The sequence below is a fragment of the Arachis ipaensis genome, chromosome B4 (assembly GCF_059453495.1).
Source record: "Arachis ipaensis isolate K30076 ecotype BB chromosome B4, ASM5945349v1, whole genome shotgun sequence".
In the NCBI taxonomy this organism is placed as follows: Eukaryota; Viridiplantae; Streptophyta; class Magnoliopsida; order Fabales; family Fabaceae; genus Arachis; species Arachis ipaensis.
In genome coordinates, this window is record NC_142439.1 from 85,327,441 (window position 1) to 85,399,529 (window position 72,089).

The following is a 72,089-nucleotide window of genomic DNA, read 5'->3' on the forward strand; positions in this document are numbered from 1 at the left end:
TTTCCATCAATTTTGAGTCTTACTTGTTTATATTACTTACATAGTTCTTTTGTTCTTTCATTAGTTTATTAATTGCAAATTTTGTCTTGTTCCTTTATTTCTTTATTGTTTTCTTATCATTGAAAATCCTTTTGATCTTCACAACCAATTTTATGCACTTGTTGTCACTAGTTCCTAGGGAGAACGACCCGGGATTTAAAACTTCCGATTATTTTGTGTTGATTGTGACATCTTTAGAATTATAATTTGATTGATGATCAATTGCTGGTTCGGAGCTATACTTGCAACGAAAGATTTATTTGGAGAAAATCCTAACCTACAATTTGGCTTTTGTCAAATTTTGGCGCCGTTGCCGGGGAACTAGCGTCATGAGTGCTATATTTTGGTTGTTGTAAATATGTGAATATTGTGAATAGATACTTTTTAGGTTGTTTGCTTATTTTTTCTATTAATTGGGATTTTGTTTCTTTTGATACTTGATGTCTTTAGTTTTTATTTTCTATTTCCTCTATGAGCCATCACCCTTGTTGCTTGGAGCTTGGTTGTGAATGTTTTGTAGGGTATAATGACTTCAAATTGGGATTGTATCAAGGAGTGGGAGAAACAATGGAGGGAGGAGGAATCTTCTCCATCCTACAATGAGCCAAATCCCTCCCCTATATGAATATCAAACCCAAGGATATGAAGGATACTGATGGTATTTTTGTGGAAAACTGAATTTTCCAAAACACCAAAAACTCACCGGCAAGTGTACCGGGTCGTATCAAGTAGTAAAACTCACTTAGAGTGAGGTCGATCCCACAGGGATTGATGGATCAAGCAACTTTAGTGGGTGATTAGTTTAGTCAAGCTAACATTGAAGTGGAATTGTGTGAATTTGTAGCCAACAGAATGTAAATAACAGGAAATTTAAAGTGCAAAAAGTAAATGTGCAGAAACTTAAAGAACAAGAAAAGTAAATTGCAAGAATCTTAAATGACAAGAAATGTAAATTGCATGAAAAGTAAAGGGGCTGGGGTGCTGGAAGCAATGTAAACAGAGAAGCAAAATTTCAGTGAATAAGAATTTAGAGCAATTGCAGGAAATGTAAATTGGAAGCAATGCAACAGAAAGTAAAAATGCTTTAAAGATTAAAAAAACAGAAAAGCAATGCTTAATTTGCAGCAATTTAAAAGGGTGTTGAAGATCTCAGGGGTGGAGGAGACTAGAAAACAAGTCTAGATCTCCAATCCTTCCTTGATCCAACAAGAACAATAGCAAAATGAAAATGGAAAAGTAAATTGCAGAAGAAGAACAAGGGAAGTTGCAGATGGAGAATGAAAACATAATTCCTTCCAATCTCAATCCAAAATTTCAAAACAGAAAAGAAAACTAAGAAAGAAAGCAAAATGAAAACTAAAGAGTGCACAACTCCCTATTGGAGCTAGCCTCCTTTCTAATCGAGCTCCCTCTTTGAAGATGAGAGTGATGCCTTTATATAGGCTTTTTACAAAATGAAAATAAAATGAAATTAAAATGAAAAACAAATTAAATGAAAATCCTAATTCTAGCTTGTTCTTGTGCCTTTGAGTGATAATGTGGGCTTTGCTTGCTTTGGATCTGAGGAGAAATGGGTTTGGTTGGCCTTGATTCAATTTGGAGAAGAATTGAATTTAAATGGAATTTTTATTCAATTTTTGGTCCATGGGTGTTGCTCCCAGGGGAAAGCTCAGTTGGAAAACCCAACTTAGCTTTCAAGCATGCTCCATGCCATTTGATGCGCGTCCAGCCTTGGTTGTGTGCCAAAATTGTGCGCCAAAGTTCCTTGGTGCCTTGGGTTCGTGTCAATTTGTGGGGGAGAAGTGGTGCTCAGTTGGAAAAGTTAACTGAGCTTTCCTTTGAGTGCTTTGTGTAGCGCTCCCCTTGGTCCCTTGGGTGCTTGGTTCGAACCCTTGTTGAAGCCTTTTCCAAATGTTACACTTTGATTTTCCTTGAGGAGAAGCCCGAAAAAGCTAAGTTGGAAAAGTGAACTGAGCACTCTTTCCTTGCTTTCCTTGTGTCTCCCCCTTCGAGCCTTGGTGGAAGCATTGGCTGATTTTTTTGCTTATTTTTGGTCCTTAAAGATGCATTTCACTTGTGCCTCAATTTCGTGCCAAATATGTACTATGATACATCGTTGGAAAGCTCTGAATGTCAGCTTTCCAACGCAACTGGAAGCACATCAATTGGACGTCTGTAGCTCAATTTATTGCCCTTTGAAGGAGGCATGGTCATGCTGTAAACGCCCACTTTTAACTTAGCGAAATTTCTTGCTTCCAAGCCAAGTTTTTCACGATAAAGCTAAGTTCACTTAGTGAACTGAGCTTTGTGATGCTGATTGTGAAACTTCCTTGATTTGGTCATGGGCCACGCTTTTAAAAGCGTGGCCTAAGGCTCCAAAGTGTGCTCCAACTTCAAAGTGTGCCCCAAAGCTCTTTTTTTCACCTTTTTAGCTTATTTTGTGCTTCTTTGCTTCTTTTTCTTCTTATTTCCTACCAAATTTATAAAATTAAAAGATCAAGGAAATATACCATTTAAGCATAAAAGAATGCAATATTTAAGCACTAATTATCAATTTCTTGTATGAAAAAGCATAGAAAAAGGTGACATGATGACATGTCATCACAACACCAAACTTAAACCTTGCTTGTCCCCAAGCAAGAAAAGAATCATGCAATAAAGATTGACAATCCAAGGTAGGAAGAATAGCAAGTTAATGTTCATGGTAAGCTAGTTTTCTAAGCATGCTACAATCACAAAAGAAATGTAAATGATTGATGCTTCTATCTAGCTCAATTTATGAAATCTTTTTCTTGTATTTCTTCCTTGAAACAAGCTTTTGAATTTCTTTCTTTTTTAGCTTCTCCTTTTGGGTGCTTTGTCCCATGAGTTAATAACAAAGCTACGATTCTAAATGCTTTGTTTTCAAGTATTACCACTTCATACATAAGCACCACAAGCATTTGAATTAGAGGACTTCATTAAGCTCATTTTTCTTTTCTTTTCTTGACTCTCTAATCATTGATGCTCAGAACCTTGAGCTTTGAGGGAGTGCTTTTGCACTTGAGCCTAGCCTTGACTTCTAAGTGTTTTGTTTTCAAGCATTTGGCTTGATACATAAACACCACAAGTACTTAACAAATAAATTGCCATTGGTACTCAGAGCCTTCAGCTTTCTCATTCTTTCCCTTTTTCTTTTCTTGCTTTAATTGTATTTGCTTCTTCAAGGTTTTCATGATTTTCAAAAGATTTCACAAAATGTACTAGATGAAAACTTTAATTAAATAAGATCCAATGCAATTGAGCAACAATTAATCATACTAGCTTTCCAATACTTGTATGCACATGCTAATTTCTTCTTTAATGCCTTGTTTGTTTATGATCATGATAATTTATTGCTTTTGAACTCACAAACTCAAGTTGGTAGTCATAATGGCATGGCAACATGTTACAAATCAACATTCAAGCTATGCTTGTTCATACCACACATGCATACAGAGAATATAAAGACAATCATGCAAAATAAAGTGCTGGAAACAAATGAGGAGAAAAGGAGCTCTACAACCTTGTAGTTCATCTTTATTATTGTTGTCCTTTTTCCTCTATTCTTCCTCCTTCCCTTGCCAAACTCAGAATGCTTGCTCATCCTCAAGCAACAATTAGAACAATGGCTAGGGACTAAGATGGATCATGAATGTCTTACACAATGAAAACTTAGTAGTACATGTGTTCTAAGCAAGCAAAATTAAAGATAATAATCAAGGCACAAGAGACAGAGACATTGTGATTGCAAACTTAAGAAGGTGAGCATAATACTTTGCATAAAGAATAAGTGGCACACCAAACTTAGTGTGACACTTTCACTTGGAATTGATGCAAGTATCTTGTAAGGATTGGAAGCAAATTTTGTTGCATAGCAACACCAAACTTAGAATGCAATCCTATGTCAATTTATTTGAATTAATACTAAATGAAAAAAAAAAAGACTGTTATATGTTAAATACAATCACCAAGTGAAGAATCTGTCATGAATAAGGATGTCTTGGTGAAGTATTAACAAGAATAGTTAAACAGCAAATTAAATGAAAGTAAGTAAAGATAGAAAAATGACTAAAGCAAGTAGAATGAAAAAGTGTGAAGTCAAAAGAGAAAATAAAACTGCAGAGGCATTATGATTATGCAGACAAGTAGTGTTGCTTGAATAAATTGCATAGGAAAATAAGTGGCACACCAAACTTAAAATCTTGGTGTGTCACTTTCATTTTTGATTTGATGCAATCATCCAAAAAGATTGAAAACAATTTGTTGCTAGGCAACACCAAACTTAGAATGTAACCATATGCCAATTTATTGAATTTAAACAAAACAAAGAACGAAAACAAAGCAGATAAGAAATGTTACCTACGGTTGGGTTACCTCCCAACAAGTGCTCTTTTAGTGTCATTAGCTTGACATGTTGTTCTTCACTTTCTTCCTCTTCTTCCAGTTTGTTAAGAGGAATGACCTCAAAGGAGGAAAGGATTCAGCTAGTGTCCCTTGTCTTGGCCTTTCCTCAGCAAGCTTCCTTTTGCAAATGGCTTGATTGATCTTGCTTGCTGGATTAGGGACAGAATTGGTGTTCTTGCTAGTTGCCTTCACTTCTTTGGATTCAAGACTTGGTTGCTGTGTGATTATTGGAGTTTTGTATTCATCCAGAACCTTTTGAACTGGTGGTTCCATGAACTCCTCCTTCATGTACTTCTCTGCCTCACTTGAGTTTGGAATGATTTCCTCACTTTCTTGCTCCTCCACTTCCTCTTTTACACTCAACATTTGTTTTAATAGCTCTTTTATAGAGGAGGAGGTTTGTTGTTCTTCCCAAGATTTCTTCATCTCCTCTTCATATTTTTCGATCACAGATTCAATTGTTGAGACTTTTTGGTCCAGGGGGTTTTGAGGAGGTTGTGAGTGTTCAGGTTCTTTTGTCACCTCAAGTGCAGTTTCATTTTCAACTATTTCCATACAAGAAATTGATCATTAGTGCTTAAATATTGCATTCTTTTATGCTCAAATGGTATATTTCCTTGATCTTTTAATTTTATATATTTGATAGGAAATAAGAAGAAAAAGAAGCAAAGAAGCACAAAGGGCCATAACTTGAGCTACAAATGTCCAATTGATGTGCTTCTAGTTGCGTTGGAAAGCTGACATTCACAGCTTTCCAACGATGTATTATAGTCCATATTTGGCACGAAATTGAGGCACAAGGGAAATGCATCTTTAAGGGCTAAAAATAAGCAAAAAAATCAGCCAATGCTTCCACCAAGGCTCGAAGGGGGAGACACAAGGAAAACAAGGAAAGCAAGAAAAGAGTGCTCAGTTCACTTTTCTAACTTAGCTTTTTCGGGCTCCTCCCCAAAGAAAATCAAAGTGCAACATTTGAAAAAGGCCTCCACCAAAGTTTGAACCCAAGACCCCACACTCAAGCAAGGCGCTACACAAGGGGAGCTCAGTTGGTTTTCCCAACTGAGCACTATCTTCCCTCCACTCTCCACACTTTGGCATGCTAGGAAGCACACCAAGGAGGTTGGGACGCACAAGTTGACACGGACAGCAACATTGGGGTGCTCAGTTTGGTTTTCCAACTGAGCCGTCCCTGGGAGGTGCAATATTGGGCCAAAATTCAACCAAAATTCCAATTAAATTCAATTCTTCACCAAATTGAATCAAGGCCAACAAACACATCTCTCTTCAAATCCAAAGCAAGCAAAGCCCACATCATCACTCAAAGGCACAAGAACAAGCTAGAATTAGGATTTTCATTTAATTTGTTTTTCATTTTAATTTCATTTTATTTTGTAAAAAGCCTATATAAAGGCATCACTCTCATTTTCAAAAGGGGAGCTCGATTAGAAAGGAGGCTAGCTCCAATAGGGAGTGGTGCACTCTTTAGTTTTCATTTTGCTTTCTCTCTTAGTTTTCTTTTCTGTTTTGAAATTTTGGATTGAGATTGGAAGGAATTCTGTTTTCATTCTCCATCTGCAGCTTCTCTTGTTCTTCTTCTGCAATTTACTCTTCCATTTTTCATTTTGCAATTGTTCTTGTTGGATCAAGGAAGGATTTGAGATCTAGAATTGTTATCTAGTCTCTTCCACTCCTGAGATCTTGAACCACTTTTAAATTGCTGCAAATTAAGCATTGCTTTTCTGTCTTAAAATTCTTCAAGGCATTTTACTCTTCTGTTTAGATCTGTTGCATGATTTTGCATCTTTTACTTCTCTGTTTGATTGCTATCTATACTTTCCTGTTGAATTTTAATTTCCAGCACCCACTCCCCTTTATATTTCATGCAATTTACATTTCTTGTCATTTAAGATTCTTGCAATTTACATTTCTTGCTCTTTAAGTTACTTGCCAATTTACATTCTGCAACTTTAAATTCATTGCCATTTACTTTCTGTTGGCTACAATTTCACACAATTCACTCAATGTTAGCTTGACTAAACTAATCACCCACTAAAGTTGCTTGATCCATCAATCCCTGTGGGATCGACCTCACTCTAAGTGAGTTTTACTACTTGATACGACCCGGTACACTTGCCGGTGAGTTTTTGGTGTTTTGGAAATTCATTTTTCCACAAAAATACCATCACTTCACCAAGGGCTGGAAAGTGGAGTCCCACTAAAAGCTTGGAGCGCTGCGCTCTCTCTTCCAACAAAGCGCCATGAGCAAAGCCTGGGACGAGCTAAATGTTGAGTGCTGCACTGCCTTAGTTAACCGAGCATGTCCCTGGGAGCTGCTCCATGCCTCAAACCAACTTGAACCAAGCAACCTTGACCCATGCTCCAAACCAATTGAACTAAGGCCAACCAGACCCATCTCTCTTTAAATCCAAAGCAAGCAAAGCCCAATTGACATCACTCAAAGGCACAAGGATCAATTAGATTAGGATTCTGAAATTTAATTTGTTTTCAATTTCATTTTCATATTCACTTTATAAAGCCTATATAAGGCATCATTTTCATTTTAGTAGGGAGGCTGGCTCCACTAGGGAGTAGTAGGAGTAGAGCGCTTTCTCTCTTGTAGTTTTCCTTTTTGAATTGAAATTTTGGATTGAGATTGGAGGAATTCTGTTTCATTCTTGATCTGAGATTTCTCTTATTCTGCTTATGCATAATCTTGGTGAATCGAGAATTAAATCTGAGTTTTCATTTACTGCTTTCATCTTACTTTCTTCAGCAAAGTGGTTTCTGCTGGATCAAGGAAGGAATTGAGATCTAGACTTGTTTTTTAGTCTCATTGATCCCCTAAGATCTTCAGTTGTCTTTTTAGATTTTGCAATTGAGCTGAGTTCTCTGGCTGTTTTGCTTCTTCAAGCAATTTCCCTTTTCTGTTTAGATCGGTTGCAAGTTACTGCATCTTTTACTTCTCAGTTTGATTGCTATTTACACTCTCTTGTTTGATTTTTGAATCCCAGCACCCAATTACCTTTATTCTTCCTGCAATTCAGATTTTCAGTTGCTTGATCAATTGCTTTCTTTAATTTCCAGCACCCATTCCCCTTTACATTCACTACAATTTACATTTCTTGTCATTCAAGATTTTGTCAATTTTACTTTCTTGCACTCTAAGTTTCTTTCCAATTTAGCTTCTGCACTTTTAAATTCCTTGTAATTTACATTCTGTGGCTTCAATTTTCACTCAAATTATCAATGTTAGCTTGACTAAACTAATCACCCACTAAAGTTGCTTGATCCATCAATCCCTGTGGGATCGACCTCACTCTTGTGAGTTATTACTACTTGATGCGACGCGGTACACTTGCCGATGAGTTTAAGTGTTGGAATTTCGATTCCAACCCATGAAGTTTTTGGGATCGACCTCACTCTTTGTTTTTGTTCTCTGTTTTAAGTTGATAGAAAGGTGTTTGAGCTATTGCCTCACTAAGAAATTCTTTCTCTGTGACATGAATTTCAATTTTCATTGATGTTGCGTTTTACAAAATTCAAATGGAGTTCAACTCATCTTATGGTCAAACAAAATTTTACGGGATATTACCCACCATCACCAATCTCTAATGGTGGCTGGGAATATCACCAAGAAAATGCAAATTCTAAGCACTCCAATCCATGGAGATTTGCTTCAGAAACATAAGATGAGAAAGAAAATCATATGGGATATTTCCCTCCACCATAAAATGATGCAAGTCATTATTCTAATGGTGGCTGGGAAGGGAATTCTAATGCTCCATATGATATTCATCCAAAGATATCATCACTTGACCATGCGTCAACAGAAAGCCCTTTCAAAACTTACCACCCACACAAACTTCCACGAACCAAGGCCTCTCAAAGCTTGAGACCATGTTTGAAAAACATAAGGAAGAGGCACAAAGATTAAAGGACTCCCTCAAAAACATGGAAGTGCAGGTAGGCCAGTTGTTGAATGCAAGGAAGGAGGAAATAGAAAAACAAGAACACAAGGTCCCTGTGTCAAGTGAAATTGCAAAAAAGAAAGAGGTGGTGAAAGTATTGGAACCTGAAACTGCACTTGAGATGACAAGAGAACTTGAACACTCACAACCTCCTCAAACTCCCCTAGGCAAAAAAGTCTCAACAACTGAATCTGTGATTAAAAGATATGAAGAGAAGATGAAGAGATGTTGGGAAGATTAACAAACCTCCTCCATGAAAAAGCTATTAAGTCAAATGTTGAGTGCAAGGGAGGAAGTGGAAGAGCAAGAAAGTGAGGAAGACAACTAAAGAATTCCAAACTCAAGTGAAGCAGAGAAGTACATAGAGGAAAAGCTCATGGAACCACCAATTCAAAAGGCTCTGGATGAATACAAAACTCCAATAATCACACAGCAACCAAGTCTTAAATCCAAAGAAGTGAAGGCAACTAGCAAGAGCACCAATTCTGTCCCTAATCCAGCAAGCAAGCTCAATCAAGCTATTTACAAAAGAAAGCTTGCTGAGGAGAGGCCAAGACAAGGGACAATAGCTGAATCTTCTCCCCCTTTGAGGTCATTCCTCTTAACAAACTGGAAGAAGAGGAAGAAAGTGAAGAACATGTCAACTGTAGGTAATATTTCTTTCCTTTGCTTTGTTCATTTTCTATTCTCTGCTTTGTTTTCTTTCTTTGCTTTGTTTAAATTCAATAAATAGGCATATGGTTACATTCTAAGTTTGGTGTTGCCATGCATCACTTTGTTTTCAATTCCTCTGGATGATTGCATCAATTCTAAAGTGTCACACTAAGATTCTAAGTTTGGTGTGCCACTTAATTCTCTATGGAATTCATTAAGCAACACCACTTGTCTGAATAACCATAATGCCTTTGCAGTGTTAATTTTCTTTTGGTTTGACACTTTGTTATTCTGTTTTACTTTAGTTATTTCTTTGTTTTTAATGCTTTCACTTATTTTGCTTCTTAACTGTTTTTGTTAATACATGACTAAGAGATCCTTATTCATGACAGATTCTTGGCTTGGTGATTGTACTTAGCATATAACAGTTTCATTTGCTTAGTTTTAATTCAAATAAATTGACATATGGTTGCATTCGATGTTTGGTGTTACTGTGCAACAAAAATTTGTTTCCAATCCTTACTAGATACTTGCATCAATTTCAAGTGAAAGTGTCACACCAAGCTTGGTGTGCCACTTATCTTTTATGCAATGTATTGTGCTCACCTTCTTATGTTTGCAATCAAAATGTCTCTGTCTCTTGTGCCTAGATTGTTATCTTTAATTTTTCTTGCTTAAAACACATGTGCTACTAATATTTTATTGTGTAAGACATTCATGATCCATCTTAGCCCCATAGCCATTGTTCTAATTGTTGCTTGAGGATGAGCAAGCATTCTGAGTTTGGCAAGGGAAAGGGAAGAATAAGAGGAAAATGACAACAATAGAGAAGATGAATTACAAGGTTGTAAAGTTCCTTTTCCTCTCATTTATTTCCAGCACTTTAAATTGCATGATTGTCTTTATCTTCTCTGTTTACATGTGAGTATGAATAAGCATAGCCTAAATTTTGATCTGTAACATGTTGCTATGACATTATGATTACCAACTTGAGTTTTGTGAATTCAAAAGCAATAAAGTATCATGATCATAAACAAACAAGGCATTAAAGAAGAACTTAGCATGTGCATACAAGTATTGGAGAGCTAGTATGATTAATTGTTGCTCAATTGCGTTGGATTTTATTTAATTGAAGTTTTCATCTAGGACATTTTGTGAAATCTTTTGAAATCATGAAAACCTTGAAGAAGCAATTACAAATTAAAGCAAGAAAAGCAAAAGGGGAAGAATGAGAAAGCTGAAGGCTCTGAGCACCAATGACAATTCATTTGTTAAGTACTTGTGGTTTTTATGTATCAAGCAAAAAGCTTGAAAACAAAACACTTAGAAGTCAAGGTTAGGCTCAAAGTGCAAAAAGCACTCCCTCGAAGCTCAAGGCTCTGAGCATCAATGATTAGAGAGTCAAGAAAAAAAACAAATGAGCTTAAAGAAGTCCTCTAATTAAATGCTTGTGGTGCTTATGTATCAAGTGGTAATACTTGAAAACAAAGAATTTAGAGTCGTAGCTTTGTTATCAACTCATGTGGCAAAGCACCCAAAAGGAGAAGCTAATAAGAAAATCAAAAGCTTGTTTCAAGGGAGAATTATAAGGAAAAGATTTCAAAAATTGAGCTAGACAGAAGCATCAATAATTTATAATTCTTTTGTGATTGTGCCATGCATAGAAAACTAGCCAACCATGAACATTGAGTTGCTATTCTTCTTACCTTGGATTGTCAATCTCTACTACATGATTCTTTTCTTGCTTGGGGACAAGCAAGGTTTAAGTTTGGTGTTGTGATGACATGTCATCATGTCATGTTTTTCTATGCTTTTTCATACAAGAAATTGATAATTAGTGCTTAAATATTGCATTCTTTTGTGTTTAAATGGTATATTTTCTTGATCTTTTGATTTGATAAGCTTTGTAGGAAATAAGAAGAAAAAGAAGCAAAAAAGCACAAAATAAGCTAAAAAGGAGAAAAAAGAGTTTTGGGGCACATTTTGGAATTGAGGCACACTTTGAAGCCTTAGGCCACGCTTTTAAAAGCGTGGCCCATGACCACGAATACCACGGCCAATTAAAGCATGCATGCATGCCATCATGAACCATGCATTATTTAATTGGCATTATTAATGAGCTTTACGGCATTACTAATCAAGCATGCATGTAATACATTATTAAGGTCAATGAATTAATGAATGAATGCATTGGCATTAGTAATAATAAGCCATGGAAGCATGCATGCATGAATGAAATAAAAGAGCTTAACGTAATTGGCATTAGGAATTAATAAGGCTTGCATGCATGAATCATTTAAATCAACGCCAATGCCAAGTAAATTCATGTAGTGAATTAATGCTTTGGTAAGTTAATGAAAGAATGCATGCAAGTAATATTATTTCAAAGGAAAACAAGGAAGTGCTGCGTTGAATGTCTTCACCGACCGCTACGTTAATTGACAAAAAGGAAGCAAGCATTCAAGCAAGGGCGCTGTGTTATTTTTCTTAACCGAGCGCTATGCTTTACAAGGAAAAAGGCAACAAGGAAGCAAAGAGCGCTCGGTTAACTATTCTAACTTTATCGTGCTCTCTCCCAAAGAAAATGCAAGGCACAGCACACTTAATGAAGTCAGCAAGACTCGAACATGGGAGCTCCACCAAAAATAAAGGGATGCTGCGCTCCCTTACTTAACTGAGCGCTACCCTTTTGTTTTGCCAAGGAAATTGGCGTTGAACTGCTTCACCAAGGGCTAGAAAGTGGAGTCTGGTGCACGAAATTGTGATCTCAGGCAACGGCGCCAAAAAACTCTGTACGCATGTCTTAATAAATCGTTTTCCATTCACAATTTCGATACAACTAACCAGCAAGTGCACTGGGTCATCCAAGTAATAAACCTTACATGAGTAAGGGTCGATTCCACGGAGATTGTTGGTATGAAGCAAGCTATGGTCATCTTGTAAATCTCAGTCAGGCGGATAATAATTGATTATGGAGTTTTCAAAAATCAATAATAAGTAAACAGAAAACAAAGATAGAAATACTTATGTATATCACTGGTGAGAATTTCAGATAAGCGTATAGAGATGCTTTCGTCCCTCTGAACTTTTGCTTTCCCACTGTCTTCATCCAATCAGTCCTACTCCTTTCTATGGCTGGCTTTATGTAAGGACATCACCATTGTCAATGGCTACTTTTCATCCTCTCTGTGAAAATGGTCCGATGCGCTGTCACTGCATGGCTAATCATCTGGAGGCATCACCGTGGTCAATGGCTGTATCCTATCCTCTTGTGAAAATGGTCTAAATGCTCTGTCACAGCACGGCTAATCATCTGAGGTTCTCGATCATACTGGAATAGGATTCACCCTCCTTTTGCGCCTGTCACTATGCCCAGCACTCGCGAGTTTGAAGTTCGTCACAGTCATTCAATCCCAGAATCCTACTCGGAATACCACAGACAAGGTTTAGACTTTCCGGATTCTCAAGAATGCCGCCATCAATCTAGCTTATACCACGAAGATTCTGATTAAGAGATCCTAGAGATAATCATCCAATCTAAGGTGGAACGGAAGTGGTTGTCAGGCACGTGTTCGTGGGGGAATGATGATGATTGTCACGTTCATCACATTCATATTGAAGTGCGAATGAATATCTTAGAAGCGGAATAAGTTGAATTGAATAGAGAAACAGTAGTACTTTGCATTAATTCATGAGGAACAGCAGAGCTCCACACCTTAATCTATGGAGTGCAGAAACTCTACCGTTGAAAAATACATAAGTGAACATAGGGTAAGCATGGCCGAGTGGCCAGCCTCCCATGGAGGTCTAGAGATCTAAAAATGATCAAAAGATGTCTAATACAATAGTAAAAAGTCCTATTTATACTAAACTAGCTACTAGGGTTTACAGAAGTAAGTAATTGATGCATAAATCCACTTCCGGGGCCCACTTGGTGTGTGCTTGGGCTGAGCTTTAGCTTCCACGTGCAGAGGCTTCTTTTGGAGTTGAACGCCAAGTTGTAACATGTTTTTGGCGTTCAACTCTGGTTCGTGACGTGTTTCTGGCGTTTAACTCCAGACAGCAGCATAGAACTGGCGTGCAAGGCCCTTTTGCGTCGTCTAAACTCGGCCAAAGTATGGACTATTATATATTGCTGGAAAGCCCTGGATGTCTACTTTTCAACGCAATTGGAAGCACGCCATTTTGAGTTCTGAAGCTCCAGAAAATCCACTTTGAGTGCAGAGAGGTCAGAATCCAACAGCATTAGCAGTCCTTCTTCAACCTCTGAATCTGATTTTTGCTCAAGTCGCTCAATTTCAGCCAGAAAATACCTGAAATCACAGAAAAACACACAAACTCATAGTAAAGTCCAGAAATGTGAATTTAGCATAAAAACTAATAAAAATATCCCTAAAAGTAACTAGATCCTACTAAAAACATACTAAAAACAATGCCAAAAAGCGTATAAATTATCCGCTCATCAGAGTCCCACTAAAAGCTTGGAGTGCTGCGCTCTCTCTTCCAACTAAGCGCTATGAGCAAAGCCTGGGATGAGCTAAATGTTGGTGCTGCGTGATAAACCCCGATTTCGTGATTTATCTTGTGCTTATTTTGGGGGATTTTATCACCTTTTCTCACATTTATTCAATAAAAATAGCATGGTTTTGTAATTATCCCTTGAATTGTGCTTAAATGTGAAAACATGCTTTTTAGGCCCTAAAATTGGTAATTTTAATTCAGTTTAATTCTATTCGATGCCTTGATGTATTTGTTAAGTGATTGCAGGTTCATAGGGCAAGTATTGGATGGAAGAAGTGAGGAGAAAAGCATGCAAGCGGGAGAACAAATGAAGAAATGAAGGAACCGGAAAGCTGTCAAGCCCGACCTCTTTGCACTCAGACAACCATAACTTGAGCTACAGAGATCCAAATGAGGCCGTTCTAGTTGCGTTGGAAAGCTAACATCCGGGGCTTCAAAATGATATAAAATTTGCCATATGTTACTTCACGCTGAGGGGCGCGCACGCACACTTTGCGCGCGCGCGCCGATGCTGCCGTGGCCCATTAAAGTGAATTCGCCCCCAGCGAATTCTGAAGCACTTTGGGCCCAACCCAACTCATTTCTGATGTTATTTCAGCCAAGGATTGAAGGAGAGTCAACATACTTAGTCATAGTTTAGCTTTTCATCATGTTTTAGGTTAGACTTCTAGAGAGAGAAGCTCTCTCTTCTCTCTAGAATTTAGAGTAGTTTAGGTTTAATTTTCTTAAATCCAACTTTTAATTCTTGTTTTGATTTAGTTTCTCCTTTACAATTTCTTGTTCTACTAATCTATTCTTCTAGTTTTACTTGTCATTTCCTTTATTTTGTCCTCTTTTATGTTTATGAACACTCTTGTTAGATTTGGTTTACCTTTAATGCAATTTTATGTTTGATGTTATTTTTATTGTTGATTTGAGTTATTGATTTTACTTTTCTTGCAATTGATAATTGGTAGATTTTACTATTTCTTGTCATTTACCATGCTTTCCTTTCATACCCACCAAGTGTTTGACAAAATGCTTGGTTGGGTCTTAGAGTAGATTTTGAGCATTCTTGGCTTGGAAAAAGTGATTAGGCAATCTTGAGTCATGAAAACCCAACTTATGTTGGTGATCTAGAGTTGTTAGCTAATATTGTTTCTATTGACGCTAATCTTTTGCTAGTTTAATTAGTGAGTTGATTAGGACTTATGGAATATTGTTTCCATTGACGCTAATCTTTTGCTAATTTAATTAGTAAGTTGGTTAGGACTTTTGGATTGAGATTAGCTAGTCTCGTTAGACTTTCTCCCTATTTGTTGGAGTTGACGTAATGAGATAAATTCTTGTTTATATTTGTGATATGATTGATTAGTCTTGTTTGACATTCTCCCGATGTGTGAGTTAACTAAATAAGATGAATTAATCATGCATGACTAGGATAGAAAGCCTATGATCTCAATTCATTGCCATGAATGTCTCTCTTTATTACTTGTTTTCTTTAAACTTTTGCTCAATTTACTTTTCTTGTCTTTTTATTTTATTGCCCCTCTAATCAACCAAAACCCCCCCTATACCTTTCATAGCCAATAATCAAACACTTCATTGTAACTCATCGTGAGATGACCCGGATTCCAAATACTCCGGTTAATTTTCATTTGGGGTTTGTTAATTGTGACAAAACTCAATATTTTAATTTGATGCGAGAGTTGTTTGTTGGTTTGGAGCTATACTTGCAACGTAAATATTTTGTGAAATTCCTTACCCACAACAATTTTTGCTCATCAAATTAATGGCGCCGTTGCCGGGGAGTTGCAATGGTGTTATTTTATTGGTTATTGTAAATATTGTGAATAGCTTTATTTTTGGTTTGTTTGTTGATTTTTGGTAGTTGTAGGATTTCGTTTCCTTTATTTCTTGTTAGCTTTTGTTTTTATTTTCTCTTTTCACTATGAATTCTCACTTTGGCTATGAGTATGATTACAACTATGTTGTAGGAAATGAGAACTTCAATGAAGATGTACATCAAGGATGGGATAACCAAAGGTGGGAGGAGCCATATGCATATGATCAATCCTCATGGCAACAACCTCCACCAATGCACTATGAAGAAGAGCCATTCTATGATGTATGCCAATCCAATGGCTATGGTGAATCCCCTTGTGACTTTCAAGAACCACCACCATATGCCTATGAGCCATATCCTCAACATAGCCCTCAACCATACTCATAAGCCCCTTCTTACTAACTATCTTCATATGACCCTAATCCATATCCATCCTACCAACAACCATATGAATCATATGAACCACACATAGAGCCACCACCACTCCAACATCAACATTTTCAAGAGCCACCCCCTCCATATTATTACCAAGATGAACCACCTCCAATACATGAAAACTTTCAACCACAAGATGAATACCACTTTCCACCACAACCTCCCATGGAAGAATACTCATGTCCTTCAATCCAAGAGTCATATGATCCTACTCATGATATCCAAGAAGAACAAGAGTCAATGGATCGTTTCAAGGAGACATTGGATCAATTTCAAGCAACCATGGAGTGTTTTGTGCAACAAATGGAAAGAATGGGAAATATTGAACCACCATAACCCTACCAAGAAGAACCACCTTCCAACTACAATACCCTTCCCTCAAACAATGAACCCTCTCTACCACCATCATCTCCCGATGAAGCCTTCATGCTAGAATTGAGAGATCTTGAATCTCATCTCTTAAGGCGACACGAGGAGGATGAAAAGAAATTTGAGGAGTTGAGAGCAAAAATGACTATCATGGTAGAAGCCATTAGCAACATAGTCTCATCCCACCTAAGCCTATGCGATCAAGGCACTTCCATTGTGGAATGTGGAGAAGCAACCAAGGAGCTTGGCGAGGGAGTGAAATTGAAGCTCCAAGGTGAAGAAGAGGAGTTAAAGCAAGAAATGCAACAAGAGGAGGAGGTAGAGATTATTGAAGAAGAGGAAGAAGTGGTTGAAGACTTAGGAGATGCGAAACCACCTTGGGAGTCTAGGATTGAAGAAAACCCCTCCAAGATGATTGAATTTGATGCTAGGGAGGAATGTGCACAACCTCCAAGGCATATCTCTTGTGAAGAATTGGATAGGATAGAGCAAGAATTGAGTTCCCTTGGTGAGGAAGATCAAGCACCAAGTCTTAGTGGTGAAGAATCCTTTGAACATGAAGAACCTTCTCCCAAGGAGATGGAAAGCAATGTGGAGGTAAATCTCTCTTGTCCTCCCATTTGTGATTTGAGTAAGGGAAAAGGTTTAGATAAAATTGTTGAACAAAGGATCGAAATTGAGAGATCTTGTGGAGAGGTGGAAGTCCTTAGAAAAAGGAGGATGGGAATTGAATACGCCTTGTCAAGACCCTTGGAATCACCTTTGCCTAGGTTGGCATCTACACCTTCCTTTGAGTGGGTGAAACTCATTTCTATTAGCTTTATTATCCCACTTGAATATGGTTTGCTTGAAACGGATGGCCAACTTAGGATGCTTTGTGGGATGAAGCGTAAAAGAAAGATGTTTCATGGTTGGCGTTGCAAATCAAGGCTCATTATGGTTGAAGCTTCAAAGAGCAAGGGTTGGACTAGTGCTCAATTAGTTGGGTCTAGGAGAATAGATTGGTGCTCCCATGAGAATTCATCTCTCTTGCCACCCGGAGGAAATCACCATGATCAACTCAAGGACGGGTGTGAAAACAAAGTGTGGGATCCCGGATCACATAAGGAAGATCAACTTTGGGAGCCTACGGTTTGTGAAGAACTCCATCAAAGCTTGGAGTTATTAACTTTGAATGATGAAGCACAATGGAAGTCCAAGCATTGGTGGATGTTCAAGGATGGATTCAAGCACAAGCCACCTTGATGAAGAGCTCCCCATAAGTCCAACTTAAGGACAATAAACAAAAGTGCTAGGTGGGAGACAACCCACTATGGTAAACTCTTTCCCTTTTTCTCTTTGTAAATATTGGTAATTTAGATTTAATTTCATGTTTTGTTTGATTAGTTGAGTTTAATTGGGAGTCTAGTAGGTTAAATAAGGTTTATTGATGTGATTGGTAGTCGTTTGGATGTTTGGATTGCTTGGTTCGATGCAAAAACATAGAAAACAATTTTTGAAAAACAGAGCACCAACCCGCGCGTCCGCACACCTGGCGCGTACGCGCGCCTCAAGCATTTTCGACCATCCACGCGGATGCGCTATGTACGTGTACGCGTGGATTGAGTTTTCCCACCCCTCCATACATTTTCCCGAGAGTTGTGCCTGGAGTGTGCCAACTTTGTGCCCAAAGGTACGCGCACGCGCAGCTTGCGCGGACGCGCCACTCTCGAAATAACCCACCGTCGCGCATGCGTGCCGTACGCGTCCGCGTCGCTTCCATTTCATCCATCCACGCTTACGCGCACATGACGCGCACGCGTGGATTGCCCTGTTTCACCTTCTTTTCTTCTCCTCTTTCCATTTCTTTCCTTCTTCTCTCTTCTCTTCTTTTCCTTCCACCCTACAATCATCATCCAACACTACCAAACATCATGTTACACCATTTCTTTTAGTTAGTTAGTTAGTTTAATTTTTGTTTTCCATTATAAGTGTTGGATTACTAATCTTGTTTATTATTTACTGCTGTTTATTGATAGGATGTTAGTTTAACATCATTGTTGTTAATTGTCATTGTTGGATTTCTTTGTTGAGGTTATATTTGGTTACTTGGTTTGGAACTTTTCATGTTTAATGCTTTTGAATACCAAGTAAATGTGACATTGCCTTTAAGCTTCTTAACTCTTTTGAATTGCATGTTTTGGCCATCATGCATTCATCATCCATTGTTAGGCAATTGTATATTATCATTGCATTTTTTTTAGGTGATGTTTGTTTATGGTCTACCCTTGTTCGCATCACTTATTTCATGCATTGATTGTAGAATTGTGAAATTGGATCGAAAACTTACCTAGCGACATATTTTTGAGCTTTTTAAGCTTTGTGGACCATGCTTGCTATATGATTGATTTTCACTTCTATCTTCTTTTTCCTAAGCTCCATAGCATCCATGTGTTTCACCTCTATGTCACTTAGGTGTTGCAACAACCTCAATATGTGTCATTGATTGTTGTGTGAGTTTCATATACCATTTTGTTCATTAAATTTACTTACACATCAATCAATGTCCATGCATTATCTAATTTCACAATTACTTGATTTTTGCTTGAATGCTTTTATGCTTCTTCACTACTTGTTGGGTTGTTTTAGCCTACACGTCTTTTAAAGTATCTCAAGCACATTAGAATGAGTGAAGTGCATGTTTTCCTTTGTATAATTATGACATGATTTTTAAATACTAGGGTGTGAGTTCTAAACCGCATGCAAGTTAGGACCCACACACTTATTTTTCATTAATGTCACACCAATTCATCCACTCAATTCTAGTGATTTACCTCATTCAACAATACCCGCTTCCTTCCTTTTGTATTTTCTCATCTTACGGTGTTTATTTTATTTTTCATGATCAATGCACCACAAGCAAAAATGGAAGCGGAAGGAAGAACACGCAGCACCGACTGACCTACCAGCTGAAGGTAGCAACTCGGAAAGTCGCCGTACCCCCTTGTTCATCTTTGGATGCACCGAGGACGGTGCAAACTTTTAAGTGTGGGGAGGTCGTCCGACCGCTCGGCATTTTTGGGTGACAAGTTTCTAATCCCAACACTTTTGTATTTCATTTTAGGATTTTTAGTTGCATTTTCTTATTTTGCATATGTATATATTAAGCTTAGTCAAAATCATGATATTTTTCAAGGATTTTGTCTATAGGGCACCCCAATTGATTGAAAAAAAAAAATTTTTTTTTAGAACTTGCTTGAATTATATACTTTGTGGAACATGATTTTTGAGCTAAGAACACAAGCATGTGAGATTTGAGCTTAATTGTGTGGTTACATCATATATAACCACTTATTTTCATTCTTGTGTGCATTATTCTCTTCCTATGATTGTAATCTTTGATTTGTTTAATTCTATATGTCCATTATTTTATGTATACATGCATTTATATGATTGAGGCCATTGTTCAAATAGCTCACTTACCCAAATAGCCTACCTTTTATTTTCCATTCTTAGCCAATTTTGAGCCTATGCTTAACCCACTTATTCTTAATTGTAGCACATTACAAGCCTAAGTGAAAAATAATAAATGTCCCTTAATTTGGATCTTTGATTAGCTTAGGCTAGTGAGAGTGTTTATCATTTGATTTTGGGAGAGTTGGGAACATTGGGTAGAGATAAAAGTGTGTTTGTGTTTTTATTGAAAAATTTTTAGGAATTGGGTACATACTCATGTATTAATCATGTGTAAACCATATGCATTGATGTTCTTGTATACATTTTAGTTTGAAAAAAAATGAGAAAAACAAAAAGAAAAAAAAAAAAAATATATATATATATATATATATATATATATATATATATATATATATATATAAAGAGAAAATATATAGAAAAGAAAGAAAAAGAAAAGCAATAAAAAGGGGACAAAAATACCCCAAAGTTCAAAGTTCAATAAAAATCAATGCATATGTATGGTGATCAAAAAGAGAATGCATGAGTGTGTGGAAAAGTGAAGAACGGGTAGTTAGGTTTGTTTAGAATTGTATAGGTCGTCATAGGTTAGGTGGGAAGTTTAAGTTAATCAAAGATTCAATTTTCAAGCTCACTTGACCATATGCATCCTACCTTGACCCTAGCCCCATTACAACCTATGGGAAAGCCCTCATGATATTTGTATGCATGCATAAAGTAATTGTTGTTTGTTAGATGAAAAACAAACCTTGGAAAACATGATTAGGGGAGGATTGAGTGAATCAACCCCATACACTTGAGTGACTAGAGCGGATACACATCCGGTGAGGGTTCGATTGCTCAATTACATGTTTTCACCCATGATCATGTCTTTTCCTGCAAGTTTGTAAAATCTTCTTAATACTTCAATTCGATTATGGGTTGAGTGATTGCTATTGCCTTAGCCCTTGTGTTTGTATATGTATTCTTGAAAATTGATTTATTTTGACCAAGTGGATGCATTCATGTAGATAGATTGCATATAGATAGATTGCATGTAGTTAGTTTGCATTGAATAAATGTTGATGTCCCTTTGCTTCTTTCTTGATTTTAGCATGAGGACATGCTTAGTTTAAGTGTGGGGAGATTTGATAAACCCCAATTTTGTGGTTTATCTTGTACTTATTTTGGGGGATTTTATCACCTTTTTCCACATTTATTCAATAAAATAGCATGGTTTTGTAATTCTCCCTTGAATTGTGCTTAAATGTGAAAACATGCTTTTTAGGCCCTAAAATTAGTAATTTTAATTCACTTTAATTCCATTCGATGCCTTGATGTATTTGTTAAGTGATTTCAGGTTCATAGGGCAAGTATTGGATGGAAGAAGTGAGGAGAAAAGCATGCAAGCGGGAGAACAAATGAAGAAATGAAGGAACCGGAAAGCTGTCAAACCCGACCTCTTCGCACTCAAATGACCATAACTTGAGCTACAGAGGTCCAAACGAGGCGGTTCTAGTTGCGTTGGAAAGCTAACATCCGGTGCTTCGAAATGATATAAAATTTGCTATATGTTGCTTCGTGCTAAGGGGCGCGCACGCGGCATGTACGCGTGCGCGCCGATTCTGCCATGGCCCACTAAAGTGAATTTGCCCCCAACGAATTCTGAAGCACTTTGGGCCCAACCCAACTCATTTCTAATGCTATTTCATGCAGAATTCTAGCTTGGGCAAAGGGGGGAGCAATTAGTTTAGCCAACATGAGCCTTTAGTTAGATTTCTAGAGAGAGAAGCTCCCTCTTCTCTCTAGAATTAGGTTAGGTTAATTTTCATCTTAGATCTAGGTTTAATTCATGCTTTGATTTACTTTTCTTTTATAATTCCTTGTTCCTCTACTCTTTCTCTTTCTAATTTGGTATTTCATTCTTGTAATTACTTACTTTTATGTTGATGAGCCATTGTTAGATCTAATTTTCATTTAATGCAAATTTATGTTTCCATGTCTCTTTTATGTTGATCTTGATTGTTATTATTGATTTCTTGTTCATGGTAGTTATGGGTTCTTTTAATTCTTGCATTTTATGATGTTTACTTTTCTTGCATTCTAAGTGTTTGATGAAATATTTACACTAGTTTTTGAGTAGTTTTCTTTACTCTTGGCCTAGGCTAAGGGAATTGAGTGACCTTGAGTCATTGGGTCTCATTGAATTGGTGATTTGAGAACCCTGTGTGATCAATTTGAAGCTCATTGATGCTAACCCACTACGAAGCTAATTAGTAGATAGGTTAGGACTTATGGGTGGATGTGATCAAGCCTATTTGACGTACTTCAAGCCTAGGAGTAGATATTACGTACTTAAGGCTTTGGAAGTAGACTTAATGGGTTGGCCTCTCATAATTTTCAATATTTGGTATGTAGACAAGGATGGTGATCTCAATTACCTATGTCTCGCCAAGAGTTCTGACTATTTCTTTTATTAGTTCTTGTTGTTTTACTTTCTTGTCATTTATATTTTCTTGTCAAATATCAAATCAACCCCGCCTTTTGCATTTTCATAGCCAATAATTAAACACTTCATTGCAACTCTTCGTGAGACGACCCAGAGTCCAAATACTTTGGTTAATTTTCATTTGGGGTTTGTTAATTGTGACAAAACTCAATATTTTAATTTGATGTGAGGATTGATTATCGGTTTGGACTATACTAACAACGGAATTATTTGGAGGAATTCCGAACCGGTAACAATTCTTGCTCATCAAATTAATGGCGCCGTTGCCGGGGAGTTGCAATGGTGTTACATTATAGGTTATTGTATATATTGTGAATAGCTTTATTTTTGGTTTGTTTGTTGATTTTTGCTAGTTGTAGGACTTAGTTTTCTTTATTTCTTGTTAGCTTTTGTTTTTATTTTCTCTTTCACTATGAATTCTCACTTTGGCTATGAGTGTGATTACAACTATGTTGTAGGAAATGGGAACTTCAATGAAGATGTGCATCAAGGATGGGATAACCAAAGGTGGGAGGAGCCATATACATATGATCAATCCTCATGGCAACAACCTCCACCAATTCACTATGAAGAGGAGCCATTCTATAATGCATGCCAATCCAATGACTATGGTGAATTCCCTTGTGACTTTCAAGAACCACCACACACCTATGAGCCATATCCTATACATAGCCCTCAACCATACTCACAAGCCCCTTCTTACCAACTATCTTCATATGACCCTAATCCATATCCATCCTACCAACAATCATATGAGCCATATGAGCCACACATAGAGCCACCACCATTCCAACATCAACATTTTCAAGAGCCACCCCCTCCATATTATTACCAAGATGAACCACCTCCAATGTATGAAAATTTCCAACCACAAGATGAATACCACTTTCCACCACAACCTCCTATGGAAGAATACTCATGTCCTTCAATCCAAGAGTCATATGATCCTACTCATGATATCCAAGAAGAACAAGAGTCAAGGGATCGTTTCAAGGAGACATTGGATCAATTTCAAGCAACCATGGAGTGTTTTGTGCAACAAATGGAAAGAATAGGAAATATTGAACCACCACAACCCTATCAAGATGAACCACCTTCCGACTATAATACCTTTCCCTCAAACAATGAACCCTCTCTTCCACCATTACCTCCCGATGAAGCCTCTATGCTAGAATTAAGGGATCTTGAATCTCATATCTTAAGGCAACACAAGGAGGATGAAAAGAATTTTGAGGAGTTAAGAGCAAAAACGGCTATCATGGTAGAAGCCATTAGCAACATAGTCTCATCCCGCCTAAGCCTATGCGATCAAGGCACTTCCATTGTGGAATGTGGAGAAGCAACCAAGGAGCTTAGTGAGGGAGTGAAATTGAAGCTCCAAGGTGAAGAAGAGGAGTTAAAGCAAGAAATGCAACAAGAGGAGGAGGTAGAGATTATTGAAGAAGAGGAAGAAGTGGTTGAAGACTTAGGAGATGCGGAACCACCTTGGGAGTCTAGGATTGAAGAAAATCCCTCCAAGATGATTGAATTTGATGCTAAGGAGGAATGTGCACAACCTCCAAAGCATATCTCTTGTGAAGAATTGGATGGGATAGAGCAAGAATTGAGTCCCCTTGGTGATGAAGATCAAGCATCAAGTCTTAGTGGTGAAGAATCCTTTGAGCATGAAGAACTTTCTCCCAAGGAGATGGAAAGCAATGTGGAGGTAAATATCTCTTATCCTCCCATTTGTGATTTGAGTAAGGGAAAATGTTTGGATAAAATTATTGAACAAAGGATTGAAACTAAGAGATCTTGTGGAGAGGTGGAAGTCCTTAGAAAAAGGAGAATGGGAATTGAATACGCCTTGTCAAGACCCTTGGAATCACATTTGCCTAGGTTACCATCTACACCTTCATTTGAGTGGGTGAAACTTATTTCTATCAGCTTTATTATCCCACTCGAATATGGCTTGCTTGAAACGGATGGCCAACTTAGGATGCTATGTGAGATGAAGCGTAAAAGAAAGATGTTTCGTGGTTGGCATTGCAAATCAAGGCTCATTATGGTTGAAGCATCAAACATGAGATATAAAGGTTGGATTAGTGCTCACCTAGATGGGTCTAGAAGGATTGTTGGTCACTTTATAGAGAATTCACCTTGCTCACCACCCGGATGGGCCAATAATGAAAGTCAACTTCAAGACGGGTGTGAAAACAAAGTGTGGGATCCCGGATCACACAAGGAAGACCAACTTTGGGAGCCCCAAACTTTTGAAGAACTCCATCAATACTTGGTGCAAATGATAAGGAATCTTGAGGCATAATGGAGGACCAAGCATTGGTGGATGTTCCAAGATGGCTTCAAGCACAAGCCACCTTGATAGGAGCTCCCCATAAGTCCAACTTAAGGACAATAAACAAAAGTGCTAGGTGGGAGACACCCCACCATGGTAACACCTTTCCTTTTTCCTTTTTGTAAATATTGCTAATAATTAGTAGTTTTATGTTTTGTTGGGTTAAATATGTTTAATTGGGAGTCTAGTATGTTAAATAAGGTTTATTGATGTTTTGGTAGCTGTTTGGAGGTTTGGAATGCTTGGACTGGTGCAAAAACATAGAAAAAATTTTTGAAAAATAGAGCACCATCCACGCGCATGCGCACTCCACGCGTACGCGTGCCCAAGCAATTTCGACCATCCACGCGCTCGCGCCATGTACGCGTACGCGTGGATTGATTTTTCCACCCTCCATACATTTTCTCGAGAGTTGTACCTGGAGTGTGCCAACTTTGTGCCCAGAGGCACGCGCACGCGTACCTTGCGCGGACGCGCCACTCTCGAAATAACCCACCGACGCGCAGGCGTGCCGTACGCGTCCGCGTCGCTTCCATTTCATCCATCCACGCTCACGCGCACATGGCGCGCACGCGTGGATTGCCCTGTTTCAACCATTTTTTTTCTTTTCTTCTCTTCTTTCCATTTCTTGCCTTCTTCTCTCTTTTCTTCTTTTCTTTCCACTCTCCAATCATCATCCAACACTACCAAACATCATGTAATACCATTTCTTCTAGTTAGTTAGTTAGTTTAATTTTTGTTTTCCATTATAAGTGTTGGATTACTAATCTTGTTTATTATTTACTGCTGCTTATTGATAGGATGTTAGTTTAACATCATTGTTGTTAATTGTCATTGTTGGATTTCTTTGTTGAGGTTATATTTGGTTACTTGGTTTGGAACTTTTCATGTTTAATGCTTTTGAATACCAAGTACATGTGACATTGCCTTTAAGCTTCTTAACTCTTTGAATTGCATGTTTTGGCCACCATGCATTCATCATCTATTGTTAGGCAATTGTATATTATCAATGAATTTTTTTAGGATGCTTGTTCTAATTGATCATCACCTATTTCATGCATTGATTGTAGAATTGTGAAATTGGATCGAAAGCTTACCTAGCGACATATTTTTGAGCTTTTCAAGCTTTGTAGATCATGCTTGCTATGTGATTGATTTTGATTTCTATATCCTTTTTCCTAAGTTCCATAGCATCCATGTGTTTCACCTCTATGTCACTTAGGTGTTGCAACAACTTCAATATGTGTCATTGTTTGATGTGTGAGCTCTCTATACCATTTTGTTCATCAAATTTACTTACACATCAATTAATGTCCATGCATTATCCAATTTTACAATTGCTTGATTTTTGCTTGAATGCTTTTATGCTTCTTCACTACTTGTTTGGTTGCCCTTACCCTACAAGTCTTTTAAAGTATTTCAAGCACACTAGAATGAGTGAAGTGTATACTTCCTTTTGTGTAAATGTGACATAGCTTTTTATACTAGCGTGTGTGTGTGTGTTCTAAACCGCGCGCAATTTTAGAACCCACACACCTATTTTTCATCAATGTCACACTAATTCACTCACTCAATTCTAGTGATTCATCTCATTCCAACAATTCACGCTTCCTTGCTTTTGTATTTTCTTATCTTACGGTGTTTATTTGGTTTTTCATGATTGATGCACCATAAGCAAAAATGGAAGCGGAAGGAAGAACACGCAGCAACCGGTTGACCTACCAGCTGAAGGTAGCAATTCGGAAAGTCGCCGTACCCCCTTGTTCATCTTTGAGTGCACCGAGGACGGTGCAAACTTTTAAGTGTGGGGAGGTCGTCCGATCGCTCGGCGTTTTTGGGTGACAAGTTTTTAATCCCAACACTTTTGCATTTCATTTTAGGATTTTTAGTTGCATTTTCTTATTTTTCATATGTATATATTAAGCTTAGTCAAAATCATGATATTTTCCAAGGATTTTGTCTATAGGGCACCCCAATTGATTGAAAAAAATTTTTTTTTAGAACTTGCTTGAATTATATACTTTGTGGAACATGATTTTTGAGCTAAGAACACAAGCATGTGAGATTTGAGCCTAATTGTGTGGTTACATCATACATAACCACTTACTTTCATTCTTGTGTGCATTATTCTCTTCCTCTGATTGTAATCTTTGATTTGTTTAATTCTATATGTCCATTATTTTATGTATACATGCATTTAGATGATTGAGGCCATTGTTCAAATAGCTCACTTACCCAAATAGCCTACCTTTTATCTTCCATTGATAACCAATTTGAGCCTATGCTTAACCCATTTGTTCTTAATTGTAGCACATTACAAACCTAAGTGAAAAATAATAAATATTCCTTAATTTAGATCTTTGATTAGCTTAGGCTAAGTGAGAGTGTTTATCATTTGATTTTGGGAGAGTTGGGAACATTGGGTAGAGATAAAAGTGTGTTTACGTTTTTGTTGAAAAATTATGGGAATTGGGTACATACTCATGTATTAATTATGTGTAAACCATATGCAATGATGTTCTTGTATACATTTTAGTTTGAAAAAAAAATGAAAAATATATATATATATATATATATATATATATATATATATATATATATATATATATATATATATATATATATAAAGAAAAAGAAAATATATAGAAAAAAAAAAGAAAAGCAATAAAAAGGGGACAAAAATGCCCCAAAGTCAAGGTTCAATAAAAGTCAATGCATGTGTGTGGTAATCAAAAGAGAATGCATGAGCGTGTGAAAAAGTGAAGAATGGGTAGTTAGGTTTGTTTAGAATTGTATAGGTTGTCATAGGTTAGGTGGGAAGTTTAAGTTAATCAAAGATTCAAATTTCTATCTCACTTAACCATATGCATCCTACCTTGACCCTAGCCCCATTACAACCTATGGGAAAGACCTCATGATATTTGTATGCATGCATAAAGTAATTGTTGATTTTTAGATGAAAAACAAATTTTGGAAAGCATGATTAGGGGAGAATTGAGTGAATCAACCCCGTACACTTGAGTGCCTAGAGCGGATACACATCCGGTGAGGGTTCGATAGCTCAATTACATGTTTCCACCCATAATCATCTTTTCTTGCAAGTTTGGAAAATTTTTTTTAATAATTCAATTCAATTGTGGGTTTGATTTGATTGCTATGACTTTTGCCCTTGTACTTAAATGTGTTTTCTTGGAAATTGATTTATTTTGACTAAGTGGATCCATTCATGTAGATAGACTGCATATAGATAGGTTGCATTTAGTTAGTTTGCATTGAATAAATGTTGATGTCCCTTTGCTTCTTTCTTGATTTTAGCATGAGGACATGCTTAGTTTAAGTGTGGGGAGATTTGATAAACCCCGATTTCGTGATTTATCTTGTGCTTATTTTGGGGGATTTTATCACCTTTTCTCACATTTATTCAATAAAAATAGCATAGTTTTGTAATTATCCCTTGAATTGTGCTTAAATGTGAAAACATGCTTTTTAGGCCCTAAAATTGGTAATTTTAATTCACTTTAATTCCATTCGATGCCTTGATGTATTTGTTAAGTGATTGCAGGTTCATAGGGCAAGTATTGGATGGAAGAAGTGAGGAGAAAAGCATGCAAGCGGGAGAACAAATGAAGAAATGAAGGAACCGGAAAGCTGTCAAGCCCGACCTCTTCACACTCAGACGACCATAACTTGAGCTACAGAGGTCCAAATGAGGCCGTTCTAGTTGCGTTGGAAAGCTAACATCCGGGGCTTCAAAATGATATAAAATTTGCCATATGTTACTTCGCGCTGAGGGGCGCGCACACGCACTTTGCGCGCGCATGCCGATGCTGCCGTGGCCCATTAAAGTGAATTCGCCCCCAGCGAATTCTGAAGCACTTTGGGCCCAACCCAACTCATTTCTGATATTATTTCAGCCAAGAATTGAAGGAGAGTCAACATACTTAATCATAGTTTAGTTTTTATCATGTTTTAGGTTAGAATTCTAGAGAGAGAAGCTCTCCCGTCTCTCTAGAATTTAGGGTAGTTTAGGTTTACTTTTCTTAATTTCATCTTTCAATTCTTGTTTTGATTTAGTTTCCTCTTTTAATTTCTTGTTGTTACACCTTTGTTCTGCTAGTTCTTGTTGCTAATTCCCCTATTTTGCCATTTTTATGTTGATACCATTCTTGGATCTTAATTTTTCTTTAATGCAATTTTATGTTTCCATGCTCTTTTATGTTGATCTTGATTGTTATTGTTGATTTCTTGTTTATGTTGGTTATGGATTTCTTTTAATTCTTGCAATTTCTGATGTTTATTATTCTTGCATACAAGGTGTTTGTTAAAATGCTTTCCTTAGTTTTTGAGTAGTTTTCTTGACTCTTGGCCTAGGCTAAGGGAATTAAGTGACCTTGAGTCATTGGGTCTCATTGAATTGGTGATTTGAGAACCCTTGGTGATCAATTTGATACTCATTGACGCCAACCCACTACTAATCTAATTAGTAGATAAGTTGGGACTTATGGGTTGATGTGATCAAGCCTATTTGACGTACTTCCAGCCTAGGAGTAGATATTACGTACTTAAGGCTTTGGAAGTAGACTTAATGGGTTGGTACCTCATAATTATCAATATTTGGTATGTAGACAAGGATGGTGATCTCAATTACCTAAGCCTTAGCCAAGAGTCCTTTATCTTGCTTTCTTTAATTACTTGCTTATTTTACCTTCATGTCATTTATATTTTCTTGTCAAATATCAAATCAACCTCCCCTTTGATTTTCATAGCCAATAATTAAACACTTCATTACAACTCTTCGTGAGACGACCCGGAGTCCAAAATACTCCGGCTATTTCTTATTGGGGTTTGTACTTGTGACAAAACCTAAAATTTAATTTGATGCGAGAGTTGTTTGTTGGTTTGGGCTATACTTGCAATGAAATTCTTATTTCTACAAGAGAAATTCTAGACCCACAACAATTCTTGCTATCACTGCGTTGCCTTAGTTAACCGAGCATGTCCCTGGGAGCTGCCCCATGCCTCAAACCAACTTGAACCAAGCAACCTTGACCCATGCTCCAAACCAATTGAACCAAGGCCAACCGGACCCATCTCTCTTCAAATTCAAAGCAAGCAAAGCCCAATTGACATCACTCAAAGGCACAAGGATCAGTTAGATTAGGATTCTCATTTTTGAAATTTAATTTGTTTTCAATTTCATTTTTATATTCACTTTGTAAAGCCTATATAAGGCATCATTTTCATTTTAGTAGGGAGGCTGGCTCCACTAGGGAGCAATAGGAGTAGAGAGCTTTCTCTCTTTTAGTTTTCATTTTTGAATTGAAATTTTGGATTGAGATTGGAGGAATTCTGTTTCATTCTTGATATGAGATTTCTCTTGTTCTGCTTATGCATAATCTTGGTGAAATGAGAATTAAATCTGAGTTTTCATTTACTGCTTTCATCTTTCTTTCTTCTACAAAGTGCTTTTTGTTGGATCAAGGAAGGAATTGAGATCTAGACTTATTTTCTAGTCTCATTGATCCCCTGAGATATTCACTTGTGTTTTTAGATTTCGCAATTGAGCTGAGTTCTCTGGCTGTTTTGCTTCTTCAAGCCATTTTCCTTTTCTGTTTAGATTGGTTGCAAGTTACTGCATCTTTTACTTCTCTGTTTGATTGCTATTTACACTCTCTTGTTTGATTTTTGAATCCCAGCACCCAATCACCTTTATTCTTCCTGCAATTTAGATTTCCAGTTGCTTGATCCATTGCTTTCTTTAATTTCTAGCACCCGTTCCCCTTTACATTCACTGCAATTTACATTTTTTGTCATTTAAGATTTTGTCAATTTTACTTTCTTGCACTCTAAGTTTCTGTCCAATTTAGCTTCTGCACTTTTAAATTCCTTGTCATTTACATTCTGTGGCTTCAATTTTCACTCAAATTATCAATGTTAGCTTGACTAAACTAATCACCCACTAAAGTTTCTTGATCCATCAATCCCTGTGGGATCGACCTCACTCTTGTGAGTTATTACTACTTGATGCGACCCGGTACACTTGCCGGTGAGTTTAGGTGTTGGAATTTCGATTCCAACCCATCAAGTTTTTAGCGCCGTTGCCAGGGATTGATTTAGATCAACAATGATTAAGTAGGTGAGAAGTCTAGATCAAGCATTTTCTTTGTTTTTGTTCTCTGTTTTAAGTTGATAGCAAGGTGTTTGAGCTATTGCTTCACTAAGAAATTCTTTCTCTGTGACATAAATTTCAATTTTCATTGATTTTGCGTTTTACAAAATTCAAATGAAGTTCAACTCATCTCATGGTCAAACAAAATTTTATGGGATATTACCCACCATCACCAATATCTAATGGTGGCTAGGAATATCACCAAGAAAATACAAATTCTAAGCACTCCAATCCATGGAGATTTGCTTCAGAAATATAAGATGAGAAAGAAAATCATATGGGATATTTTCCTCCACCACAAAATGATGCAAGTCATTATTCTAATGGTGGCTGGGAAGGGAATTCTAATGCTCCATATGATATTCATCCAAAGATATCTGATAAACCCCATATTTAGGGTTTATCTTGTGTTACATTTAGAGCATTTTGATAACCTTTCCTCACATTTATCCAATGAAATAGCATGGTTTTGTGATTATCTCCATACTTGTGCTTAGATGTGAAAATATGTTTTTTAGGCCTTTAATTTGATAATTTTGATTTGCCTTTGATTCCACTAGATGCTTTGATGTGTTTGCTAGTGATTTTAGGTTGAAAAGGGCTAGGAAGAGATCAAAGGAGTGAAAGGAAAGCATACAACATGGAGAAATCATGAAAAGCCAAAAGTTTGGAAAACCCCATGGGCGCGCACGCGCACTATGCGCTTATGCGCAGATCGCGAAATTCTCCAGGGGTGCGTGCGTGCACCATGCGCGCACGCGCCGATGACCACACGTGACTTTTAAAGAGAAAAACGTGCCTGGCAATTTTAGAGGGTTTCCAGCCCCATTTGGAGCTGGGTTTTGGCGGGAAAGAGATTAAAAAGACCAAGGAATGAAGGGGGAGGGGCATCATCTAACACTAGACACATTAGGCTAGTTTAGTTTTAGTTTTAGAGAGAGAAGCTCTCACTTCTCTCTAGGATTAGAATTAGGATTAGGTTTAGTTCAATAATTTATATCTAGGTTTCAATTCATGCTTTCTTCTTCTTCTACCTTTCAATTCTATGTTGTTACATTCATCATTCTTCTATTGTTGTTATTTCTTTCTTCTATTTTGTTTGTAGATCTACTCTTGTTCATTCTATTTTCTTTTAATGCAATTTGAGGTAATTCATGTAGATCTTTTTTTCTTTTATTGTTGTTATTAATTCCTTGCAATAAATAGTTGTTAGATTTCATTGTTGTTATCAATTTACTTTGCTTTACTTTCATGCCTTCCAAGCGTTTGATAAAATGCTTGGTTGGATTTTAGTGTAGATTTTGTTCCTCTTGGCTATGGTAGAGTAATTAGTGACGCTTGAGTTATCTAATTCCCTTGTTGATTGATAATTAGAAGTTGCTAATTGATTTGGATACCACTAAAGCTAGTCTTTCCTTTAGGAGTTGGCTAGGACTTGTGGAATCAAGTTGATTCATCCACTTGACTTTCCTTCATAGTTAGAGGTTAACTAAGTGATAGCAATGGATAATTGTGGTCACAATTGAGGAGGATAACTAGGATAGAACTTCTAATTCTTACAACCTTGCCAAGAGCTTTCTAGTTGTTAGTTTATTTTCAGTGCCATTTACTTTTCATGTTTAAAACCTCAAAACCCCAAACATAGCTCCATAACCAATAACAAGACACTCTATTGCAATTCCAAGGGAGAACGACCCGAGGTTCAATACTTCGGTTTATAAATTTAGGGGTTTGTTACTTGTGACAAACAATCTTTTGTATGAAAGGACTATTGTTGGTTTAGAAACTATACTTACAACGAGATTTCAATTGTGAATTCTAGACCACACAAAAGTCCAATCATCAATATCATTACTTGACCATGCTTCAACAGAAAGCCCTTTCAAAACTTACCACCCACACAAACTTCCATGAACCAAGGCCTCTCAAAGCTTGAGACCATGTTTGAAAAACATAAGGAAGAGGCACAGAGATTAGAGGACTCCCTCAAAAATATGGAAGTGCAGGTACGCCAATTGTTGAATGCAAGGAAGGAGGAAATAGAAAAACAAAAACACAAGGTCCCTGTGTCAAGTGAAATTACAAAAAAAAAAGAGGTGGTGAAAGTATTGGACCCTGAAACTACACTTGAGATGACAAGAGAACCTGAACACTCACAACCTCCTCAAACTCCCCTGGACCGAAAAGTCTCAACAACTGAATCTGTGATTAAAAGATATAAAGAGGAGATGAAGAGATGTTGGGAAGATCAACAAACCTCCTCCATGAAAAAGCTATTAAGTCAAATGTTGAGTGCAAGGGAGGAAGTGCAAGAGCAAGAAAGTGAGGAAGACAACCAAAGAATTCCAAACTCAAGTGAAGCAGAGAAGTACATAAAGGAAAAGCTCATGGAACTGATGACAAGTCATCTTAGCCTAGTTTCACTAGCCTTTTTCTTTTATTTTCAATTGATTTATGCACTTTCTTGAACCATAAGCAAGCTAATTTGGTGGATTTTCATGCTTCCTTTGATTTAATCAACCATAGATGAATTAATGCAATTTCATGAGGTTTTATGCTATAACTGTCACATATTATGAAAGGATGAATATCTCATGATTTTTAGCATAGCTTTGATGTGTATGGTTGATTATTGATAGGTGAAGAAAGCTTGGAGAAAGGTTGAAGCAAGAAGGAATGGCTAGGAGGAAGAGAGGACAAAAAGTTTGAGCAAAAGTTTGCCTCAAACTTTAGCTCAAACTTTTGGAATAAGTGAAAATGAACCAGGGAGCAAAAAGCTGGACCAAAAGTTTGTCTCAAACTTTTGTGCAAACTTTTGGGCAAAAAGCTTGAGCAAAAGTTTGCCTCAAACTTTAGCTCAAACTTTTGGGAGAAAAGCTTGAGCCAACGTTTGCCTCAAACTTTTTGGCAAACATTGGCATCAAAAATCAACACCATGGAGAGCAAAAGTTTGCGCCAACGTTTGCCTCAAACTTTTTGGCAAACGTTGGCGCATGAATAACACACCCTGGAGAGCAAAAGTTTGCGCCAACGTTTGCCTCTAACTTTTTGGCAAACGTTGGCGCCATAAGTGTGCAAGGGGAGGCCAACGTTTGAGTAAAAGTTTGACCCCAAACTTTTGCCCAAACGTTGGTATCAGCAAAATGGGGTGGCTGATGTGAAAAGTTTGAGTAAAAGTTTGCCTCAAACTTTTACTCAAACTTTTACTCAAGCTTTCATGATTCTAAACCCGGTTCAATTCGGTTCTTCTCCAAACTCCAAGAGCAATTAACCAAGGCCTCTATCAACCCAATTCCATCAAGAGCAAAGGCCCAATTGAAGGCTTGAAGACCATTTGAAGAAAGTGTATAAATAGCATAGGATTTAAGTTTTTGAGGAGCTTTCCTTTTGAGTTTTCATAGAGAGTTTTCGGAGAGCTTTTGGTGTTGAGTGAATTTTAATTTCTAAGTCTCGGGGAAGGAGAATTGAATTCCCTTCCTCTTAGTTTTCTTGCTTTCAATTTCAATTACAATTGTCTTGGATCTTGGGTTGGAGAATTGGAGGAAATCTGTTTCAATCTCATCCTGAGACCTCTCTGTTTCTTTACTGCACAATTGAATTTAAATTTCTGTTAATTGCTTCTTCATCATCTACTTTCTCTGTAATTTACATTTCCTTTGCAATTGTTCTTGTTGGATCTAGGAAGGCATTGAGATCTAGACTTGGTTATCTAGTCTCTTGAGTCTTGAGATCTGAATTCTCATTTTACTTTCTCTGTTTAACGCTTTTCATGCTCATTTACAATTCTGTTTTTAGATCCGATTCAATCCAAGTCATCTTCTATTTCTCTGTTTGTTGCAATTTTACTTTTCCTTGTTTAATTTCTGCAATTCCAATTCCCAATTCCCTTTACAATTCAAGCCATTTACATTTCTTGCACTTTAAGATTCTGCAATTTACATTTCTTGCGTTCTAAGTTTCTGCCATTTAATTTCTTGTTCTTTATGATTCAGCACTTTAAATTTCAGTTCTCTTTAATTTCATGCAATTTACCCATTCCCTTTACTTCCCATGCAATTTAAATTCTGCAAATCACAATTCACTCAACCAAATCTTGATCCGCTTGACTAAATCAACCACTAAACTAAAATTGCTCAATCCTTCAATCCCTGTGGGATCGACCTCACTCCCGTGAGTTTTTATTACTTGATGCGACCCGGTGCACTTGCCGGTGAGTTTTGTGTCGGATCGTTTTCCGCACATCAAGTTTTTGGCGCCGTTGCCGGGGATTGATTAGATTGACAATGACTAAGTGAAGTGGAGATCTAGATCAAGCACTTTTACTTTTCTGTTCTTTAATTTTCAATTAACCCACTAACTGTTTGAATTTTTGCCTGAGATAACTGAAACTTCGCTTTAGCAACAAAGTGAAGTTTTCCTGGAAATTTCTGGCTCTATGCAATGCTCTTGCTTACACAAGAGAAGCAATTTCTGCCACTAATCTCCCAAGTCCATCAACTGTTTGATACTTTGTGCCAGCTAACCTTCTGAATCACATTCTGAGCTTGAAAATATTCAATCATCACTTGAATTGTTTGTGACTGTGCAGATCATGGAGGGGAACTCAACAAATTCTAGCAATCATGAGAGTAATATCCCCACCTTGGATGATAATGTAACCCATAGTTCGAAGCAACTATCCATAGCCATGAATGATGTTGCCCAATGGTTTGAAGCTTTTCCACAAGGAAGCATTATCAGATGGGAAGAACTGATGAGTGAACTCCTAGTCAAGTTGAACCCATCACAGAGAGTTGTTAAGCCAGAGGCAGAAGTGCATCCATTCACACAAGAGAAAGAAATTGAAGGTGCTCGTGCAGTCATAAGCCAAAACAAGCAGATGCATCAGCAGACTCTACAACAACTAGACATGATGGCCAGAAAAATCACTGAGTTGAGACATGTTGTAGTATATACATACAACCTGACTCAAAGCTCATATGGGTGTAATCAAGCTGAACACAGTTTTGGGGTCATTAACCATGAGCAACAAAGTTATGAGCAACTACAATCTCCAAGCAATCACTCTAGCGTGCTCCAACACAGGCCTCAGAATGATGTGTACAATCCACCTTGGAGAACTCATTCTAATGGGAGGGGGGTTGAGAACCAAAACCAAAGACCAAGGGACTTCAACTGCAACAATCCCAGCTTCAAAAATCAACATAAAACACACCCCCACAACAACAATCACACACACTTCCAACCCCATCCTACCTCACCATTCGCCCAAAATGACCTTCATCGACCACCACAATTGACACAGCCACAACCACTTCCAACCTTTCAAAGAATCTATATTCTAGAAATGCTGATGGAGAGGTTCATGAAAATTCAAGAAATGATGGCAATAGAGCAGGAAGAAATAAAGAAACATCAAGAGATGATAAGCAAGAACCAAGAGGCCTCACTCAGAAGACTTGAAAGGCAGATGGAACAACTGGTTCAAAACCTTGCTGAATTGGGTGAGAAGAAGGGGACTCTGAACCCAAAGAGCCATGAAAAGGATGCTGGGTTGAAAGAGAAGGGAGTCATGGAGGAAAGTAAGAAGGCTATGGAAAGAGAAACAGAGGGAAGGAAGCCCATAGCAAGAGGAGGAAACCTAAGGCAACAGAAGCCTCAACTTCCATGAGCACAGAATGAAGGATGTCAAGCTAGTGACAATAAAAGAGCGTTTGTTGGGAGGCAACCCAGCCGGAGGTAACTATCTTTTCATATCTATTTCAATAAAAAGGTTAATTAGTTTTATCTATATTGCAAGAAGCTAAGTTTGGTGTTGCACACCAAAACAATCTAAGGGAGAATGAAGGATTCTAAGTTTGGTGTTCCACCAAAATCCCATCATAAAACACATTCTCACTTTCTGTATAATGCTGGCTTCAAGCATGTTGGATGAACTAGTTAACTATTCTGCTGTTTCCTAGTTTTCAGTTTTATTGCTTTTGAAAAAAAAAAGAAAAAGAGTTTCACACATGGTTAATTCGATACATGAGAACCATTGGCAAGGTACTAAGTTTGGTGTTCCCACACCAAAGTAAGTTCAAAAGCCCACAAATAAATCATGCAAGCTAACCATTTCTTCTTTTAAGTGCTTGGGGAACAAGCAACTTTCAATATCACTGCAGAGTACCATACAAACTTTTGGGAAGATTAAGCATCATCAACCAAAGAGATGAAAGATGAACGGGAAGGCCAACACTAATGATGATGAGAAGAAGGAAAGCAAGCGAACTCCAAAAGGTTGTATTGTTAAGTGATTATTTTACATCAAGCACTGCTATGATTGAAAGTGATATAATACCCCTGCCTGTCTGCATAGTATAGTTCTCTATAATTCAATAAGCACGATGCTTGATCATTCACAACATTTTTCTCTTCAAAACTTGTTTGCACTCAATATTCAAAAAAAATGCATCACATGAAAGTTCTTTGAAAAGAAGGATTGAGGAATTAAACAATTTTGAGGCAAGCAAAAGATTAGGAGAAGTGGCGGTTCTAGTTGTATGATTATGTATTGAGGTTGCATGCTTATGAAAACTTGCATGGGAGCTCATAGGCAGGATATGAAGTTCAAAGAAGTATTGTGGAGATTCTCAAAAATTTATTGATCCAAGAAGTAGCAAACAAAACAAAAGAAAAGAAAGAAAATACAAAAACAAAAAGAACATGGCCCAAGGCTCTGAGCATCAATTACTAGGCAGAAAAAGAAAGAAGAAACAAAACTCAAAGAGTTGTTAGCCTAGTAAATGCTTGTGGTTGAGTTGTGTCAAATAAAGAGGCTTGAGCAAGTAAATCCTTAGGGGTGCTTCAACACCTAATACCTTAAAACCAATTGGTTTAGGAGTATTGATTGAAAGCTTATCTAAAGAGCCGCTTTGAGACATGACACTTAGAGTCAAGGCCAAAGCAAAGAAACTATAAGCTGCTTCAAGGTGATTACATATAAAGAGATCTCCATGATACCAATTGGATGAAAATCCTAAGACCTAAGACTACCAATATGTGAGGACTAGTAAGCACTGAAGCCCTTGCATGAGCATATGATTTAGAGTTTACCCCACTGTCACTTAATCACTTCACTCACAGGATAGTACACGTAATTTTTCAATTCCATTCTGATTGAAAGAACCTTTGAGCATAATTCCTTTCTTGCTTGGGGACAAGCAAGTTTTAAGTTTGGTGTTGTGATGACAAGTCATCTTAGCCTAGTTTCACTAGCCTTTTTCTTTTATTTTCAATTGATTTATGCACTTTCTTGAACCATAAGCAAGCTAATTTGGTGGATTTTCATGCTTCCTTTGATTTAATCAACCATAGATGAATTAATTCAATTTCATGAGGTTTTATGCTATAATTGTCACATATTATGAAAGGATGAATATCTCATGATTTTTAGCATAGCTTTGATGTGTTTTGTTGATTATTGATAGGTGAAGAAAGCTTGGAGAAAGGTTGAAGCAAGAAGGAATGGCTAGGAGGAAGAGAGGACAAAAAGTTTGAGCAAAAGTTTGCCTCAAACTTTAGCTCAAACTTTTGGAATAAGTGAAAATGAACCAGGGAGCAAAAAGCTGGACCAAAAGTTTGCCTCAAACTTTTGTGCAAACTTTTGGGCAAAAAGCTTGAGCAAAAGTTTGCCTCAAACTTTAGCTCAAACTTTTGGGAGAAAAGCTTGAGCCAACGTTTGCCTCAAACTTTTTGGCAAACGTTGGCATCAAAAATCAACACCCTGGAGAGCAAAAGTTTGCGCCAACGTTTGCCTCTAACTTTTTGGCAAACGTTGGCGCCATAAGTGTGCAAGGGGAGGCCAACGTTTGAGCAAAAGTTTGAGCCCAAACTTTTGCCCAAACGTTGGTATCAGCAAAATGGGGTGGCTGATGTGAAAAGTTTGAGTAAAAGTTTGCCTCAAACTTTTACTCAAACTTTTACTCAAGCTTTCATGATTCCAAACCCGGTTCAATTCGGTTCTTCTCCAAACTCTAAGAGCAATCAACCAAGGCCTCTATCAACCCAATTCCATCAAGAGCAAAGGCCCAATTGAAGGCTTGAAGACCATTTGAAGAAAGTGTATAAATAGCATAGGATTTAAGTTTTTGAGGAGCTTTCCTTTTGAGTTTTCATAGAGAGTTTTCGGAGAGCTTTTGGTGTTGAGTGAATTTTAATTTCTAAGTCTCGGGGAAGGAGAATTGAATTCCCTTCCTCTTAGTTTTCTTGCTTTCAATTTCAATTACAATTGTCTTGGATCTTGGGTTGGAGAATTGGAGGAAATTTGTTTCAATCTCATCCTGAGACCTCTCTGTTTCTTTACTGCACAATCGAATTTAAATTTCTGTTAATTGCTTCTTCATCATCTACTTTCTCTGCAATTTACATTTCCTTTGCAATTGTTCTTGTTGGATCTAGGAGGGCATTGAGATCTAGACTTGGTTATCTAGTCTCTTGAGTCCTGAGATCTGAATTCTCATTTTACTTTCTCTGTTTAACGCTTTTCATGCTCATTTACAATTCTATTTTTAGATCCGATTCAATCCAAGTCATCTTCTATTTCTCTGTTTGTTGCAATTTTACTTTTCTTTGTTTAATTTCTGCAATTCCAATTCCCAATTCCCTTTACAATTCAAGCCATTTACATTTCTTGCACTTTAAGATTCTGCAATTTACATTTCTTGTGTTCTAAGTTTCTGCCATTTAATTTCTTGTTCTTTAAGATTCAGCACTTTAAATTTCAGTTCTCTTTAATTTCATGCAATTTACCCATTCCCTTTACTTCCCATGCAATTTAAATTCTGCAAATCACAATTCACTCAACCAAATCTTGATCCGCTTGACTAAATCAACCACTAAACTAAAATTGCTCAATCCTTCAATCCCTGTGGGATCGACCTCACTCCCGTGAGTTTTTATTACTTGATGCGACCCGGTGCACTTGCCGGTGAGTTTTGTGTCGGATCGTTTTCCGCACATCAGGAACCACCAATTCAAAAGGCTCTGGATGAATACAAAACTCCAATAATCACACAGCAACCAAGTCTTGAATCCAAAGAAGTGAAGGTAACTAGCAAGAGCACCTATTCTGTCCCTAATCCAGCAAGCAAGCTCAATGAAGCTATTTACAAAAGAAAGCTTGCTGAGGAGAGGCCAAGACAAGGGACAATAGCTGAATCTTCTCCCCCTTGAGGTCATTCCTCTTAAAAAACTGGAAGAAGAGGAAGAAAGTGAAGAACATGTCAACTGTAGGTAATATTTCTTTCCTTTGCTTTGTTCATTTTCTATTCTCTGCTTTGTTTTCTTTCTTTGATTTGTTTAAATTCAATAAATAGGCATATGGTTACATTCTAAGTTTGGTGTTGCCATGCAACACTTTATTTTCAATCCCTCTGGAAGATTGCATCAATTCTAAAGTGTCACACTGAAAGAACTGAAGATTGATGGTTTAGAAGTTATTGTAAACTCTCGTTGCAAGTATAGTTACTAAATCAAGAAATCAACCTTTCTTACAAAATTTTTGGTTGTCACAAGTAACAAACCCCTTTAAAATTGATAACCGAGTATTTAAACCTCGGGTCATCTTCTCAAGGAATTGCAGAGAGGTGTTCTTATTATTGGTTATGAGTCTTGTAAATTGGGGGTTTTGAAAGTAAGGAACCAGTATATTAAATGATAAGAAAAATAAAATAGTAATAATAAAATAAACTCTTGGCAAGGTATTAGAATTGGAAGTCCTATCCTTATCAATTGTGATGAGAATTGGATTTTAATCCCACTTTGTTAACCTCTAACTATGAAGGTAAATCAAGTGGATTAATTAGCTTAATCCTAAGGTCCTAGTCAATTCCTATGGAAAGACTAGAGTTATTGGAGCAACTCCTAATTTCAACCAATGCTTTATTTGACGGCTCAAGCGTTACCAATTACTTAACCCAAGCCAAAAGGGAGAAAAATCTAAATTAAATTAAAAGCATCAATATAAATAAAGCAAAGCAATCTTAAATCTGAAATACCTCAAATAATATTAATTAAGAAAATCATAACATGAATGTAGCATAAGCTAAATTGAAAAGATAAATAATAATTAAAAGTATATAATAAAAGTAGAAAATAAATAAGAGGAACATTGAACCTGTGATGAAAAAGAAGTAATCCTAAATCCTAAAACTAAATCCTAAGAGAGAGGAGAGAGCTTCTCTCTCTAAAAATTACATCTAAAACTAAAATTATGAATTATGAGCTGATTATTATGAATGAATGGATTCCCCCACTTTATAGCCTCTAATCTGTGTTTTCTGGGCCGCAAACTGGGTCGAAAATAGCCCAGAAATCGCTGGAGAAAAAATCTGCCACGCTGATTTTTGCTACGGCGACGCGTTCATGTGTAGCATGCGTTCGCGTCGCTTATCGTCAGGGCAACTATGACATATTATATATCAAATAGAAGCCCCGGACATTAGCTTTTCAACGCAACTGGAACCGCGTCATTTGGACCTTTGTAGCTCAAGTTATGACCGTTTTAGTGCAAGAGGGTTAGGCTGACAGCTTTGCAGTTCCTTCAACTTCTTGTATTCCTTCCACTTTTGCATGCTTCCTTTCCATCCTCTAAGCCATTCCTGCCCTGTAATCTCTGAAATCACTTAACACACATATCAAGGCATCTAATGGTAATAAGAGAGGATTAAACATAGGGAACTTAAGGCCAAAGAAGTATGTTTTCAATCAAAGCACATAATTAGGAAGGCAAATGTAAAACCATGCAAAGAGTATGAATAAGTGGGTAAAGAGTTGATAAAAACCACTCAATTGAGCACAAGATAAACCATAAAATAGTGGTTTATCAACCTCCCCACACTTAAACATTAGCATGTCCTCATGCTAAGCTCAAGAGAAGCTATAAAGGAGTGAAGATGAATGATAGATTGTATGAAATGCAACTACATGCAAAATGTTTCTTCCTAGTTGGTTAAAAGTAAATAAGCTCTTCAAGACAAACATAAATTAGATTTCACTAATTCAAATCATACAATAAAAAGCAAGTAAACTTGTAAGAAGATAGTTCATGAAAGCAGGGAACATAGAATTAAGCACTGAACCCTTACTGGTAGTGTATATCATCACTCTAACTCTCTCAAGTGTCTAGGGTAATTCACTCTACTCTTCTCTAGTCATGCTTTCTAAACCTTGTTCTTCATCTAACCAATCAACAAATATTTAGTATACTAATGCAAACATCATGAGGTCTTTTCAGGGTTGTAATGGGGCTGAGGTAAAGGTAAGGGTACATGTATGGCCAAGTGAGCTATAATATGAATCTTTGACTAACCTAAGCTCTCACCTAATATACATATACTCTATATACTGTTAAATTCATGCCTAGCTACCCATAATTCCCACTTTTGTATGATTCCCATACTCATGTACCAAAATTTTGATATTTCTTTACTTTTATCACATGTGCATTGATCTTTTTATTAACTTAGCATTGGAGTAATTTTGTCCCCTTATTTATATACTTATTTATTGAATATTTTTGGATTTTTCTCTTTTTTTTTGTAGAGAAATAAACATAACTTATCAATGCACATGGATTTTCCATTATTTTTCTATTTTGGTTTTTCATGAGTAGGTTCCCAAATTCCCAATATTCAAATAAATTTGAAACATGATACATTCCCTTATTAACCCATGTTCCCACAATTTCCCCATTAGTTGATGCACAATCTCTATCTTAAGCTAACCAAAGATTCAATTGGGGTATTTAATTTGTTTTTCTGCTTAAGGCTAGTGATGTGGTAAAATATAGAATAAATGGGATTAAAAAGGCTCAAGGTGGCAAACAAAGGTGATTGAAAGGGTAGGCTTATTTGGAATAAGTGAGTGAAAATTCAAATAATGGCCTCAATCATATGCAAGCATGTAAATATACTAAATAATGGACATACAGACTGGAACAAAATATAGATTACAATCATAGAGAAGAAAACACACAGGAATAAAAATTTATGGTTAAATAATGTAACCATATATAGAAGCTCAAAATCTCACAGGTTGTGTGTTCTTTAGCTCAAAAACCACGTTCCAAATACAACTTTAAACAAATTTAACACATAAAAAAATTTTAATTTTTTTAATTTAAATTAGTGAATTTTTTTTAAAAAATAGGGTCTTAAAAAGAAACTTATTATTTTTCAACCAAGTAGTACTTAAATGCAAACAATCAACTATACATGCAATCTATTATGCAATACAACATTGAACAAACAAGGAAAATAGAGTATTCGTGTTGAAAAGAAGGTAACTAACCCCTGGAAGTCGGTATCGATCTCCCCACACTTAAAGATTGCACCGTCCTCGGTGCATGCTAAGATGTGCAAGTGGATGGGGGTTGTGGTTCCTTAGCTGGGGCTCTTTTTGTTCCTTTCCTTGCCGGTGGTTTGGGAGTAGCTTTCTCTTTACCCTTCTTGGTGGCCATCCTGAAAAGGGAGAAAGAAAGTAACTTGAATTCAAAGGGATAGAGCAAGGAAGAGAGTGGGAAAGGTGGTAATCAATGCACAATAAAGAAGAATGACGTTAACACATGGTCATGACTACATGTGAAAAGTTCATCAATGGAAATATAGCAAGTGCATGTAATGACAATTAAATGCAAGATGTTTATTGGCATGCTGGCAAAGGATGAGTAGCATAGATCAAGTATTTAATGTCCAAGTTAGATTACCAGGTCTTTCAAACTAACAACATGTTTGTAATAACAATTATATTTAAATAATATAATATAAAAAGGGTTTTGTGAAAAGCAAGCATTTAGAGTAGTAGAATAAAAGAATTCTAAAAATAGTGCATAATGCCATACGAGCATTTTCACAAACACATAGCATGCATGGTAAATAAGCTAATGAAAATAATAAATTGAACATGCAAGTAACCCTTTAAAAGGTAATATATAATTTTCAAACGATTCCTTTAATAATCCACAAAAATATAGAAAATAATGACCCAAATAAATTTCTAACACTAATGAAAATAATGCAATGAATGAATGTATGCAAATAAATTAAATGAAATAGAATGTAAGTGAAGAGGGATGAGAAGTTAAAAAGATGAAGAAAAAGAAAGTAAGAAAGGAGAGAGAAAGAAGAAAATATAGAAGAAATTAGGATTAGAAAAGAAAAGATAAGATAATTGGCGCTGATCTGGAGAAGTTGTGCGACGCATGCGACACGGACGCATCGGTCACGCGGACGCGTGACTCATTTTGTGCTACTGGCGCGAGGGTAGCCTCGCGCTCGCACAACTCTCTGTTTGAAACTCTTTTCGCCAAATTTTTGGGTGACGCGGTCGCGTGATTGATGCGATCGCGTGAATGGCCTTTCTTTTAAAAATGATGCGAACGCGTGGGGCACGTGGTCGTGTGATAGTACTTGTGCTTCTAGCACGAGTCCAGCCCAGCTCCATCATAACTCTCTGCCATACACCCCTTTACGTCGATTTTACAGAGCCACGCGTTCGTGTGGGTGACGCGGACGCGTGGGAGGCATATTTCCCACAGGACGCGGACGCGTGGGAGGTATATTTCCCACAGGACGCGGATGCGTCAGCGACGCGGTCGCGTGGATCAATTTGTGCCAAAGGCACACCTCCAGCCACGCTCTCACGTGACTCTCTGTTCAATTCTCTTTTCTTCAAAACGCGCTGGTGACGCGGACGCGTCAGCGACGCTGCCGCATTGCGTGCGTGCTTTTTTTTTTTATGCAGAATGCAATGCTAATATGAATGTTATGCAGAACTCCAGGTTCAATAATATAAAAGAAAACTTGAAAACAAATAAAATGAAATAAAAATGAAAAAGAAACGATCATACCACGGTGGGTTGTCTCCCACCTAGCACTTTTAGTTAAAGTCCTTAAGTTGGACATTTGGTGAGCTTCCTGTTATGGTGGCTTGTGCTTGAACTCATCCAGGAATCTCCACCAATGTTTGTAATTCCAATGGCCTCCGGGATCCCAAATCTTATTTCTACACCCGTCTTCAAGTTGATTATCATGATTCCATCCGGGTGGTTCAGCCTTAGAATTCTCACTGAGGCGTCCAAACAACTTTCTAGACCCATTCAATCGAGCTCTACACCAACCTTTGCGTTTAAACTTAAAGCTTCCAACCATAATGAACCTAGCAGGACAATTCTTACCACTGACCATCTTCCTCTTACTCTTAATGTCACAAAGAGCTCTAAGTTGACCATCCGTCTCCAATAGACCATATTCAAGTGGGATTAGAAAGCTAAGGGATATGAATTTTACCCACTTGAATGTTGTGAAGGATGATGGCAACTTAGGGGAAGGGGTCTCCAATAACTTTGGCAAGGTGATTTCAAGCTCCATTCCCTTGTGCTCTTTGACAACTTCCACCTCTTTGCATACTTCTTTAATTTCAACCTTTTCCTCTTGGTAGCTTTCTTCCAATTCAATCTCTTCTTCATTACTTACCAAGGGCATGGGAGGTTGTGCTTCTTCTTTTTTAATTTCCATCTCTTGATCAACCTTTTCCAAGTCTTCAACTATGATATGCCTTGGAGGTTGTACACCCTCCTCAACATCAATTGCAACCGTCTTGGAAGGAGGCTCTATGTCTTCACTTTCCCATGGAGGTTCAGCATCTCGCAAGTCTTCAACCACTTTTTTCTCTTTAATAATTACTGCTTTGTCCAGTAGTTTTAATATAAAATCGTACTCATCCTTGATGATTTTCCTTCCATGACAATTCCTTTCAACTATTCTTTCATCTTCAAGGGTCTTTACTACCTTCACCTTTAGGGCCTCCTCTAGCTCCTTATGAAGTATGGATTCGCGAAGATGATACCTTCTCTCTTGTTCCATGTCAATAGCATCATTGGGATCATGTTGCTCTTGGATTGATGGATGTGGGTGCTCTTCCATGGATGGTGGTGATGGGATGGAGAGATCATTCTGTGTTTGAAAAGGAAGTGCACTAGAGCTTGAGGGTTGATTGTGAAGGTATTTGGTGGTCCGATTTGGGCGACGAGAGCTTTTATAGTAGAGTTTAGATCGGTAAGTACTTTCTCCATGGAGGTTTGGGGTGGGTAGGAGGATTCATTTGGCTCATAAGGTGGTTGGTATGGTGGATACGGGTTAGGGTCATATGGAGGTGAATGGTGAAAAGGGGCTTGTGAGTATGGTGGTCCAAAGTCATGTTGAGGAGAGGGTTTATAGGCATATGGTGGTGGTTGTTGGTAGTTCATTGGAGGTGGTTGTTGCCATGAGGGTTGATCAAATCCTTGTGGCTCCTCCCATCTTTGATTGTTCCAACTTTGATGCCTGTTCTCATTGTAATTTCCTCTTCCTGCAATATAATTGTAACCAGCCTCATAGCCAAAGGGGTGAGAGTTCATAGTAGCAAATAAAAATTAAAAACAAAAATAAAAACAATTTAAAACTAAAAGGTTATTGAAATTTAAATTTTTGAATTTGAAAATTAAATTTTGAAATTTGAATTTTGATATTTAAAATTTGAATTTTGAATTTTGAAAATTGAAATTTGAATTTTGAAAAAGTCAACAATATAAGATAAGAATTTGAAAAAGATTTAAATTTTGAAAAGGTTTGATTTTTAAAATTTTAACTTTAAAATTTTAAATTTGGATTTTAAATTTCGGAATTTAAATTTTGAAATTGGATTTTTGAAATAAGATAAGATAAGATTTTGAAAAAGATATGATTTTTGAAAAATATTTGAATTTTGAAAATTAAAATTTGAAATTTGAAATTTGAGTTTTAAATTTTGAATTTTTGAATTTAATGAGGAAAGAGAAAAACAATAAAATGACACCAAACTTAAAATTTTTAGATCAAAACGAAGAAAACAACTAAGAACAACTTGAAGGTCAAGATGAACGCGAAGAACAATTTTTTTGAAAAATTTTAATAACTAATTAAAAACCAATAACCTCTTAATTTATGAAAAAGCAAAAACAAAAACAAAAATAAAAAAAATAAACAAGCAAAAGAAAATATTTACAATAACCAATAATAAGGCACACGTTTGCAATTCCCCGGCAACGACGCCATTTTGAAAGAACTGAAGATTGATGGTTTAGAAGTTATAGTAAACTCTCGTTGCAAGTATAGTTACTAAACCAAGCAATCAACCTTTCTTACAAAAGTTTTGGTTGTCACAAGTAACAAACCCCTTTAAAATTGATAACCGAGTATTTAAACCTCGGGTCGTCTTCTCAAGGAATTGCAGGGAGGTGTTCTTATTATTGGTTATGAGTCTTGTAAATTGGGGGTTTTGAAAGTAAGGAACGAGTATGTTAAATGATAAGAAAAATAAAATAGTAATAACAAAATAAACTCTTGGCAAGGTATTAGAATTGGAAGTCCTATCCTTATCAATTGTGATGAGAATTGGATTTTAATCCCACTTTGTTAACCTCTAACTATGAAGGTAAATCTAGTGGATTAGCTTAATCCTCAGGTCCTAGTCAATTCCTATGAAAATACTAGAGTTATTGGAGCAACTTCCAATTTCAACCACTGCTTTATTTGACAGCTCAAGCGTTACCAATTACTTAACCCAAACCAAAAGGGAGAAAATATCTAAATTAAATTAAAAGCATCAATATAAATAAAGCAAAGCAATCTTAAATCTGAAATACCTCAAATAATATTAATTAAGAAAATCATAACATGAATGTAGCATAAGCTAAATTGAAAAGATAAATAATAATTAAAAGTATATAATAAAAGTAGAAAATAAATAAGAGGAACATTGAACCTATGATGAAAAAGAAGTAATCCTAAATCCTAAAACTAAATCCTAAGAGAGAGGAGAGAACCTCTCTCTCTAAAAACTACATCTAAAACTAAAATTATGAATTATGAGCTGATTATTATGATTGAATAGATTCTCCCACTTTATAGTCTCTAATCTGTGTTTTCTGGGTCGCAAACTGGGTCGAAAACAGCCCAGAAATCGCTGGAGAAGAAATCTGCCACGCTGATTTTCGCTACTGCGATGCATCCACGTGGAGCACGCGTTCCCATCGTCTATCCTCATGGCAACTATAGCATATTATATATCAAATCAAAGCTCCGGACATTAGCTTTCTAACGCAACTGGAACCACGTCATTTGGACCTCTGTAACTCAAGTTATGACCGTTTTAGTGCGAGAGGGTCAGGTTGACAGCTTTGCAGTTCCTTCAACTTCTTGTATTCCTTCCACTTTTGCATTCTTTCTTTCCATCCTCTAAGTCATTCCTGCCCTGTAATCTCTGAAATCACTTAACACACATATCAAGGCATCTAATGGTAATAAGAGAGGATTAAACATAGGGAACTCAAGGCCAAAGAAGCATGTTTTCAATCAAAGCACATAATTAGGAAGGCAAATGTAAAACCATGCAAATAGTATGAATAAGTGGGTAAAGAGTTGATAAAAACCACTCAATTGAGCACAAGATAAACCATAAAATAGTGGTTTATCACACACTAAGATTTTAAGTTTGGTGTGCCACTTAATTCTCTATGCGATTCATTAAGCAACACCACTTGTCTGAATAACCATAATGCCTTTGCAGTGTTAATTTTCTTTTGGTTTGACACTTTGTTATTCTGTTTACTTTAGTTATTTCTTTGTTTTTAATGCTTTCGCTTATTTTGCTTCTTAACTGTTTTTGTTAATACATCACTAAGAGATCCTTATTCATGACAGATTCTTGGCTTGGTGATTGTACTTAGCATATAACAGTTTCATTTGCTTAGTTTTAATTCAAATAAATTGACATATTGTTGCATTCTAAGTTTGGTGTTGCTATGCAACAAAAATTTGTTTCCAATCCTTACTAGATACTTGCATCAATTTCAAGTGAAAGTGTCACACCAAGCTTGGTGTGCCACTTATCTTTTATGCAATGTATTGTGCTCACCTTCTTATGTTTGAAATCAAAATGTCTCTGTCTCTTGTGCCTTGATTGTTATCTTTAATTTAGCTTGCTTAAAACACATGTGCTACTAATATTTCATTGTGTAAGACATTCATAATCTATCTTAGCCCCATAGCCATTGTTTTAATTGTTGCTTGAGGATGAGCAAGCATTCTGAGTTTGGCAAGGGAAAGGGAAGAATAAGAGAAAAATGACAACAATAGAGAAAATGAATTACAAGGTTGTAAAGCTCCTTTTCCTCTCATTTATGTCCAGCACTTTAAATTGCATGATTGTCTTTATCTTCTCTGTTTACATGTGAGTATGAATAAGCATAGCCTGAATTTTGATCTGTAACATGTTGCTGTGACATTATGATTATCAACTTGAGTTTTGTGAATTCAAAAGTAATAAAGTATCATGATCATAAACAAACAAGGCATTAAAGAAGAACTTAGCATGTGCATACAAGTATTGGAGAGCTAGCATGATTAATTGTTGCTCAATTGCATTGGATTTTATTTATTGAAGTTTTCATCTAGGACATTTTGTGAAATCTTTTGAAATTATGAAAACCTTGAAGAAGCAATTACAAATTAAAGCAAGAAAAGCAAAAGGGGAAGAATGAAAAAGCTGAAGGCTCTGAGTACCAATGACAATTCAGTTGTTAAGTACTTGTGGTGTTTATTTATCAAGCAAAAAGCTTGAAAACAAAATACTTAGAAGTCAAGGTTAGGCTCAAAGTTCAAAAAGCACTCCCTCAAAGCTCAAGGCTCTGAGCATCAATGATTAGAGAGTCAAGAAAAGAAACAAATGAGCTTAAAGAAGTCCTCTAATTAAATGCTTGTGGTGCTTATGTATCAAGTGGTAATACTTGAAAACAAAGCATTTATAGTCGTAGCTTTGTTATCAACTCATGGGGCAAAGCACCCAAAAGGAGAAGCTAATAAGAAAATCAAAAGCTTGTTTCAAGGGAGAATTATAAGGAAAAGATTTCATAAATTGAGCTAGATAGAAGCATCAATAATTTATATTTCTTTTGTGATTGTGCCATGCATAGAAAACTAGCCAACCATGAACATTGAGTTGCTATTCTTCTTACCTTGGATTGTCAATCTCTACTACATGATTCTTTTCTTGCTTGGGGACAAGCAAGGTTTAAGTTTGGTGTTGTGATAACATGTCATCATGTCATGTTTTTCTATACTTTTTCATACAAGAAATTGATAATTAGTGCTTAAATATTGCATTCTTTTGTGTTTAAATGGTATATTTTCTTGATCTTTTGATTTGATAAACTTTGTAGGAAATAAGAAGAAAAAGAAGCAAAAAAGCACAAAATAAGCTAAAAAGGAGAAAAAAAGAGTTTTGGGGTACATTTTGGAATTGAGGCACACTTTGGAGCCTTAGGCCACTCTTTTAAAAGCGTGGCCCATGACCATGAATACCACGACCAATTAAAGCATGCATGCATGCCATCATGAACCATGCATTATTTAATTGGCATTATTAATGAGCTTTACGGCATTACTAATCAAGCATGCATGTAATACATTATTAAGGTCAATGAATTAATGAATGAATGCATTGGCATTAGTAATAATAATCCATGGAAGCATGCATGCATGAATGAAATAAAAGGGCTAGCTTCACGTAATTGGCATTAGGAATTAATAAATAATTTAAATCAACGCCAATGCCAAGTAAATTCATGTAGTGAATTAATGCTTTGGTAGGTTAATAAAAGAATGCAAGCAAGTAATATTATTTCAAAGGAAAACAAGGAAGCGCTGCGTTGAATGTCTTCACCGAGCGCTACGTTAATTGACAAAAAGGAAGCAAGCATTCAAGCAAGGGCGCTGCGTTATTTTTCTGAACCGAGCACTATGCTTTACAAGGAAAAAGGCAACAAGGAAGCAAAGAGCGCTCGGTTAACTGTTCTAACTTTATCGTGCTCTCTCCCAAAGAAAATACAAGGCGCAGCACACTTAATGAAGTCAGCAAGACTCGAACATGGGAGCTCCACCAAAAACAAAGGGATGCTGTGCTCCCTTACTTAACTGAGCACTACCCTTTTGTTTTGTCAAGGAAATTGACACTGAACTGCTTCACCAAGGGCTCGAAAGTGGAGTCCCACTAAAAGCTTGGAGCGCTGCGCTCTCTCTTCCAACTGAGCGCTATGAGCAAAGCCTGGGACGAGCTAAATGTTGAGTGTTGCGCTGCCTTAGTTAACCGAGCATGTCCCTGGGAGCTGTCCCATGCCTCAAACCAACTTGAACCAAGCAACCTTGACCCATGCTCCAAACCTATTGAACCAAGGCCAACTGGACCCATCTCTCTTCAAATCCAAAGCAAGCAAAACCCAATTGACATCACTCAAAGGCATAAGGATCAATTAGATTAGGATTCTCATTTTTGAAATTTAATTTGTTTTCAATTTTATTTTCATATTCACTTTGTAAAGCCTATATAAGGCATCATTTTCATTTTAGTAGGGTGGCTGGCTCCACTAGGGAGTAGTAGGAGTAGAGCGCTTTCTCTCTTTTAGTTTTCCTTTTTGAATTGAAATTTTGGATTGAGATTGGAGGAATTCTGTTTCATTCTTGATCTGAGATTTCTCTTGTTCTGCTTATGCATAATCTTGGTGAATTGAGAATTAAATCTGAGTTTTCATTTACTGCTTTCATCTTTCTTTCTTCTGCAAAGTGCTTTCTGCTGGATTATGGAAGGAATTGAGAACTAGACTTGTTTTCTAGTCTCATTGATCTCCTGAGATCTTCACTTGTCTTTTTAGATTTCGCAATTGAGCTGAGTTCTCTGGCTGTTTTTCTTCTTCAAGCAATTATCCTTTTCTGTTTAGATCGGTTGCAAGTTACTGCATCTTTTACTTCTCAGTTTGATTGCGATTTACACTCTCTTGTTTGATTTTTGAATCCCAGCACCCAATTACCTTTATTCTTCCTGCAATTTAGATTTCCAGTTGCTTGATCCATTGCTTTCTTTAATTTTTAGGACCCATTTCCCTTTACATTCACTGCAATTTACATTTCTTGTCATTTAAGATTCTGTCAATTTTACTTTCTTGCACTCTAAGTTTCTGTCCAATTTAGCTTCTGTACTTTTAAATTCCTTGTCATTTACATTATGTGGCTTCAATTTTCACTCAAATTATCAATGTTAGCTTGACTAAACCAATCACCCACTAAAGCTGCTTGATCCATCAATCCCTGTGGGATTGACCTCACTCTTGTGAGTTATCACTACTTGATGTGACCCGGTACACTTGCCGGTGAGTTTAGGTGTTGGAATTTCGATTCCAACCCATCAGGAAGGCTATTCATCCAAGGGTACAAGTGAAAGTCAACAAGAGGATGATAGAGAAACCAAAGTGTAGGATCCGGGCATACAACTCTACAACAATCAATTTTGGATCCCAATTGTTTGCTTGAGGTTGCTTAGGAGCTTGATGTACTTTGTGTGGGATCCCGGAGGATCTTTGAAGAGCAAGCATGGTTGGCAACTCAAGGATGGATGGAAGCACAAGCCTCCTTGATGTGAGCTTCAATCAAAAGTCCAACTTGAGGACTATAAACCAAAGTGCTAGGTGGGAGACACTCCACCATGGTAACATCTTTCCTACCCTTTCTCTTTGTTTATAGTCTTAGTTATTGCATGTTTGTTTGTCTTGGTTAGCTTAAGATTAGTTTAATTTTGAGTTTGGTAGGTTAAATTGCAAATGGATCATGATTTTGTGATGTTTTGAATGTCTTGGGGTTAAAATGTTGATTGAGCTAAGGCATAACACCTTAGAAATGAAAGAAAATTTTTTGCAAAACAGGGCATCTGTGCGTATGCACGCTTCTGTGCGTGCGCACACAACTGTGAGTTTTGCGACCTGTGCGAGCATGATAAACCCCGATTTTATGGTTTATCTTGTGCTTAATTTGGGAGATTTTATCAACTTTTCTCACATTTATTCAATGAAATAGCATGGTTTTGTAATTCTCCCTAGATTTGTGCTTAAGTGTGAAAACATGCTTTTTAGGCCTTAAAATAGCTAAATTTAACTCACTTTAATTCCATTCGATGCCTTGATATATTTGTTGAGTGATTTTAGGTTCATAAGGCAAGTATTGGATGGAAGAAGTGAGGAGAAAAGCATGCAAAGTGGGAGAACTCATGAAGAAATGAAGGAACCACAAAGCTGTCAAGCCTGACCTCTTCGCACTCAATCGACCATAACTTGAGCTACAGAGGTCCGAATGAGGTGGTTCTAGTTGTGTTGGAAAGCTAACATCTGGGGCTTCGAAATGATATAAAATTTGCCATAGTTTCCTGATGTATAGAGGCGCGTACGTGCACATCATGCGCACATGCTGATGGATCAGCGTGGGTCCATTTTTGGCAACTCGTTGGGGGCGATTTCTAGCTCATTTTGTGCCTAATCCAACTCATATATGATGCTATTGAATCCAAGGATTGAAGGGGGAATGAACCAAGTAGTCATAGTTTAGTTTTTGCATCATATTGTAGGTAGAATTCTAGAGAGAAGCTCTCCCTTCTTCTAGAATTTAGGGTAGTTTAGGTTTAATTTTCTTAGATCCACTTTCAATTCTTGTTTTGATTTAGTCTTCCCTTTTAATTTCTTGTTATTACATCTTTGTTCTTCTTAGTTTTTCTTGTTAGTTTCCTATTTTGCTTTCTTTTATGTTTATGAACCCTTGTTGGATTTCCATTTTCTTTTAATGCAATTTTAAGTTTCCATGTTCTTTTATGTTGATCTTAGTTGCTATTATTGATTTCTTGCTTATGTTGGTCATGGGTTCCTTTAATTCTTGCATTTTATGATGTTTACTTTTCTTGCACTCTAGGTATTTGATAAAATACTTTCATTAGCTTTTGAGTAGTTTTCTTGACTCTTGGCCTAGGCTAAGGGAATTGAGTGACCTTGAGTCATTGGGTCTCATTGAATTGGTGATTTGAGAACCCTTGGTGATCAATTTGATAACCATTGATACTAACCCACTACTAATCTAATTAGTAGATAGGTTAGAACCTATGGATTGATGTTGATTAAGCTATTTGATATACTTCAAGCATAGAAGTAAACTTAATAAGCTTGGTTCTTCATAATTATCAATATATGGTTTGTAGACAAGGATGGTGATCTCAATTACCTATGTCTAGTCAAGAGATCTTTTCCTTTATTTTATTAGTTCTTGTTATTTTACCTTCTTGTCATTTATTTTTCTTGCAAAAATATAAAATCAAACCCCCCTTGTTCTTCATAGCCAATAATTGAGCATTTCATTGCAATTCCTTGTGATACGACCCGGAGTTTAAATACTTCGGTTAATTCTTATTGGGGTTTGTACATGAGACAAAACTAAAATTTAATTTGATGTGAGAGTTGTTTGTTAGTTTGGAGCTATGCTTACAACGAAGATTCTAATTTTTACAAGAGAAATTCTAGACCGACAACAATTTTCGTGTCAGAGCGCACAAGCCAGTGCACTCGCACACTCTTTGTATTGCCCTCTGTTTGCAATGCCAGCGCGGTCTGTGCGTGGGCGCTGCCCTATTTTCTATGACATGTGCATGCGCACTGCTCTGTGCGTACGCACGCATCTCCCTTTTCGCGCTATCTGTGCGGCCGCACAGACGTGTACTTCCGCACAACCATTGACAGCCCCTTGATAAACCCCCTTTGTAGGGTTTATCTTGTGCTTGATTTAGGGGATTTTATAACCTTTTACCCACATTTATCCAATGAAATGGCATGGTTTTGTTATTCTCCTTTAATTATGCTTAGGAGTGAAAACATGCTTTTTAGATCTTAAAATAGCTAAATTTAATTCACCTTGATTCCATTAGATGCCTTGATATGTTTGTTGAGTGATTTCAGATTTAGGAGGCAAAGATTGGATCAAGGGAATGAAGGAAAAGCATGTAAAAAATGGAGAACTCATGAAGAAATGAAGGAATTGCAAAAGCTGTCAAGCCGACCTCTTCACACTTAATCGACCATAACTTGAGCTACAGAGGTCCAAATGACGCGGTTCTAGTTGCGTTGGAAAGCTAACATCCAGGGCTTCGAAATGATATAAGATTTGCCATAGTTGCATCGCAAATACAGGCATGCACGTGCACAGTATGCGTATGCGCCGATGGGTGCACATGATCCACTTAACTCGTGGCCAGCGATTTTAGAAGCCTTGTGGGCCCAATCCAACTCATTTCTGATGCTATTTAAGCCAATGATTGAAGGGGAATTAACACACTGAGTCATAGTTTAGTTTTATTATGCTTTAGTTAGTTTCTAGAGAGAGAAGCTCTCTCTTCTCTCTAGAATTAGGAGTAGGATTAGATCTAGATTAGGAATTCTTAGATCTAGGTTAATTTCATGCTTAGATTTACTTTTTCTTGTTGTAATTCTTCTTCTTCTATCTTTTCTCTTTCTAGTTTTGCATTTAATTCTTGTAATTCCTTGCTTTTATGTTGATGTACTTTTGTTCTTTCCTTTTTCTTTTTATGCAATTTATGTTTTCATGATTCCTTTATTGTTCATTTAATTTGTTGTTGTTTAATTCCTTGCAATTGAGTAGTGTAGATTTACGTTCCTTGCAATTTTACTATGCTTTCCTTTTATGCCTTCCAAGTGTTTGATAAAATGCTTGGTTGGATTTTAGAGTAGAATTTTGTGCTCTTGGCTTGGGAAGGTAACTTAGGAACTCTTGAGTTACTAATGTCCAAGTAATTGACGATTGGGAGCTATTAACGCTATATCTCACTAATTGATTTGGTGGAGAACTAGGACTTATGAACTTGGATTGACATAGCTCATTTGACTTTTCTTTATTAGTTAGAGGATGACTTAATGGGGTTGATCCTTGCCAATTCTCATGTTGTGGTTAGTGATTAGGATAGAGATCCTTGACCACCAAACCTTGCCAAGACCTTTCTAGTTGATAGTTTATTTTCATTGCCATTTACATTTCATGTCTCTTATCAAAAACCCCAAAACATGCTTCATAACCAATAACAAGACACTTCATTGCAATTCCTAGGGAGAACGACCCGAGGTTCAATACTTCGGTTTATAAATATAGGGGTTTGTACTAGTGACAAACAAATTTTTGTATGAAAGGATTAGTGTTGGTTTAGTAACTATATTGCAACGAGCTTTCATTTGTGAATTCTAGACCACACAAAAGTCCAATCATCACCCCTCTGGTGGGAGCGTTGGCATGAGTTGTGCGCGTGAACCCCTTTTCTTTTCGCTCTTGTGTGAGCGCACGGACCTGTGTGCATGCGCACACATGATCCTTCCTTAAAAAAAGTATTTTTCGGCCTTCTGTGCGTGGGCACAGCCCTGTGCCCACGCACACCTCAAAACATGGTCTCTGGTCACGGCGTTAGCACGCACAGTATGAACGCACAACTTTTTAATTTTTTCCCATCGACGCATACGCGTACCTCACGTATAAACCCCGGTTAAATTGGTAGATAATTTGTCAATAAATTAATTTTTAATAAGGAGTATTAGAAATGTGAATATTATATCAAATTAGAATAGAGCTCATCGAAACGAGAATTTTGACACTAATTTTGAAGAAATCGGTCCAAGATTGGACCGAATGGGCCGAACCAGTTGAACCGGGCCCAAACCGGGCCGTGGGCCCAACCAGACCAGCCCTTTAAGTAAAAGCCACGTCCTTTTTCTCCTCATTTTGGCTGCATCGAAGGGCAACAGAGGGGAGAAAAGGAAGAACGTCAAACCCTCCCGTTAACTTCCGTACGCCGTAACTTCTCCGTCCGAGCTCCGATCGCCGCACCGTTTGTGGCCACGCGTTCACCGCGTCGAGCTCTACATTTCTACCGAAACAATTTCATAGGTAACTCGTTATTTCACACTCAGCCTTCATTTCTCCCAATTTTTGAGTTTTGAGAAGGGGTGTTGAATTTCTTTGATTTTTGATGTTTTAGGGTCCAATTAGCTTGAGAAAAACGTTCACTCTTGCTTATGTGAAGCTTGGGTAAGGTGAGGATACGATAATTCTATTTTATTTTCATTGAATTTGAGCTTTGAGTATTAAATTGGATATATATGTGTTATGAATGTGTACTAGGTTGTGAATAAATAATTGGAGCTTGGAATTGTGAATACTGGAAGTTGGAAGAAGCAGATTAGTTGAGTTTTGAGGGGCTGCCTTGGTTTTGAATAAATAGCTTTGGTCGTTACGTGGAAATTGGCCAAGGTATGGTTTAGGTTTCTTGCATTTAATATATAATGTTCTGTGAAAACTTAGGCTAGATGACCATTGGATAAGTTGGAATGCAAGTGTATGTTTAATGTTTAGTAATTTGTCGATGAATATATTTGGTTGAAGTTTATTGGATAATTAGTTTTAATTTTGGATTGTGAATGTTGTTATGTTAATTTGGAGAGAATTATGGTTGAATGTTATTGTTGATGAACATGGTTAGTTTGGTGCTTGTTGATTAACTAATGATTTGGTGAATTATTAATTTGAGGTATAACTATTGTGGAGGTTGTTGTGATAATGAGGTATTTTGTGTTAAAAACCTAGGATTTGTGAACTATAATTCTTAGTTGGATTTTGGTTGTTGGATTTGAATTTTGCATGAGTTTAATTGTTAATCTGAGGTAGATTTATTGTGGTGATTGTTATGATGATGAGGAAGGGTATGTTGAATTGAAAAGAATGCAAATTTGGACCCGAAAAGGGTGGCAAAGTTCGAGTTTTAGAGGAGATTGATGGTGGCGGAAATTGGCGAGTTAAGAATGATTATAAAATATGCGTTGCAAGTATAGTTCTCAACCAACCAGAAATCCGCTTATCAATTTAGAAGGGTGTCATAGAAATTAAAATTGAAATACTGGGAGTATGAATCCCAGATCGTCTCCCAACGAGTTGCAGAAAAGTGTGCTATTTTATTAATTAGATGTTTTCAAAAAGGTTTGAGTTGAATGGCAGAAAATTAAATTAGAGAATTTATATAAATTTAAATAAAAGCCTTGACTGAGAGTTGATTAGCTGGAAGCCCTATTCTTGTTGGAGTACTCTCAAGATTAATTGACAATTGAGGGTTATTATGTTTAGTTGTCCCTTACTAAGTAAGGGAAAGTTAAACAAGTTGGAATGCTGTTTCTATCCACAAGTTCCAATCCGCTCTTGGGAGGATTGGTGTTAGTGACTAGAGAGCAATCCAACAATAAACCCAATTACAATCTTTCTCTTGAGCATCCCAACTCAAGGGTTCCTTTCAATCAACTCCCCATCAAGTTAGGGAACTACTCGCTCATTGTAAATGTAAAATTCATAACATAAGAAAGGGAATTAAAGAAAGACATGATAAATAATGATCAAAAGATTAATTAAAAATAAAAGTAATTCTTGTATTAATAAATGCTAAAATAATCCAATAGTAAAATTAATTAAATTAAGGAACATGGAAGAATAAGAGACAAGTAAAGAGAACGAACTAGAATGTCGAAGTCTTGATGAGGCAATAACTCTTGTCAATATTCCAATGCAAAAACAATGAAAATAACAAATCCTAAAAACTATGAATGTGTAGAGAGAAAACCTAGAGGAGAGAAAAACTAGATCTACAAACTAAAACTATGCGGAATGAATGTTGTTGTTGGTTTCTGCATGTTTTCTGGCTCTAGTCTGCTTTTCTGGGCCAAAAACTGGGTCGAAATAAGGCCCGAAATCGCCCCCAGCGATTCTGCAGATTACGCAGATCGCGCATGTCACGCGGACGCGTCATTCAGGCGGACGCGTCATTCGGCGTTTCGCTTTGCCACGCGGGCGCGTCGTCCACGCCTCCGCGTCACTTGTGCAGTTTCCAATTTGCGCGGCCGCGTCATCCATGCGGCCGCGTCATTGCAAATTCCTCTCTTCTGCGCGGTCGTGTCATCCATGCGGCCGCGTCGCTTCTCGCTGGTCATCTCCTCAATTTCTTGTGTTCCTTCTATTTTTTGCAAGCTTCCTTTCCAATCTCTAACTCATTCATGCCTTATAAAGCCTTAAACACTTAACACACAGATCACGGCATCGAATGGAATAAAGGAGAAATAAAATACATAATTAAAAGTCTCTAGGAAGCAAGTTTTCAATCATGCAATAACTTTAGGAAGGAATTATAAATGCTTGCTTATTTAATGAATAAGTGGGTAAAGATCATGATAAAACCACATAATTAAACACAATATAAACTATAAAATAGTGGTTTATCAGAGATGCTGCCGAAATTTTATAAATATTAGAGATTTTATTTAGATGATTATTTAAAAGAGATTTAGATTTAAAGGTTATATGGTTTGATTTTGAGTTATTAAGAAAATGAGTATGTTTTAAGTTTGAAGTTTGATTCTTAGAAAAGAATGAATTATATTTTGAATTGGAACTATTGATGGACGGAATGGGAGGTGTGATAATGAAGGATAAGGATTGAATATGTTTAATATATGATGATGAGTGAAATGCAATTGAGAATGATGTGGATGTTGATGAATTATAATTGAATTATTTATATGGCTTATAAATTTGAATAATCTGAGATACGAGATTCCCTGAATTAAGTGCCGTGGCTTGCCACCACGTGTACCAGGTTGAAAACTCGATACTCTGTTGACCCTACGATGTAAGTGTGACCGGGCACTATATAAATTCCCGGGAATGTTACCCCCATTGAGCAATATTGATTATTTGAGAAAAATCTATGCATAGACTCTTGGGGATGCACGTCGGGGGATAGTCTAAGGACAATTCAGACTTGTCGGGTTGGCTGGATAACCGACAGATGAGCCTTATCAGCCATAGGACAGGCATGCATCATATGCATATTACTTGAATTACTTGCTTGTACTCTAATTGGGTGTGTCTATCTGTATTTGCTATGATAAATGTGTATTTGTTACCTGCAATAGTTGTAACCTTCTTGTGATTGTCTTTATCTATTTATTTGTCTGTGAAAATGCATGATGGAGTTGGAGGTATGGAGGAATGACAGTATAGGACTTAGATTTAAGGTTAAGTTAAGTTAGGATTAAATATTTTTAGAAAACCACCTTTTATGGCTTCTGTTTAATACTTTAAGCTCTATAATCTGAGTGTCGGCGTTCTAAGATTGCCTCTGGCATTCCCAAGACCTTATATATTATGTGTGTGGCACCTCTACCATACTGAGAACCTCCGGTTCTCATTCCATACTATGTTGTTGTTTTTCAGATGCAGGTCGAGAGGCATCTCGTTAGGCGTCTGGACTCTTGAAGCGGAGTGGTTACAGGGTTATTTTGTTATGCTATGATGTATATATATGTACTCAGTTTTCTCTCCGCATAACTTGTTCTTTTGATCCTCCTAGAGGTTTATGGAGAGGCAGGATTGTGTATATGTACTTTTGGGTTTTGGATATGCATGTATATATGTGTAAATATTCTCCGGCCAGTCTTGACTTCGCAGGCTGAGTTAGGAGCTTGTTATTTTGTATCTTTGGCACTATATTCCCACTTCTGTTATCATATGTTCTATAGTTATGGTTTTCTTAGCACGTAAGATAACTCATACCTTGAGTGTTGCACTTTTATTTCGCGATTTTTGTTTCCTCTATTCTTCAAGGCTCCTAGCATATTATAATTCTTCTGCTATTATATGTACTCATTTTATTTTAGAGGTCGTAATACCACACCACCTCTGTTTTATGACTTAAGCGTAAAGCTTAGTGTGGTAGGGTGTTAAATCACGCGTACGCCTCGCTCTGCTTTTTCTGCTACCACGTGTACACGTCCACGACGCTTACGCGTCTATTCCCTTTTTGCGCACACCACGCGCACGCGTCCGCGACGCTTACGCGTGGATCCCTCCCCTGTTTTAAACCATTTCTATTTTCTCTTTTCTCTACTTCTTTTCTTCCTTTCTTTTCTCCACCCCTCCCTTATCTTATCTTTGCTCTCTTCTCTACTTGTTTTATTTAGTTTTCATTACATTTCATTTTCATTTTAGTATTTATATTAGTTTTGTTTTACTTGCTTGTTAATTAAATAAGTTGCAAGTGTTTGTTTGATAGTGATAGGGTTGCCTCTTGATTAAGTACAATGCGCTTATACTTTTCCTTAATTTACTAGTACCTAGTGGGTTTGATAACTCATTTTTGACTATTCGACTAGGACAAATTATATAAGTGCATTGAATTATGTTAATTGAGTGGAAACTTAATTGTTCATCACGAGTTCCATAGTAAATTCATCACATAACCGGTACTTGCTCCTTGTTAATGCTTGGCATTTGTTTGAGTGATTTTACTTGATTTCTATCAAGTGTATCATTTTTTGTAACAAGTACCTATACCATGTGACTTTTTCTTTATGTTTCATGATGGATAAGTGGTTTCCCTTTCATTAAAGGATTGGTTGTTGTTTATTGTCCTATCTTATATTAATTTTGCGCTTTCACTTGCACAATTTCAAAAACCAATATCAAATACTCACTTCACTTTTGCGGTTACCTAGGGTTGCTTGTGCCTTAAATTTTACTTATGCTTTACTAGCAACGTAGGTAACTCAATTGAGGAACATAGGCTATTACTTTTTGTTTGTGTGGATGCCACTCTACCCGGCCAATGTGTATATTCTAAAGTGTGTGCACACTTGGAATACACACATGGCTCACCTTTTCATTATACCACACAACTATGTAAACTTCCTCAATTAGATGCTTATTTACTCCCTCTTTTTACCCTTTTGTACTACTTGTCCTATGATTCTTAATTATACCTTATTCACTCTTTTTGAGGATGAGACATGAAGGCAAGGAGTCAGGAGAGAAGAGGACACTGAGGATGGAGATGCCGAGCATACATTGGACTTGGCAATCTCTACACAACCCAAGCTCCCGTATCCACCAACCGGAGGTGGAGTGATGACCGAAATTCATTCCCCATATGAAAATGATGAATCCGTTCTTTTGGCAAGCGCACCAAAATTATCATCAAGTAATAACCCACAGTGGAGTGGGATCGTATCCACAGTGATTGGTAGATTTGAGCAATTTTAATCAATTGGTGAATTAGTCAAGCTAAACAGAATAGATTGTGATTGCAGAATTGTAAAAGTGCAGAAATATAAATGACATCAAAAGTAAAGGAAAGCAGTAAATGGCAATAAAGTAAAGTACATAAAGATAAATAACTCAAAGTAAATGGGAATGGGGATTTACAAAATATAAGGAAAGCTGTAAAGAAAGTGGAAGATAAGAATAGTGGTATTCATTGAGATCAGGAGATGTTGTCTCTTTGGATTAAATCTAGCTTATATCCTCTTCAATCATGCAACTCATTGACCTCTTGGAAATCATGATTGATTGAGCCCCAATCCTTTGGTGACTCAATCTCTCAGATCTTGATCAATAGCCAATTCCTTAGTCTGATTGCTCATGAAGAGAGATATGCTTGGTCCCTGATTATACCACACATCATCATAGGTCCAAGTAGAGGGAGGATTATATGTCACCATATCCAAACACCAAAACCCAGATCCTACTCAAGTGTGAGAAGGGATTTCTAGCTTGGTTTCATGTTTCCTTTTCCAAGGTTCCCATGAAACCCATTTTGCATTCAATCCCTTTTCCAAGGTGATTGAATACTAACATTAAAACAAAATTCCTTCTAGAAAATCAAAGAGAAGATGAAGAGAAGAAGAAGTTCACTATCATTAATCCATCAAGTACAATAGAGCTCCCTCTCTCAATGAGAGGGAAGTTAGCTACTCATATCTCAAAGAAAAGTAAGAGATGAAAAAGTGAATCTAACTATGCTTCAACTAATAGCTCAACTACTTAACCCCCTTTTTCAGTACTTTCAGAGGTTATTTATACTACTCTTAGCACTAGAAATAAAGAAAATACAAAAGTGAAAAGAAAATTACAATTTGGAGGGAAAAGAAGCTCAATAAACGTGATCTCCCAGCTGGCATGTGGCTGGCGCTTCAGTGGCGTGCCACGCCTCACTCTGACTCTGGCTTGGCGTGCCACGCCCAGCTCTTCAAGTGGCACGCCCTCCTTCATTAGCATCCTGGCGTGCCACACCTTCAAGCCTAAGTGGCACGCCCAGGGTCTTCTAATCACTTGTGTAGCCTGGCGTGCCACGCCTTCGAGCCTAAGTGGAACACCCAAGCCTTTTATAAACCCTTGGATAGCCTAGCGTGCCACGCCTTTGAGCCCAAGTGGCACGCCCAGGCCTTCTCCCTCTTCTTCTTGCTTCTGGAAAATTGAACTAGCATGGCACGCCCAGGGTCTGGCATGCCATGCCCATTTGTGTGCTTGGCTCTTTTGCTGGCGTGCCACGCCCAGCATTCAAGTGGCATGCCCAGGTCTTCTCTTGGTTGATTGGTGATGATGGCGTGCCACGCCTTCGATACCAAGTGGCACGCCCATATGGTTGGCCTCCTATCTCCCTCTCTGGAAAATTGTACTAGCGTGCTACGCCCAGGGGTTGGCGTGCCACGCCCATCATTTTGCCTTGGTTCCAATAGCTAGCGTGCCACACCCAGCATTCAAGTGGCACGCCCAAGTGAAAATCTTGAGCTTGCGTGCCACGCCTTCGATACCAAGTGGCACGCCCAGCCTTTGTTTTAGCCTTCTTGTACATTGGCGTGCCATGCCTAGATGCTCAAGTGGCACACCCAAGTAAGGGAGGAAGCTTGGCGTTCCACGCCTTCGATTTCAAGTGGCACGCCCAGGCCTTTTTAGCTTTCATTCTCTTCTCTGGAATCTTGTACTAGCGTGCCACACCATGCTGCTCAAGTGGCACGGCCATTCATTTGTGGCCTTCTTAAGCTTGGTGTGCCATGCCTGGCTCCTCAAGTGGCATGCCCATAGATCAAGTGGTGGGTTAGGCGTGGCACGCCAGGCCTTCATTGTTACTCTCTGGAAATTTGTACTGGCATGCCACGCCCAGCTTCTGGCGTGCCACGCCAATGCATTTTTGTGGCGTTTGCTCCAAGTGGCACGCCAGTGTCACACGCCCAACTTATTTTGTTGTTTTCTTCCCCTTTTTGATGTATTTTTCACCTGAAATTCAGTACAAACTCATTTCAAAGCAATGTACTATAATGTTCATCAAATAATGCATGAATTGCAATGATCAATTGAGATTATGATCTTTTATGGTCCTTTTTATGCAAGAAAAAAGGGTAGATGATGCAAGTCATCATGGAGGAACTTAGAGACATTCTCCCCGAATTTTGTTTATGCACGGAGGATCGTGCAACGCTTAAGTGTGGGGGAGGACTCGTCATTTTGGGGCATAAACTTTCTTTTCCCAAACACTTTGCACTTTATTTTTGTTTCTTTTATTAGGTTTCCTGTATATATTTGGAGTGTTTTTTATTTTTGCATTGTACTTTCTTCTAGTATATATATATATATATATATACATCTTAGTTCATCCATAGTTATTACATTTTGCATCTTTTTCTTTGCATGGTATATATTTATAGATAGAAGTTGTGATTGGATGATGTGAATAGCATAGTGCCTAGTTCAATTTTGTCTTAATTGTTCATGTTAATTTTTGTGATGTTGAAAATTAGGAATAGAGCTAGGGAAGCTTTTGAAATTGCATCCATCACATCATTACATACATATAGGAAATAATTTTGGTGAAAAACAACAAGGATTTTTCAAGAATTTTGTGTTTGGGCGTTCTATTGAATTGATTGGAAAATTATTTTCAAACTTGCTTGAATGATTTTTATGGAACATAGAAGAGTAAAGAACAAATACTTTGTGAGATTTGAGCCTTAATAAGTGGTTACACCTTTTAACCACTAATTTTATTCATTGTGTGCTACATCTCTTCTATGATTGTAATCTTGGCTTTGCTTGATTCTTTATGTCCATTGTTTGATGCTTTGAATTGTATTTAGCATGATTGATGCCATTTTTTTATGTTAAACTCACTCACCCATATGGACCTACCCTTACATCTACCTTTGTTAACCCCTTTTGAGCTTTTTAATCCCTTTGTTCTAATTGTTAGCACATCACAACCCTAAGCGAAAAATCATGAATTACCTTGAATTGTATCTTTGATTAGCTTAGGTTGAGGAGTGTGTATCATTTAAGTGTGGGGGAAAGTTTTGGGAAGCATTGGTAGAGAAACATTTTTGTTTTAGATAATTATTGAAAAATTTAGAAAAATGGGTGCACATTCATGTTTCAATTTGCTTTAACCATATGCTTTTGTCATAGAGAAAAAAAAAGAAAAAAATAAAATAAAAAGAAAAAAAATGAATAAGAAATGCATATGTGTTTTGAATAGAACTAAGGCATGAATGTGTGTGTGAAAAGAAGTAATGGGTGGCAAGGATGCATTGTTGTGATTTGATTGATATAGGTTGAGTTGGATACTTAAGCTAATCGAAGATTGATGAGTTGAGAATTGATGTCAATTTGGATTTTCTCTCAAAATAGGATCACTTCGTTGTAAGTATAGCCAAATCAACAACTAACTCCCAACATCAAATTTAATTCCTAAAGATAGTCACAATACAAAATAAATTATAACCGAGAGTATTTAGACTCCCGGGTCATCTTCCCTAGGAGTTGCAATGAAATGTACAATTATTGGCTATGAGAGAGAGCATGGAAATTTGGATGATTACAAGAGAGCAAGAGATGTAAATAGCAAGGAATTAAACGATCATGCAAGGAATTAAAAGGGAAGCAATCAAAAGCAATGCAAATAGAAATCAAAAAGTAAAAAAAGAGCTCTTGGTGAGAATTGGGGGATTTAGGATTCCTATCCTAGTTATGGACCACAACCATGGCAATTGTGTGGAATCAATCCAAATTAGTCAATCCTCCTTGAGAATTAGTCAAAAGAGCATAATTGGTCTCAATCCATAAGTCCTAGTCAACTCACTAATTACTTAGTGAAAGACTAGCGTCAATGGAAACCAAACCAATTAACTATTCTCACACAATGCGAAATGGACATCCACAACTCAATTCCACCCAAACATCTAATTTCTCAACCAAGAGTGTGAAAACTAAACAAGCAAGAAATTAACATCAAAGTAATAAAAGTCAAAGCAATTAAATGCAAGGAAAGGGAACTTCAAATGCAAGAAAACATCTTGGCAAGTAATTAAGAGCTAAGGTTACCTATCCTAGCCATTGACCACAAACACATGATGATTATGAAGGGTTAATCCTACTTAGTGTACCTTACATCGAAGATAAGTCAAATAGGCATAGCTAATTTCAATCCATAAGTCCTATGTCAACACTAAGGGTCATATAGGGTCAATGGAGACCAAATCAACTAACTACTCAAATGTATCAAACAAGAATGGACATCAATGACTCAAGGATCACCAAAGTCATCAATTTCAAGCCAAGAGTGGAGAAAAACTAAGTGAAAACTAAGCCAAGCATTTTATCAAACACTTTGTGTGCATGAAAATAAAATAATATTAAATTGTAATAAAATAAATTCTAAAACTACCCAAGCAAGAAAGTGACAATAACAATTAAAGCAAGCAATAAATGACATAAAAACATAAATTTGCATTAATTGGAATTAAAATAGCAAAAGTATTCATAACATGAACATTGACATAAAAGAGAAAATAACAAAAGAGATGAAGAAGATAAAGACAATGAAGCTTAGAAACATAAATGAAACTACACTAAAGCAAGAATTAAAGTGCGGAAATTGAAAGAAAACTAAGCTAAAAACCCTAATTCTAGAGAGAGGAGGATGCTTCTGTCTCTAGAAACTAAGAGAAAACATCATAAAAACTAAACTTAATTGCCCCCCTTCATTCAGCATTCTTTTAGTCTCATATAGCTTCAGAAATGAGTTGGATTGGATTTTGGAGGCCCAAAATTCGCCCCCAGCGATTTGCAATTAATGAGCTGACGTAATTCGGGTCACGCGTACGCGACACTAGCAAAAATCCATCCACGCGTACGTGTGGGTCATGCGTACGCATCACTCGCAAATCCTTCTTGTACGTATGCACGCATACCTGTGCGTACGCACGGGTGCTGGAACTACGAAACTTCATTTCTTCATGGTTTCTTCCCTTTTGCATGCTCTTTTCTTCACTTCTTCAACCCATACTTGTCTTGGAAACCTGAAATCACTTAACAAATACATCAAGGCACCAAATGGGATTAAAGTGAATTAAAATTGACTAAATTAAGCACAAAAGAACATGTTTTCACTTTTAAGCACAATTTAGGAAGAAATCTCAATAGCATGCTTTTTAGATGAATAAATGTGGGTTTATGTGATGAAATCCACTCAAATCAAACCAAAATATATCGTAAAATAAGGACTCATCAAAGATTCAATCTTTTAGTCCACTTTGCCATATATTCATCTTACCCTTACCCCAACCCTATTACAACCATATGAAGTTCTCATGATGATTGCATTCATGAATCACTTGTTGTTGATTGTTAGATGAAAAGCAAATCCTTGAAAGCATGATTAGAAGAGACGTGAGTGAATTGACCCTAGACACTGAGTGATTAGAGTGTATACACATACCTAGTGAGGGTTCAATTACTCAACTCTATGTTTCCATACCTCTTATCATGTATTCTTGCAAGTTGCTTCATTTTGATGAATTGAATCAATTCTTTAGATTTTGCTTGCATTGAATTATCTCTTTGCTTTGTCCTATTTGTCTATACTTGCTTGGGAATTTGATTTTTTATTTTTACCAATTTCATAGGATACTATAGTAGATAGATAGATAGGTATATATAGTATATACATACTTGCATGCATATAGGTAGTTGCATTCAATAAGTTGCTTAAGTGTGGGGGAATTGATGAGTCCATATTTTCCAGAACATTTTGGTTTGATTTGAGTGGATTTCATCACATAAACCTACATTTATTCATCTAAATAGCATGCTTTTGTGTTTTCTCTCTAAATTGAGCTTAATTGTGAAAAGATGCTATTTTGTGCTAAAATTAATTAATTTTATTCCACTTTTATTCCATTCGATGCCTTGATGTGTTTGATGAGTAATTTTAGGATTACAAGGCTAATATGGATGGAAGAAGTGATGGAAAAGCATGCAAAAAGGGAGAAAGCATGAAGATATGAAGTTTTAGAGGATTCAGCTTTCGTGCGTGCGCACAGTGACGCGTGCGTACGCACACGCGCGGGAGCATATTCCGCCAAACGACGCGTACGCGTGACCCACGCGTACGCATCGCTGCAGTCACCTGACTTCATTAATTCAGCACGCTGGGGCAATTTTTTGGGCTTTCTTGGCCCATTTCTGAAGGCTTGGAGGCTGAAATTGATGACAAGTCATCTTAGCCTAGTTTTACTAGTCTTTTTCTTTGTTTTTATTAGGTTTTCTGCAGCTTCTTGCATTGTAAGTAAGTAATTTGGAGTGGAATTGCATGGTTTCTTTGAATCAATCAACCACCCTTTAATTGATACAAAATCATCAGGTTTAAGCTAAATTTAATTGATAATTAATTGATTTATAAACCTTGTGAAATTTGTGATACTTTGATTGGTTGATTTGAATACTTGTAGGTGAAGAAAGAAGAAAATAAGAAAAGCGTGGCTTAAGGAGCGTGCCCAAGAGAGGAAAAGCATAGCAAAATCAAAAGGGGAAATGGGAAAGAGCAAAGCACCAAGCTCAGTTCAATTAGTCAACTGAGCACTATAGAAAACAAGGAAACAACATGAAGTTCAGTTCACTAAGTGAGATTTATCGGGCTCCTTTTCAAAATTAATTCAAGATGAAATCCCAAGGGAGGAAGCCATCAAGTTTTGAACCAATGACCCAAGGGAGGCAAGGAACGCTCCTTGCAAGAAAAACCAAGAAGAATTAGCCAAAATGTTTCCTCTAAGGTTTGAACAAGGAACCACACACTACCAAGCTTGCAAGGAAAATAAACTAAGATGCTCCCTCCAAGATTCGAACCTGGGAACTCTTTGGAACACAAGGGAGGAGCGCCACTTAGCTTGCAAGAAAATGAGCCAATATTCATTCCAAAGGGTACGAACCAGGGAACTCCATGAAAAGCAAGGAAGGAGCGTCCAACCCTTCCAAGGAAGTTAGCTTCAAATTTCCTCAACCAAGAGTTGAACCTGGGACCTTGAAGACAAAAGCAAGGAGCCACAAATGGGGAGCTCAGTTGGTTTTCCCAACTGAACGCTAACTCCCCCATCTCCCCACATTTTGGCACACCCAAAAGCACCAAGGAGTAAGCATGATGTGCACCTTGACACACACCAAGGGGCTACGACACGCAACAAGAAGCACGCCAAGGATGCCATGATGTGCACAATGGGACACGGCCAAGACTAGAGCTCAGTTCAAAATTCCAACTGAGCTCTAGTGTAATGTAACATGACCAAGGGCCTGGAACGCGCACCAAATCAAGCAAGCAAGGCAACATTGGGGGCTCAGTTTGGTTTTCCAACTGAGCCGTCCCTGGGAGGTGTAATATTGGGCCAAAATTTCATTAAAAATTCAATTTAATTCATTTCTTCACCAAATTTTAAAGCCCACCCAAATTCTTAGATCTAAATTAGGAAGTGTATAAATAGGTGTTAGTTTGATTTAGGAAGAGGACTTTGGACCTCTAGGATTTTTACTTTCACTTTTGGCTTTCTTTTTCCATTTTTTGTAATTTTGAGCTTTTGCTTTAAATCTGGATCTTAGAGAATTGGGAAGGAGAATTGATCTCTCTTCTTCCTTGTTCTTGCTTGAGCACTCTTTACTTTTTGTCAAGGATCTTAGGTGGAGAATTGAAGAACTTCTGTTTCAATCTCACCTTGAGATCTCTTGTTCATTTTCTACATAATTCAAATTCTGTTTATTGCTTCCAACTTTCTTTTCTTCTGCAATTTACTTTTATATTTTCATTTTGCAATTGTTCTTGTTGGATCAAGGAAGGATTTGAGATCTAGACTTGTTTTCTAGTCTCTTCCACTCCTGAGATCTTCAACATCCTTTTAATTGCTGCAAATTAAGCATCAGTTTTTCTGTTTTCGTTCTTCAAGCATTTTTACTTTTCTGTTTGAAATCTATTGCAATTCAATTCATCTTTAGTTCTTCTGTTTGTTGAAATCTGCTTCTGCTTGTTTAAATTCTGCAATCCCAGCTCCCAATCCCTTTTATAATTCAAGCAATTTACATTTCTTGCATTTTAAGATTCAGTCATTTACATTTCTTGCAATCTAAGTTTCTACAATTTACATTACTTGCACTTTAAGATTCAACACTTTTACTTCTTGTTCTCTTTAATTTACTGCAATTCTTCCCTCTCCCTTTACAATTCATGCAATTTATTTTCTGCCAATTACAAACCACTCAACCAATACTTGATTCGCTTGACTAAATCAACCACTAAACTAAAATTGCTCAATCCTTCAATCCCTGTGGGATCGACCTCACTCATGTGAGTTATTATTACTTGATGCGACCCGGTACACTTGCCGGTAAGTTTTGTGTTGGATCATTTTCCACACATCAAGTTTTTGGCGCCGTTGCCGGGGATTGAATTAGATTGACAATGATTAAGTGAAGTGGAGATCTAGATCAAGCACTTTTCTTTTCTGTTTCTTTAATCTTTGATTAACACACTAATTATTTGAATTTTTGCTTAAGCCAACTAAAACCCCACTTTAGCAATAGAGTGGAGCTCTTCTGGTTTCCCTGACTTTGCGTGATTTTTATGTTTTTGCTTGTTGAATATACGAGAGAAGCTATTCTCTTCTATTGATCTTTCAAGCCTGTCAACTGTTTGATATATTGTGCCAACTAACCCTCTAACCATATTTTGGCATGAGTATATTCAATCTTCATTTGGATTGTTTGTGATTGTGAAGATTATGGAGAAGAACCCAACAAATCCCAGTCGTTGCGGGAACAGTGTCCTCACCCTAGATGACAATGCAACCCATGAATTGAAGCATCCACTCATCACCATGAACGATATTGCTCAATGGCTTGAAGCCTTCCCACAAGGAAACATAATCGGAGGGGAGGATCTAATGAGTGAATTCCTGGCCAAGTTGAAAGAACCCCAGGGAATTGATACGCTAAAGGTAGAAGTGCAATCATTCACACAAGAGAAGGGAGTGGTGGAAAATGAAGGTGTCAGTGCAGTCATGAACCAAAACAAGCAGATGCATCAGCAGACTCTGCAACAACTAGAGATGATGGTCAGAAAAATCAATGAGCTGCAAACTGTTGTAGTAAATGCATACAACCTAAGTCAACTCACATGGCTGGAATCAACCTGAAAAAGGTTTTGGAGCAATTGACCATGAGCAACAAAATTATGAGCGATTACACTATCTAAACAATACCGCAAGTATGCTCCAACACAAGTCTCAAGGTGATGTGTACAACCCGCCCTGGAGAACTCATTCCAACTGGAGGAGAAGTGAGCACCAAAATCAAGGACCAAGGGACTTCAACTACAACAACCCCAATTTCCCAAACCAGCAAAGACACCACCATACCAACATTAACCACTACACATCACCACTACAACACTCACCCTTCCAACCTCAGACACCCCACAACCAACCAATCTCACAAGACTCTCAGAGGATCACTAACTTAGAGATCTTAATAGAGAGAATGATGAAGCACCAAGAGGAAACAAGTAAAGAGCAAGAAGCCTCAATCAGAAAACTTGAGATACAAATGGCACAACTGGCTAAGCACCTTGCAGAAATGGGTGAGGAGAGGGCAATTACCTCCCCCAGAGCCACTGAAGACAACCTGAAAGACAATGAGAAAGTTTCCAGGTGTGAGAAATGGAAAGCAATCATAGAGGCAAGTGAGAAGAGGGCTATGGAAAAAGAAACAATCATCAAGGAAAAGCACCACAGAGAAGTTCCTCAAGAAGAAATAGAGAAAAGAAAGCCCACAGTAAGAGGAGAAAATCAAAGGCAACAGAAGCCTCAACTTCCATGATCAAAGGATGAAGGATGTCAAGCTAGTGACAATAAAGAAGCGCTTGTTGGGAGGCAACCCAACGTGAGGTAGTTATCTTTTCATAGCTAGTTTAATAAAAAGGTCAATTAGTTTTATCTATACTGCAAGAAGCTAAGTTTGGTGTTGCACACCAAAACAATGTAAGGGAGAATGAAGAATTCTAAGTTTGGTGTTCCACCAAAATTTCATCATAAAACGCATTCTCGCTTTCTGCATAATGCTAGCTTCAAGCATTTAGATAAACTAGTTAACTATTCTACTGTCTCCTAGTTTTTAGTTCTATTACCCTTGGCAAAGAAAAAAAAAGAAGTTCTACATATGGTCAGTCTGATGCTCGAGAACCATTGGCAAGGTACTAAGTTTGGTGTTCCCACACCAAAGTAAGTTCAAAAGCCCACAAATAACTCA